This window comes from Eriocheir sinensis, chromosome 1, assembly GCF_024679095.1.
Source record: "Eriocheir sinensis breed Jianghai 21 chromosome 1, ASM2467909v1, whole genome shotgun sequence".
Taxonomy (NCBI): domain Eukaryota; kingdom Metazoa; phylum Arthropoda; class Malacostraca; order Decapoda; family Varunidae; genus Eriocheir; species Eriocheir sinensis.
In genome coordinates this window covers 30,792,788-30,864,876 of record NC_066509.1, presented here as the reverse complement: position 1 = coordinate 30,864,876, position 72,089 = coordinate 30,792,788, and positions in this window count along the sequence as shown.

The following is a 72,089-nucleotide window of genomic DNA, read 5'->3' as shown; positions in this document are numbered from 1 at the left end:
CTTCCCCTCCCCCCTTCCCCCATCCCCCCATTCGCCTGACAGCCTCCCCGGAAGGTCCATCAGGTAAAGCCGCCTGCCCACGCTGCCTTGATCTCCACATTTGTTCTCCACACTGTTAGCGGATTTTGTCTCCTTGCCGGTCTCCATTTACCTCCCGTGCCCTAAATATCTCCCCTCCACTTGCAAGCAGCGGCCTTGTATCTCTACCTCATAACCTCCACTCATTATCTTTCTTGCCTTGCCTTACCTTACCTATTTTTAACAGTGTCTCTGTACTCTCCACCCCACAACCTCCACTAACTATCCATATCTTACCTTGCCTTACCTTACCTATTCTCAACAGTGTCTTTGTACTCTCCACCCCACAACCTCCACTAACTATCCATATCTTACCTTGCCTTACCTTACCTATTTTTAACAGTGTTTTTGTACTCTCCACCCTACAACCTCCACTAACTATCCATCTCTTACCTTGCCTTACCTTACCTATTTTTAACAGTGTTTTTGTAATCTTCACCCCACAACCTCCACTAACTATTCATTTCTTACCTTGCCTTACCTTACCTATTCTCAACAGTGTCTCTGTACTCTCCACCCCACAACCTCCACTAACTATCCATCTCTTACCTTGCCTTACCTTACCTATTTTTAACAGTGTTTTTGTAATCTTCACCCCACAACCTCCACTAACTATCCATCTCTTACCTTGCCTTACCTTACCTATTTTTAACAGTGTTTTTGTAATCTTCACCCCACAACCTCCACCTTGCCTAAAATTACCTTACCTTACCTCTCCTTACCTTACCGTACGTATCTTTCTTACCTGTCTCCACTGGCCTCCATTTGACATCCTTATCCTAAGGCGACTTTACACATGGCAACTCGTGGCTGGCAATACAGGCGCGACGTGCTGCCGGCAGCATTTTGGGTCTGGGTCTGGGTCTGGGAGCTCTTCTCGTGGCAAGTTCTCTGCAGCTGAGCGTGTCCGTCTTGTATTGCCGACTGGCGACTGGGTAAACAACATGTCGATGTCGGCGACAATAAAACAAGGAATGACAGATGCAGATACTATATTAGGCTAATGGACCAAACTCATTGTGGTTTTAAGATATGGTAGTAGCCTTTTGGGGTGTCTGGGATGAATTCATGCCCTTGCATTTACTAGTTAATTGAAGGTGGAATACATTGAATCTCAATCTCAATCACCAGAAACCTATAACAGACAATGTCTCACGGCACAAATGGACCGTATTGGCTATCCGGCGGCGACTCGGAGACAAGTACTGTTTTGACTTAACTCGACTCCTCTTTTCTATTTCGGGAAAAAATACTACTACTGGCTGTCGTTTGGAGCCAAATGTCCAAACGTGGTACCTGCTGGCCGCGGGCCGCAATCTCCTGAGCGGCCCAAACAGCCAAAACACAGCTTGGGAGGTTTCGTATTTTTTCGCCCAGGGCCCGAATTTACAATTAATCTTAAACCGCTAAGTTTGACTTTAGGGCGAGTTTAACTTTATTCTTCATCTTATCCCTCATAAGTTAATCTTAGCTGACGGGATATTTTAGGCGGGCCCAAACCCGTCTTAACCCTATTCGTTCCGACCCGGGCCACATTTGCCCCCCCCTGAGGATTTTTGTCAAAACGATCATTTTTTTTTTATTACCAAGTTTAAAAGAAAAACAGACCTACTGATAAACGTAGAAAATACCGTAGATTAAGATGCGATATAAAAAATAACCATAGGAGCCTCCGTTATCTTGCTAAACACGAATATTTAGAAACACCGACGCGAATCATTTTGAAGCACGGCGATACGCTGTGAAAAAAAACCCAACGTTCAAACGCCTCCGGATGACGATATTATTACTGTTATAAATATTAATATACCTGTATTGTATAGTGCTATACTGCATGTTCTGCATCTTTTATGTTAACAAAGCTTTAGCTGATACACTAAACAGACCAACAAACAAGCTGGCTGTAATAAAAACATAATAAAAACGTACACAGCCCGCTGTACGAGAGTTATTCAAAGGCAGTTGGCGACACGAGCTTGTGATTGCGGCGAGGCGATGTCGAATTATGGCACATACAATACTTATTTTGACACTACCATAAGGTGATAACTGTGTCTCGTACATATGTTAATTTCTTGTACTTTGGCCAGACAATCTATATATAGCTAATAAAGAAAAACGTACGTGCTTGGAGTCAGACAGAGAGAGAGAGAGAGAGAGAGAGAGAGAGAGAGAGAGAGAGGCCAGTCATAGGCTATTTGACCGTTTGAACCTAGCTCCCTCTCTTCCATCTTTCATATATATATATATATATATATATATATATATATATATATATATATATATATATATATATATATATATATATATATATATATATATATATATATATATATTAACCAGGCAACAATGATAATACCAAAATAATATCAGTGCCAGTGTCACTTGCTGCGAAATATTCATGTCATTCATATTCAGTTCCTTTCAATATAAGCAAATATACTCTTATCGGCAAAAAAATTACTAAATTTAGCGTAATAAAAAATACTATGAAAGATGGAAGAGAGGGAGCTAGGTTCAAACGGTCAAATAGCCTATGACTGGCCTCTCTCTCTCTCTATATATATATATATATATATATATATATATATATATATATATATATTAACACAATGATAATACCAAAATAATATCACCAGTGTCACTTGCACCGAAATATTCATGTCATTCATATTCAGTCCTTTCAATATAACCAAATATACTCTTATCAAAAAAATTACTTATAAATCACTCGTATGGTTTATTTTGGGGGGACCTGAGAGAGAGAGAGAGAGAGAGAGAGATCATCATCATCATCACCACCATCATCACCATCATCACCATCATCATCACCACCATCATCATCACCACCATCATCATCACCACCATCATCACCACCATCATCACCACCATCATCATCATCACCACCATCATCATCACCACCATCATCATCACCACCATCACCATCATCACCATCATCATCATCACCATCATCATCACCACCATCATCATCACCACCATCATCATCACCACCATCATCACCACCATCATCATCACCACCATCATCACCACCATCATCACCACCATCATCATCACCACCATCATCATCACCACCATCATCATCACCACCATCATCACCATCATCACCATCATCACCACCATCATCATCACCACCAACATCATCATCACCACCATCATCATCACCACCATCATCATCACCATCATCATCACCATCATCATCACCACCATCATCATCACCACCATCATCATCACCACCATCAACACCACCAACAACATCTACATAATCATCACCACCATCATCATCAGCACCATCACCACCATCATCACCACCACCATCATCACCACCATCATCTCCACCATCATCATCACCACCATCATCACCACCATCATCAACACCACCATCATCACCACCATCATCATCACCACCATCATCACCACCACCATCATCACCACCATCATCATCACCACCATCACCATCATCACCATCATCATCACCATCATCATCACCACCATCATCACCACCATCATCATCATCACCACCATCATCATCACCACCATCATCACCATCATCATCACCACCCTCATCATCACCATCATAAGCATCATCATCACCATCATCATCACCACCATCATCATCACCACCACCATCATCACCACCACCATAATCACCACCATAATCATCACCACCATCACCATCATCACCATCATCACCATCATCATCACCACCATCATCATCACCACCATCATCACCACCATCATCATCATCATCACCATCATCACCATCATCATCACCATCATCATCACCACCATCATCATCAACACCACCATCACCAACAACACCATCACCACCATCAACATCAACACCATCAACAACACCAACATCATCACCAACATCATCACCACCAACATCATCACCACCATCATCATCACCACCATCATCATCACCACCATCATCATCACCACCACCATCATCACCACCACCATCATCACCACCATAATCATCACCACCATCACCATCATCACCATCATCATCACCATCATCATCACCACCATCATCATCACCACCATCATCACCATCATCATCACCATCATCATCATCATCATCATCATCATCATCATCATCATCACCACCATCATCATCACCACCATCATCATCACCATCATCATCACCACCATCATCACCACCATCATCATCATCACCACCATCATCACCACCATCATCATCACCACCATCATCACCACCATCATCATCACCACCATCATCATCACCACCATCATCACCACCATCATCATCACCACCATCATCATCACCACCATCATCACCATCATCACCATCATCACCACCATCATCATCACCACCATCATCACCAAAAGGAGGAAGAAGGGAAGAAGAGGAAGAAGAGGAAGAGGAAGGAGGGAAGAGGAAAGAGGAAGAAGAGAGGAGAGGAAGAGGAAAGGAAGAAGAGGAAGAAGAAAAGGAAGAGGAAGAAGAAGAGAGGAGGAAAGGAGGAAGAAGAGGAAGAAGAGTAAGAGGAAGAAGAGGAGGAAATAGAGGAAGAAGAGGAGGAGGAAGAAGAAGAGGGAGGAAGATGAAGAAGAAGAGGAAGAAGGAAGGGAAGAGGAAGAAGAGGAAGAGGCAGAAGAAAAGGAAGAGGAAGAAAAGAGGCGAGAAGCTGAAGAGAAAAGGAAAAGGAGGAAGAGGAGGAAGAAGAGGAAGAGGAAGAATAAAAGGAGAAAGAAGAGGAAGAGGAGGAAGAAGAAAAGGAGAAAGAAGAGGAGGAGGAAAAGAAGGAAGAAGAGGAAGAAGAAGAAGAAAAGAAGGAAGAATAGGAAGAGGAGGAAGAAGAAGAAAAGAAGGAAGAATAGGAGGAAGAGGGAGAAAAGGATTTTATTTCTTGAGAGTTTCTTTTCACTCATTATTCACTATTGCTTTACACCATTGATTAGGTTCCAGTACTTAGTGTTCACGAGCGTTATTGTTGTTCAGAAAAATCAATACGATGCTGGCTATACGAGGGCGAAAAATCTCAAGGGGTCGGAACGTATAGGGTTAAGGAGCCTAAGTCGAACTTCAGTCGCCAAGATGGCCGAGCGTCAACAAGCCCGTCAGCGCCTAGAGAAGACTTTTCAAGAGCGAAGAGACGTTCTGAATACTTTGAGTGACGCAGAACTATTGAAACGCTACAGACTGGATCGTGCAGGAGTACTGTTCGTAACGGATTTGGTGAGAGGGGCCCTGCAAAGCCCTACTTCAAGGAGTTTTGCATTGACACCCGAAATGAAAGTAATTATTACACTGCGTTACTTAGCAACGGGGAAAATGCAGATGTGTAACAGTGATGATCTTGGTCCATCACCGTCGTCAGTAAGCAAAGCGATCACCGATACCCTCAAGGCACTTACACAACCAGCCATACTTGTCCAATTCATTCGATTTCCTCGCACCGTCCCTGAAATCCGAGAGAAACAACAAGAATTTGTGCAAGTTGCAAACTTCCCTGGCATTGTTGGTGTAATAGATTGCACGCATGTCAGGATACCCCCAGGGAATATGAAGCAGACCATGTCAACAGGAAGAATTTCCATAGCATAAACACACAATTAGTGTTTGATGCCAAATATAATATTCTGTAGCTAATTGGCCTGGGTCCACTCATGATGCTCGTATTTGGCGTGAGAGTGGCCTCAAACGCATGTTTGAGGATCATCGTATACCACCGGATTCATGTCATCTATTAGGGGACAGTGGCTACCCTTGCAGACGGTATCTGTTGACTCCCTTCCCTCTACTATGTGTAGTGTGTGGCAGTCTCTCCAATTCACTCCCCTTTTCCTCTTGGGAGAAGTGAAAGCGGCAGTATTTTCCATGATTACTTCGTCAGAGGGAGGGTGATGCAGGAATGAGGAAGACGAACAGGAACGCGTGTCCGTGTTTACATTCAAGAGAAAAAAAAAAGAATATCACCTTGCGCGGATGATAAACGTAACCTTTATTTTATAAATACTACCTTATTATGCCCATATTTCTGAAGAATATCATCATGTAACATTGATAAAGTAGTATTACTACATATTCAATCACTGAAGTGTCGCAATTCTGCAATTTAAAAAATACATCTTTTGCCAGGACAAATTTTCATACTGGATCAGCTGCTGAGTGAAGTTGAACTTATTTTTTCATTTAAGCTCAGCTATAAGTTAAACTTGAGATTCAGTGGAACTTTTAAGTTAAAGATTATGATTAATTGTAAATTCGGGCCCAGGGCTTTATTTTGCTCTCCAGCAGCTTAAGAATGATTTAACTTGCTGTTAAATAATGTTAGTTTAAGTTTCTGTAGCTATTATGAATTCTGGTCTTAAGATAAGTGTTTACAGACGCCCTCTCGCTGGAGAGGGCGTCTTGTAAATCACTTATCTTAAAACCAAAGTCAAAATAGCTACAGGTACTTAAACTAACAATTATTTAACATCAACTTAAATCATTCTTAAGCTGCTGGAGAGCAAAATAAAACTATGGGCGAAAAGAAATACGAAACCTCCCAAGCTGTGTTTTGGCTGTTTGGGCCGCTCAGGAGACTGCGGCCCACGGCACATTGGCCCCTCAGTGGTCACACACACCACACACAGACGCAAACCTTAAAGCCTTACCAGCAAAGGGTAAATACATTTTTTCTACCATTTGGCCCCAAACGACAGCCAGTATTATTTTTTTTCCGAAATAGAAAAGAGGAACCGAGTTAAGTCAAAACAGTTCTTGTCTCCGAGTCGCCGCCGGATAGCCAATACGGTCCATTGGGGACCTGGGCCCGTACTTATAAAGAGTATGTTTCGCTTATGTGAGGCATAAATCAAGAAAATGGCGGACACCGAGACATAAGGGAAGCATAACCCTTATGTTTCAACTAAGCGGAACATAAACTGACTCGCCAGCTACGTGCGGGGTGGAGGTAACATTGCAATCCTTAGGTCGACCTAAGCGAGGCATAACAGTCAAGATGGCGGAGGTAGTGGGTGCGCGTCCGCGGCAGCTGAGGACTTTTCGGGCACGAAGAGACGTCCTTGATGAACTTCCGGACCCGGAATTGATCAAGAGGTACCACCTGGACCGTGCAGGGATACTCTTCGTGACCGATTTGGTGCGTGAGGCCTTGACTGCTCCTACAAACAGGAACCAAGCCCTCTCCCCTGAGATGAAGGTCCTCATAACACTGAGGTATCTTGCTACGAGCAAAATGCAGCAGTGTAGCAGCAACGACTTGGGGCCTTCACAACAGACCGTCAGCAGGGTCACCCGGGAGACTGTGTACGCCCTTGCGGCAGCTGTTCCTGCTGCTGCTGATGATGATGTGGCTGGGGGTGAGGCTGTGGTCCCTCTTGCTGCTGCTCCTGGTGTAGCTGCTGCTACTGGTGTAGCTGCTGCTGCTGTTGCTGCTGACCTCGCTGGCTGCTGAGGGGCTCTAGAGCTCGGGGCTGGCTGTCCATGGCTGCTGACTGCTAGCTTGAAGCTCGCGGGAATGTTTGTTTACATGCTTGAGGGGCTACGTCCTTAATTTTATCATTATTCCATGTGATGTTGGTCTATGCATCGTTAACAATACCCGAAAATACTTTTCTTTATTTTATACATATTTCCAATACGTCAATATGCTTTTAACATCAAAATTATACCAAATTCCAACATTTTATTTTGAGTTGGTATTCCTTTCTTAAGTGCAGCTCAGGGGTTGGCAACGATGTACTAATACTCGCTTATGTCGAGCTGATTATGTTGAGGGGGTGAAACATAAGGAGGGGGGTTATGTCTCGTCATTGTTAATACTCGGATATGTTTCAGTTTACGTCTCACATAAATTTCTTTATAAGTACGGGCCCTGGCACCCAAATGCCCACACCATAATTAACCGCCAACCTAATCGTATGAGGCATTCTAGATTACTTGATGATTGGAGTGAATTATCATTGTTGGGGCAAAGTTAAATGATTTTTCTCTTTGAAATAGTTATTTTTGAATCTAAAATACGTCCTGATGCTCCCGGCGGCTCCTCCCACGTGTGAAGGTACTTGCTCCCGAGAGCACCCAGCCGGTCTAGCCGCTAGATCGTCGCGGCTGTATTGCCGGCCAGGTATTGCCACGTGTAAAGCCGCCGCCTTTACCTTATCTCTCTGACTTATCTCCATTCTCCAATGGCGTCCACTTGGTACCTTTCATTGGTCTTTTTTTTCTCCTTCCCATCCTCCTCCTCCTCTCACACTTGAGTGGAACTGCTTCCACCAACTATTTTTCCAGGAATTCCACTCGCCATATTTCTATTACTTCCCTCGTCTTCACTACTTCCACTTCTTTTCTTCATCAGTTTCCTTCAACTAATATCCTTTTCCACACGTCCTTCCTCCATCTGCTACCACTACAACCAGTCAGTCTCCTCCTCCTCCTCCGCCAATACCGTCCAATCACACCTTCATCCCTCCTCAGTTAACCTCAATATGCCACCAACCTCTTACCTGCTAATCTCTATGAACCTCAACCCCTCCAATTTCCCTGTGCTAATCTATATTACCTCCTCCTCCTCCTCCTTCTCAACCCCCCCCACATACACACACAGGTCAGGATACACACACTTCCTGCAAATAATCAAGATCAAATTATGATCGGACTCAGCCCTTTAACGTGTGTGTGTGTGTGTGGGTGTGTGTGTGTGTGTGTGTGTGTGTGTGTGTGTGTGTGTGTGTGTGTGCTACCACGACCTACAAGTTGATTTGCACAATGAAAATGTATGTTGCGTGAGAGAGAGAGAGAGAGAGAGAGAGAGAGAGAGAGAGAGAGAGAGAGAGAGAGAGAGAGAGAGAAACACACACACACACACACACACACACACACACACACACACACACACACACACACACACACACACACTATAGCCTAAATACAGCCACTCCAGCCGACTCTTGAGGGGCAGGTGGGTGTGTGATGAGACAGACAGGTGTAGAGGCAGGAAGACGGGCAGATAAGATGGACAATAAATAGACGAGCAATTAGACGGACAGGTACACACGCACGAACACGAACAAGATCGACGAGAAGGGGCAAAGGAAGAAGAAAAGGAAGAGGTTATACGGTAAATAGATGAGTAATTTTGATAATAAAGGTTGGTGAGAAGGGAAGATATGGCACACAAACAATGTATGACTAACGTAAAACATGTTGAGATGGAATATAAGAAAATCAGAAACTCGTGCTAGAAGAAATATTGAATTAATATATAGGGTTAAACACTCGCATAGGTATATAAGTACCTATATGGAGCTTCGGCGAAATAAGCTTTAGGGTAGGCGGTGGCTGAACTGGTAGCGTACTGGGCCCACATTCACCGCGTGATGGACGACGCGGGTTCGAATCCCCACGCTACCACCTCGGATTTTTCAGTCACCGCCGAGTGAATTAAAACTACCCACATGCTGTCCTGAAGACCACCCATCAACCCGGACTCTAGAGGAAGCCGTCCAAGCGAATCAAGAACGAGTTCCGGGGGGCAGCATGAGCCAATGCAAGATGGCGCCACTATAAACACTCACCTGCGCCAGGCCAGGCCCCACCTGGAAGAAGCCTTGGGCCGACCATCAGGCCCCGCCGGGAAGATGCCTACCGGCGCAATAGGCAGCAACGTAAAAAAAAAAAAAAAGCAGAATTGAATAGCGTGTATTCCAAAGAAACGCATGGCCTGCTATATTGGGCGTTATTTATTTATTCTAGTTTTTAAAGGATCATATCAAGAATAGGCCGAGGGAGCAGGACACCTCTTGTAGCACCCACCCGCTGCTGAGGGCGCCGAGGCGCGGGTGGAAGTAATGGTGGGAAAAACGATGTGCAGGTGAATTTATAGAAAGTTAGATAGAATGAGGAACTAATGGGGCAGGGAGAAAGGAAGAAGGAAAAGGTCAGTAAATCAAGACTAATAAAGATGCGTTTATACGCAGCTTGAAAGATAAATTCTGAAGAATATAACGTTAGGTCACTTGAATCATTTATGGCTGTAAAAAAAAAAAAAGTAAGGAAAGGACTTTTTACTAGAAAAAAAGTAAGTAAAAAGTTAAAGTAAAAAAGTAAATCTGGAGTAAAAACTAAGGAAGTTAAATTGAAAAAAAAAATAAAAAAATGTAAGACTTTATTGCTGTAAATATTGAAGAAAAAAGTAAAAAAAAAAAAAAGAGAAGAAAAGAAGAAACACAATAAAAAGAAAAGTAAAAAAATGAGAAAGGCAAGAAAATTGTCACTAAGAATAAAAGAAAAAGTAAATAAAGAAAGATAGAAAATGTCACTAACAAGAAAATAAAAGAAAAAAGGCCAACCAGCCCGAGGTGGCCCTTGTCTCTCGATCCTGCAGCAAAGAAAGGAATTTGTGTTGCTTTATTTAATTAGTGGCCGACGCTCTCTCCTCCTCCTTAAACCGTAGGAAGACAGACTTAAAGAAATTATTCAGCTTATCAAAGCGCAGGCTAAAGCCCCGTTCACACTGTGCCGACTCTGGGCCACGACAACCAGTGACTTCTGTATTTGACAAGTCGGCTCCCACGCTCCAAATTTTTTGGGGCGTCTTGGTGTCGGCTATCATGACTGCCGACTGTCTGGGACATTCGGCCAATTAATTGGCAGAATGTCTGCGACATGGTGCCAACTAGTCTTAAGACGAGTCTCAACGATCATTTTTTTTAAATGGTGCCATGTCCAAGACAAACACGAATCTGCCGACCGATTGGCCAACAGTCGCCGACGGTCTTGACCGACAGTCTTCCAGATTGTCTGTCAACTGGTTGGCCGACTAGCTGGCCGACAGTTGCCAAGGAGTTGGCCGATGGTCTTCCTGACGGTCTTCGCGACTGTCTTGGCGGCAGCCTTGCCGTTCCTTAAAATACGGAATCGCTCTGTATTCGAGAATGAAATGTATCGTTCCGTTTTGAACCAATGCGGAACGGTATTTGTTCCGTACGGTATTTTGTTATCTAAATGGTCAAGCAGATAAAATTCAGTATCTTAAATTGTAGTGAGCGCATTTTTCGGTAAATCTCAAAATCAGCCCGTAAAATTTGTCAAAGGTTCGTCCTAAAATACGTGTAAAATATGCGACGTAACGTCCCTCCCCCCTCCCTCTTGCCTCCACCAGCAGCGTGCTGCGGCTGTCACTCATTGCATGCTCGAGAAATTTTAGGGATGCCACCCGTTCCTTTAAATATGGATCCATTCCGTGTTGGAGAGTGAGATGTATGTTGCATTCCACATTTTTCTGACTTTAGGGTGGCAACCATAGTTGTGTCATTCAACACAAGAGATATCGACGCAAAAGGAGTGCGTGCGTGCGTACTGTGCGGCTCCCAAGTTTGTGTCAGCGAAACGTAACTATGCCTAGAAGTTGTTATTGTGCTTGTGATTGCAAAATAAAAATATAAATTTCTTGATGGCGGAACTGTTAGCCAATATTCCTGAGCCGACAGTCGTCACGAACGTCCTTCATTAAGCGAAGACTGTCGTCACGACAGTCCCTCATCATTCTTAAGAAGTCGGCAGAGACGACTGTGCCGACAGGACACGGTAAAAATTTGAAAAATGGCCCCGACAGTCGTCACGACTGTCTCAAGACAAGCCAGGACTGTTGACGACAGTCTTGACGACTGCCCCCGACCTCCCTCAGACCTCAACCGGAAGTGACGGTTGGTCCAGACTCTTGCCAACTCTTGTCGTGAAAGTTTAGCATGGAATACTTTTTTGCGCTAACCCTCACGATTCCAGACTCCCGTCACGACGTCGGCGCAGCATTCGGCAACAGTCTCAAGACCTCTTCTTTCAAGACATGTCCGACCCTTTCACATCAATAATGTCGTGGCCCAGAGTCGGCTCAATGTGAACGGGGCTTAAGAGGTGACCTTATCGAAGTGTTTAAAATGTTCAAGGGATTCGATAACGTTAACGTTCATTATTATTTTACAGTCTTTCAATCAAATGTAACAAGAAACAATGGATACAAAATAACGAGGAAGCGTTTTAACTGAAAACACTTCTTCTTTAACCGTGTCATCACTGTATGGAATGGTCTGCCTCAAAACGTCGTCGAAAACGAAACTATTTGCACGTTCAAAAACCGACTTGACAAATATTTAGAAGCTAACCCGAACATCCGCTATTTTGCTCCGGTCTAACAGAAGGTAGTGTTAGCTTAGTTGTCGTGTATGATCTTCCTTCTATCCATGTAAAATTCCATTGTAGTTTTTCTGTACTCATGGTATTCTTCCTTTTCATGCCAGTCTCGGCTGGAGGGACTGGTGGGAGGGGAGGAGCCTTCACCTTTGCTGTCCTGTGTCTCTGACTCGTAGATTAGAGTAGATGGTAGCTACAACAAACAGCCTAGTTCGGACCAAGAGGTCTGTTGCTGTTTGCTTTTCCTTTGTACTCCCTTGTACTTCTTTTCCTCCTCCTCCTCCTCTTGCTCTTTTTTTCTACTCTTCTCCCCTCGCCACCACACTCCATATCCCTCTTGTTCTTGCTTCCCCGTCTTTTCCCACCCTCACTCCACCGTACTTCCCCTTTCCCCACGTCTCTATCACACTCCTCCTCCCTTTCTCCCCTCGTCACCCATCCCCACTTACCTCCATCTCTTGTCTTTCCTTATCCCACCTTACAAAACAAGCAACAAGGAAGGGCTAGGATAAATCTGAGATACTTTTTTCTCTTCTCTTCTCACCTGTTTTCTCCTCTTTTTTTTCACCTTTTCTCTCCTCTCTTCTCGCTTTGTCTCCTTCATCCAACCAACACACAGGAAAAGTAGGAATAAGAAAGGAACGGGTGAAGTCAGTCTTTTCTCCTCTCTTTTCACCTTCCTGTCGCCTCTTCATCCCCTCACCTCCTCACCTTCTTCCCCTTCCTCACCCAAGAACAGGAATCATTAGGTGAACTCCAGCTCTTACACACGAAAACCAAAACACGAACAAATAGGTGAACTCAGCGCCCCCTTCTCCTCCTCCCTCTCACCTTCTTGTCCCCGAGCTGCCTGACGCCGCAGGTGAGGTTGGCCGGAATGCCCACAGGTGTGGTGACCTCGACGGACGTGGGCAGGAAGTAAGGACAGGTGGGACACAGCTGATCCGCCGCCAGGGTTCTGTGGGCGGCACCTGCGGAGGGAGAGGGGGGGAGGGGGTTAGTTTGGTGGAGGTGTCAAGATGGGGGGAGTAGGAAGGGGTAGAGAGGAAAAGGGGAGAGGGTTTGTTTGGTGGTGGAGGCAGCGGTATGAGGGGGGGCGAGGAGGGGAAGGAAGAGGAAAGGGTAGAGGGGGAATTGGGGAAGGGGGATAGTTTGATGTAGAAGGCAGAGGTTGTGTGGGGAAGGAGGAGGGCAAGGAGGGAAGGATAGGGATTAGGGTAGAAAAAGGGGCTGGGTGCCTCTGTGAGGAGGCAAGACAGTTTGGAGGCGGAAGTTTGTGGGGGGAAGAGTGGAGGGAGGGCTGGGTGGTGGAGAGAGTGTAAGGGAAGCAAAGGAATAGAGGAATATAGTTGCAAGGCTAGAGAAAGAGATAGATAAATAAATAGAGAAAGAAAAATTCATGCGCGCGCGCGCGCGCGCGCACACACACACACACACACACACACACACACACACACACACACACACACACACACACACACACACACACACACACACACACAAAGTAACGGACAATGTTATTTGAGAGGGGGGATTACGAATGGAACGGAGAAGGAAAGAAAAGGAAATAAAGGAAAGGAACGAGAGAAAAAGATGAAGAAGAGAAGAAAGATTAAAATTAAAAAAAACTAAACGAATGTAAGGAAAGAGAGAATATATAAAGGGATAAAAGCCTACGATCAGACACAGACTCAGACAGACAGACAGACAGCAACGAAAAGACAGGAAGACCGTCAAAAAAGAGAGACAAACACAGACACTGATAAATAGACAAACATAATTCAGATTCAACAGGGACATAGGCAAAATTTGGTTTACTAACAGGGTGGTGGATGAGTGGAATAGGCTTAGCAGTCATGTGGTGAGTGCCAATACAAATGTCACATTCAAAAATAGACTAGATAAATTCATGGACAGCGATATTAGGTGGGGTTAGATACACGGGAGCTTAGGGTCAAAGGAGCTGCCTCGTACAGGCCTACCGGCCTCTTGTAGACTCCTGCGCTCTTATGTTCTTATGTTCTTATAAACAGACCGGGAAGACAATCAGACAGACAGAGAGACAGACCAGCAATCATGACCCGCCGCCTCTCCTCCACCTGTCTGGCGCTCACCTGCAGTCACTAATTAACGAGCTGGCATCCAGGTAACGCGACTCACCTGAGCTTCATGTTTATTACTGCCGCAACAAACCGCGTACCATTTAATCATAACATACGTCTGGCAATGACCCGTAGTGGTGGACTGGTTTTACTGGGGGATTGGTAGGTGTGGGTGGATTGGGTCACTGATAGACAGGTGAGGATGGTTGACTGGATGGACACGTGTGCGAGGCTGAGTGGATGCGTGGATCAGAACAATGTATTGGATGCTTTAAAATTGGACGTTTAAGAATAGATAGATTTTTTTTTTCATATCAAAATTTGATGACATGACCACGACGTGAATAGCTATGGTGTATGTGTGTGTGTGTGTGTGTGTGTGTGTGTGTGTGTGTGTGTGTGTGTATGTGTGTGTGTGTTTCTGTCAAACATACACAGTCTCCGTCGTAATAATGAAGTAGTAATTGTGTCTATATAATAACTTCCGGTTTTCCCACAAAAATTTGGACCCAAAATCGTTACTTGGAACAAAACGTGAAGCTTTTCGAAATTTTCATTTCTTCGTATTATTCGTAAAAATATTGATCGTCTTTCGGCGCCGGATGTTTCCTTTCCAGAAAATGAACGAAGTAAAAGTTAAATGAAAATGAAGAGCAACAGGCGAATTTATGTAAAAATACTCATGGCAAAAATTACTTTCCTATTTTTCTCCTTCCTTCCTTTTCTTCCTCCATGTTCTGCCCTTTTCGCTTTGATTTTCCTTGTTCCTTTTAGCCCTTCTTTTTCTCATTCATCTGCATCCCCTCTCTCCCTTCTTCCCTCCCTTAACTTATTTTCTTCGTCTTTCCCTTCTTTTCTTCCTGCTTGTACTTCCCTTTTACCTTTCTTTCGCCTTTTAATTAATCTTTTCCTTTGTCCCCTCAGCAACATCCTTCTCTTTCATAATTCCCTTTGTCTCCACATAACTTCTTCCAACTTCTTGCCTTCCATCATCTTTTTGTCCTCCTTCCCATTCTTCTCCGTTTCTCCTCACTCTTCTTCCTTCCTCTCTCTATTTTCTCCTTCCTATTTTTCTTTCTCTTCACACGTCTTCTTTCCTTTCTTTATCTCCTTCTTCCCTTTCTACTCTGTACCTTCCTCCGCATCACTCTCCCTTTTTCCACTTCTCGCCCGCCTCTCCTCTCACTTCCTTTCCATCAAGCCAGCCTCATATTAATCCGTTGAGGCCTTAATAAAACATCCCTCACGCCATTATTATTATTATTGTTATTATTATCATTATTATTATTATTATTATTATTATTATTATTATTATTATTATTATTATTATTATTATTATCATCATTATTATCATTACGATGCTTTGTTTCTTGGAGGTTCGTGTTTCCGTATCCGCGTCTCCATTCCACGTTTTCTTTGCCCATCATTATCCGGGGCCCCGCATACTAAGAGGGCACTGCCTTGGGGTGGATGCCCGGCCGCTGTTTAATCTCCGTCTCAAGTTCTTTCCTATTACATGCTCGCGTCCGTTTGGTTTAATCTGCATAATGATACACTTGCCGAGGCCCGGTGCGTCCTGTGTGCTGCTCCGGGCGGAGAGGAGGGTGGAAGAGAGAGAGAGAGAGAGAGAGAGAGAGAGAGAGAGAGAGCACACACACACACACACACACACACACACACACACACACACACACACACACACATTATTATTTAAGTATGTACCTGCAGTTCTCTCCTCATTTCTCCGTTCTCTCACGGTAACATTAAATCATTTACAGCGGGAGTTTTCTAAGGTTATCCATTGAATCCGAATGAAGATAAAAGCAATTAAGTTCCAAACTCTTACTTCCCTAATAAGAGATGGCCTTTATTTTTTTTATTATTTACAGTTTATCTATTGTCAACCTGCCTCAGCTGCTTAACATGTATTGATTTACTTTACTTATTAGTTATAACTTTTATTTGCTCTTTTCCTATTTTAAACTTTCTCGTCCTATTAGAATTCCACATCTTTCCTTTCTAATTCCTCTCTTCTTTACTATGTAACTCCACCTTACTGATACTGAAGACTTCTCATTTATTTCAGTCTCAACCCACGTCAGCCTCTAATCTGCTTCTCGTCTGATTTAAACTCCACAACTATCACCTCTAATTCCTGTCTTTTTTACTTACCTGCACCTTAATATTACTGAAAGGGAGAATTGCTGTGTTGCGCGTGGCCACTAGCCCGTACCAGTGTTTCATAGGCAGCTCGTAAGGAGTCTGGCATCATGATATTGTTGCAGCTGGTGTCGAGGGAACGGCCGAGGGAGGGAGAACTCGTAGCATGGGCGTAAGCTTCGTTAAACCGCTTAGACCGCCATCGAGAAGCTTTGCTTTGTGACGTAAGGCGCTGAGCTTTGTTTTCCTGTCTAACTTACTCTTCCTATTTACTTTCCACTCTCGTAGCAGTATCCTCTTTGTCTCTTTCAACCATCCCATTCCCTTTCCTATTCTGTTTATACTGTATTGTATTTGTGCTTACACAAGACTTCCTTCAAGTAATCCATTATATCTACTCCCTCTACTTCCCTCCCGTTTACCTTTCTTTCCACCTCGTCTGTCTGTCCGAAACTTTCTCCGTCTTTTTCTTCCGTTTTACCTACTTAATTAAATGTCTTCCTCTCTTTCTACCTCTTTCTTTGTGTCTGTCTGTGTCTCATATATTTTTTCCACCTCTCTACCTACCGTCACTGTTATCCCGCTCTGTTTACCTGTCTTTCTTTCTCTCCTTCCTCTCTACCTTCCTACCAATATCACTCACTTTCTACAGCCACCCCTCCTTATCTCTTCCTTCCTTTATTTCTCTTCCTCTTCCTCCCTCTCGATCTTGATACGAATATCCCTCGCTCTCTCCCTCCACCTACCCCTCTTCCTCTCCCTTTTCCCTTCTCTCACCTACTTATACGTACATCTTCCTTCCTCTCCACCTGCCTGCCTAAAGTCACTCCCTCCCTATCTCCCTTTTCCCTCCGCGCCTCTTCTCCCACTTTCTCTTTACGGTCCGCGCCTCCCGTTTTCCACTCGATAGAATGGCGGGGGGTCTTGGATATTTATGGCCGTCCACTAAACCATTTGTTGGAGTAGTTTTTTCAGTGTGTTGTTTTCTTTGATGAATGTTCGATTTAAGTTTTTATTTTTTTGGGGGGTGTATTTGGGGAAAGCTGTTTTCTGATGTTTATTGTCTAACTGAACTATTATAACTTGTTTTTTATTTGTGTTCAATAACCTTTCTTTGCTAATAACTTCCATTTGTGTTTCTTCTATTCTGTCTCTTAACCTCGTCTGGTTGATGCTTTTTCTCATATCTTTTGTCTTCCATTAAACTGTTTTCATTAGTATTCTCATTTTTTTCCTTTTCCTTAGTTTTTCTTTTTTTTCTGAATTACTGTCTCTAGTGGATTTTGTTTTATCACTTTGTATCACTGTGTTTGACTTTTTTCTTCAATGTTAACATTTTCTGTTTATTGTTCGGTGGATGCAAGGTTAGTTTTTCTTTTTCTATTTTGCTTTTTTTGTGGTAATGGGGGGGAGGGGGGATCTTGCATCAGGTGTCCGGTGAATCCAATTTGATTTTTTTTTTGTCATTCAAACATTGTCACATTTTTTCCTTCCTGATCAATTTCTCATTCGTTTCTTTTTGTTTTTAGGGGTGAAGGTGCGCTCCTGTTTTTCTTTTTTTCTTTTTGTCTGAACCTTTTTTTTTTTTTTTTGACATGCTGTTGCTGTGACATTGTTTTGTTTTCATTCTCTGCATTTTTTTTAAAGTTGGGGAAGGAAGGCGAAGGTTTGCACGTGTTTCATCTTTGTATTTACTTCTCGTATTAACTTTTTCTCTCCTCTTATATGAGTGTTATGACGTTTTTATTTCGTTGTAATTATATTATTTGCAGAGAGAGAGAGAGAGAGAGAGAGAGAGAGAGAGAGAGAGAGAGAGAGATATGCAGACAGGCGGACAGACAGGCAAATGCAGATAGATAGACAGACAGACAGACAGACAGACAGACGGACAAAGACAAACACACATAGACAGACAGACAGGCAGGCAGACAGACACGCTGACAGATAAGCAGAAAAAATCGGGAGACATAAACAAGCTTCATATAGACAAACACAAACAGTAATTCAGACAAACAGACTGACCGACTGACCGACTGATTGCTTGACTAACAAACAAAGCAGCGAACAGACCCGAAAAGATTTTAAAACGAAGCATAAAAAAATAGAGCAAATTGAAAAGTACGTGAAAGGAAAGAGATGAGCGCTGGATGAATACGAAAGTGAAACACACACACGCACACACACACACACACACACACACACACACACACACACACACACACACACACACACACACACAGTAACGGAGAAAAAAAAGGAAGTGCAAGTGATACAGAAAACTGGGTCTGGCTTTCCTTCCTTATTTCCTTTCTTCCTTTCCTCCTTGCCCCCTTCACGCCCCATGTTTCCTTCCTTCCTTCCTTCCTTCCAGTGTCAAGAGGAAATATATAACTCGAGGTACAAATCTTCTATGACGTAAACGCCTCACACTTCCTCTGTACACTCTCTCTCTCTCTCTCTCTCTCTCTCTCTCTCTCTCTCTCTCTCTCTCTCTCTCTCTCTCTCTCTCTCTCTCTCTCTCTCTCTCTCTCTCTCTCTCTCTCTCTCTCTCTCTCTCTCTCTCTCTCTCTCTCTCTCTCTCTCTCTCTCTCTCTCTCTCTCTCTCTCTCTCTCTCTCTCTCTCTCTCTCTCTCTCTCTCTCTCTCTCTCTCTCTCTCTCTCTCTCTCTCTCTTTCCCTAGTTCTTTCTCACTTTCTCCTTATTTCTCATTCTTCCCACTGTGTCTTTTCTCTTTCTTTTCCTTCCCACTTTTTTATTCGTTTCCATTTTTTCTGATTTCGTTTTTCTTGGCAACCTTTTTCTATTTTCTCTTCCACTACAATCACGACCACGATTTTTTGTTTTGTTTTTCCTCCAATTTTCCGCAACACTTCCACTTCCATTACTTCGCTTTCTCTCTTGTCTTGGCATTCTGTCCGTCTCTTATTTATATAAGAACATAAGAACATAAGAACGCAAGAGTCTACAAGAGGCCGGTAGGCCTGTACGAGGCAGCTCCTTTGACCCTAAGCTCCCGTGTATCTAACCCCACCTAATATCGCTGTCCATGAATTTATCTAGTCTATTTTTGAATGTGACAATTGTATTGGCACTCACCACATGACTGCTAAGCCTATTCCACTCATCCACCACCCTGTTAGTAAAGCAATTTTTGCCTATGTCCCTGTTGAATCTGAATTTATCCAGTTTAAATCCGTTACTTCGTGTCCTACCCGGTTCTCTTACCAACAAAACCTTATGAATGTCTCCCTTATTAAAGCCCTTCATCCATTTATAAACCTCGATCATGTCTTCACGCACCCTTCGCCTTTCTAGAGAATGCAAGTTTAACTGTTTGAGTCTTCCGTCGTATATTTTGTTTGTTTTTATTTTTCTCTTTGTTTCTCTTCTTGTGTCTCCATTTATCTTTCTCTGTTCTCTCCTTTCTCTTCTTTATAAATCGTTCCGTCCTCTTTTCTCTTCAACAATTCGTAATTCATCTTCCGGCAGACTCTTTATCTCCTTGTTTCCTTTTCTCCTTGCTTTGCTTCTCTTTGTCTTCTTGCCTTTTATTTCTCCTTCTTTAAATTTGCCTACTTCCTCTTTGCCTTTCTATTCCTCTCTTACATTTTTGTTATTCTCCTTTTAAATTTTTTTATTTCCCTTATTGATTCTTTTCCTTTATTTTGGTGAGTTTGCTATTGTTTTCTGTTCTTTTCTATGTCCTTTTTTATTCCTTTTTTATCGTTTTGCTTTTTCTTATATTCTCCCTTTTTTTCCTCCATATCTCCTTGCCGCCATATCTTTTCCATCCATCCTTTCCTGTTTCCCTTCTCACATTTTCTTTCATCCTACTCCACTACTCACCATCCCTCCCATTTCTTCCTTCCATACTCCTTCCCTATATTTTGTTCTGTTTTCAGTTTCATTTTTCAATCATCTCCGACATCATGCCTGCTCCCTTTCCCTCACCTCTCTATCTCCCCTTTCTTTTCCCTCTATAATTATTTCTAACTTTCCCTCTCCCTTCTCTCCTCCTCTTCCTCCTTTTCTCCATATATACCTTTCCCTCCCCGTCTTCCTCTTCCTCATACTCCATCCTCTTACTTTCTCCATCCCCATCACCCACTCTTTCTGTCTCCACCTCTCCCCTTCCTCGCTCCTGCTCTCTCCTCCTCCCCATCTCAACACACTCTCCCTCCATTCCTCCCCCTCCCTTCCCCGCCTCTTCCTCCACATCTTCAGCACCTCTTTCCACCTCTCCCCTTCCCTCTGCCCTTCTCCCCCTTCCTCTTCCTCCTCCTTCTCCTCTCCATCTCATCTCTTTCCGCATCTTTTATTCTTTCTACTTCCGCATCACTCTCTTCCTCCTCCTCCTTGCTTTCTCTTCCTCTTCGTTTTCAACACTTTCTGCCTCACTCTCTTCCGCTCTCTCCTCCTCTCCCTTCCTCCCTCCCCCTTCCCTCCCCCTCCTCCTTCCTTCTCCCTCAACCCCCACCACCATCTCCCTGCATGAATGGCTAGGCAAGAGGATGATGTTTCGGATTCAGTGCAGGCCGCGGCCCGAGCCAGACGCCAAGTGCTGGAAGTCGACGTTTGGGCCGCCATTACTGTTGCCTTTCTGCGGATCAAGGCTTTGGGAGGGAAAAAATATACATGTGTGATCTTTTGAATATGGAGTACCCGCCTCCCCGCCCTCTCACTGACCGAAAGAAGAAGGTTTGAAATGTGTATGTGGGTCCGTTTGTGTTATCTCTTCCTCCATCTCTTCCACCATTCATTTCCTTAGAAGACAAAAATCATGCATGTTAATCTTTGTATGTGTAGCACCCAACCCCAACCCCCTCCCCCTCTCACTGCCCGAAAGGAGGAGTCTTGGAAACTGTATGTGTGATCGATTAAGTCATCTTTTCCTCCAGCTCTCCCAGCTTAATTTCCTCATCTCCTCTACTCCGCTTTCTTTTTTTTTCTTTTCCCTTCCCTCATTTCTTCTTTCTTTGCTCTAATAATTATCATCGAGTACCTGCCCCTTCCTACACCCTGAAAGAAGGAGAATAGAAAGAAAATTTAGATTAGTGAATGTCTGTGTGTGGAGTGACCGTCCCAGCCACCACCCGAAAAAGAGAAGGGAAAAAGTTGGAAATTAATAAGACAGGTGCAGTTTGTAAAGTGTATGAGGATGACATGTGCCACCTTTACGTGACAGTCTTTGCCTCCCTTCAAACAGACTTCCGAAAACTGGGGAGTGTTGGAGAGCAAAGAAGACAAGGAGAAATAGAAGGGAAAAGCATGGAGCGTGAAACGTATTGGGAAAGAGAAGACGAGGGAATAAGAACATAAACATAAGAACATAAGAACGCAGGAGTCTGCAAGAGGCCGGTAGGCCTGTACGAGGCAGCTCCTTTGACCCTAAGCTCCCGTGTATCTAACCCCACCTAATATCGCTGTCCATGAATTTATCTAGTCTATTTTTGAATGTGACAATTGTATTGGCACTCACCACATGACTGCTAAGCCTATTCCACTCATCCACCACCCTGTTGGTAAACCAATTTTTGCCTATGTCCCTGTTGAATCTGAATTTATCCAGTTTAAACCCGTTACTTCGTGTCCTACCCGGTTCTCTTACCAACAAAACCTTATGAATCTCTCCCTTATTAAAGCCCTTCATCCATTTATAAACCTCGATCATGTCTCCACGCACCCTTCGCCTTTCTAGAGAATGCAAGTTTAACTGTTTGTGTCTTTCCTCGTATGGCAAGTTTCTCAACCCCTGAATCATCTTAGTCATCCTCCTCTGCACCGATTCTAACATTTTGATATCCATTCTATAGTAGGGTGACCAGAACTGAACCGCATAGTCAAGATGAGGTCTAACTAATGCTAAATATAGTTTGAGGAAGACTTCGGGGCTTCTGTTGCTTACGCTCCTTGAAATAAATCCCAGTACCCTATTAGCTCGATTTCTAGCTTGAATGCATTGTGCCCTTGGACGGAGATCAGAGCTCACTAAGACCCCTAAATCCCTCTCGCACCCAGACCTACTTATGAGAGAGAGAGAGAAAGAAATATGTATAAAAGGTAAAGGGCATATAAGAGAGAGCACAAGACGAAGGGAGGGTGGAGGGGAGGGGAAGGGAAACTGACTCTGAATAAAGGGAGACGAGGAAGGGTTAGGGAAGTACATGAACATCAGGCGACTGTGATTTGTGGTGATGGGGAGACGGGAAGGGGAGGGGGAGGGGGAAGGGGGTGGAAATAGTTGAATGGGAAGAGGTTGGGAAGTAGGGTAATGATGGGAGGTGATGAAGGAACAGATAAGAGGGAAGGGAGAGAGAGAGAGAAAAGGGATCATGGAGGAGAGTAAGAGAGAGAGGTAGCTGTAGTAAGGAGGAAGGGAAAGGAAAGAGGGGACAGGGGAATAGGGAGGTGTGTGGTAGGGGGAAGGATTTTGTAAGGGAAGAGGGGGAGAGGGAAGGGGTAAAAGGGGAAAGTGTGGTAGGGGATGGAAAGGGAGGAACACAAAGCACACAAAGGAAGAACAAACAACAGCAGACCTGCTGGTCCTTACGAGGCTGTTTGTGACAAGCTACACTAACTCTCTAATCAAAGATGGAAGATGAAGGGCAGCAAAGGCGAAGGCTCCTCCCCACCCTCCTCATCCCTCCAGCCAAAGCTGGCAGGAAAGGAAAAATAACCATGCAGCATGGAAAAACTGCATGGAAATTATGTAGGAAAGAGGAAAGAACTACCATTACTGCTACCACTAACCGGGCGATAAAAACGGACAAGGACACCAGTATTCGAAAGAACTTAACGTTATTACGACAATGAGTGATATCTTAGTTGCTGGTTGGATTCAAAACACTTGTCTAATCTATTCTTGAAGGCCGTAACTGTTGTACTATCATCGACATCACAGTGTAGAGAGTTCCAAACATTAACAACTCGATTGAAGAAGAAGTGTTTAGCTTCGTACGACGAGGATCTTTTACCACTTATCTTCAAATTGTGATTTCTTCTTGTTCTATTTGATCGATCAATTGTAAAGGGGGCAGGCGATGTGGGTAGAGGGGGTGAGGGGGGTTCAGCTCCCCCCAAACAGTGAAATACGGCTATGGCATTACAAGCGTGACGGTAGAAGCGGCGATAGCGGTGAATGAATGTGTGTGTGTGTGTGTGTGTGTGTGTGTGTGTGTGTGTGTGTGTGTGTGTGTGTGTGTGTGTGTGTGTGTGTGTGTGTGTGTGTGTGTGTGTACGTGCGTGCGTGCGTGCGTGCGTGTGTGTGTGTGTGTGTGTGTGTGTGTGTGTGTGTGTGTGTGTGTGTGTGTGTGTGTGTGTGTGTGTGTGTTATTCGGCTTCACCCTGTTTGCCACACATAACCTTCCTTGCACATCAACACATTCATTGGCGGGTGAGGGAAGGAATTTCTTGGATATTTTTTCGTTGTCATTTCGGATTTGTTATCTAATGATACTTTGTTAGTTTTTTTCGTTATTTTTTTGTATTATTGATTGATGTTTTTGTTTATTTACAGGAGTTCGTAGTCATTTAACCACCACTGAAAAAAAAGTTCCCACGGATTTCACACAAGTTCCCACGCCTTCTCAAAAGTTCCCACGGTAATAATCACATCCACGCAGTTGTTTTACTTTTTGGGTGACCTGGTAGACGATTCTCACTTAATAAACACGTAAAAGATGATGAAACTGTTACACATATAAACCGCAGCTGATGATAATGGGCAAGTTAGCGTAAGATGATGTATAGGGAATGGTGATGAAAATGATGACAGAAGTAACAGGAAGAAAAATAATAACTGAATAAAAAGAGCAACATTTCTAAGAAAAAGGACATAATAAGGAAATGGAAAGCAAGAAAAGTAAGACAAAAGGAGAAAAAGAAGAAAACATGATGCTCGTCGTGGTGGCAATGACAGTGACTGTGACCTGTGTTCTGTGAGCGGGACGAAACTTAACTACCAAAATGCTGAGTAAAGTCCATGTATATGTTCAGTCAGTTGGATGTCTAAGGTGCTTGGGAATGTCTGATGCTATCCCAAAAATATAGTTAAACAACTATAAAGCATCCATCATTAATAATCATTGTCAAATTTGGCCCGATAATTTGAATGTCAAGAAAAATATTTTGTGTTTAATAATAGGTCATAGAGACTTCTTAGTAGTCTCATTTTATTTGTATTACAATTCTGCATCTTTTGGTGTATAGTACATTTGTTTTTATACATATTATCGGTTTAAAATAGGAGATAAATATGAAAAAAAATATGCCGATTTTGAGTATTTTGCAACTTAAGAAAAGTTAAATATATATGAAATGTGTGTGTGTGTGTGTGTGTGTGTGTGTGTGTGTGTGTGTGTGTGTGTGTGTGTGTGTGTGTGTGTAATCTTTGTCTGTGTGTGTTTGTGTGTGTGTGTGTGTATGTTGATTTATGTGTACGTGTGTGTGGGCAGGTGAGTGTGTGGCGAGCGTCCTCATTAGCTGGGGAATTGTGCCTTAACGCTGCGGCCCTCAGGCAGGGAAGTCACTTAGGGGGAGAGAGAGAGAGAGAGAGAGAGAGAGAGAGAGAGAGAGAGAGAGAGAGAGAGCGCAAATGCAAATCATGGAGGTCGCTGTTGAAGCCAAGACCTAATTTGGTGTGTGCGGGGCGGGCGGTGAGGACAGTGGCGAGGCCAGCCACTCCGAGCCTTCCGTGCGGGGTCAGGAGAGGTCAGAGCACCCTGCCGCGCCTCCCGTCCCCGTGTTGCCCGGCCCTGCCCGACACACCCTTCCCACCATAATGTTCTGCCTTCGTTTCGGCACAGACTGAGAGCTGGACGGAGCAATTGGATATTTTAGGACCCCGTCAGTGCCTAGCGTATTCCTTTTACTCTCTCCCCTTTTTTTTTGTCCGTTTTCGGTTCGGGTGTTTTTTTTCCGCCTGCTCACACAAAGAACACAAAGAAAGAACAAACAACAGCAGACCTGCTGGTCCTTACGAGGTTGTTTGTGACAAGCTACACTAACTATCTAATCAAAGGTGGAAGATGAAGGACAGCAAAGGCGAAGGCTCCTCCCCACCCCCCCATCCCTCCAGCCAAAGCTGGCAGGAAAAGAAAAAGAACCATGCAGCATGGAAAAACTGCATGGAATTTATGTAGGAAAGAGGAAAGAACTACCATTACTGCTACCACTAACCGGGCGATAAAAGCGGACAAGGACACCAGAATTCGAAAGAACTTAACGTTATTACGACAATGAGTAATATCTTAGTTGCTGGTTGGATTCAAAACACTTGTCTAATCTATTCTTGAAGGCCGTAACTGTTGTACTATCAACGACATCACAAGGTAGAGAGTTCCAAACATTAACAACTCGATTGAAGAAAAGTGTTTAGCTTCGTGCGACGAGAATCTTTTACCACTTATCTTCAAATTGTGATTTCTTCTTGTTCTATTTGATCGATCAATTGTAAAGCAATGTTCCGCATTAATATCACTGAATCCTTTAAACATTTTAAACACTTCTATTAGATCGCCTCGCATCTTCGTTTTGATAGGCTGAATAAATTTACTTCTTTAAGCCTTTGTTCATATGACAAATTTCTCAGCCTAGGAATCATCTTTGTTACTCTTCGTTGGACCCGTTCCAACTTTTCTATGTCTTTTCTGTAGTAGGGAGACCAAAACTGTACACAGTACTCTAGACGGGGTCGAACCAACGAAGTATACAGTTTTAATATTACTTTTTCCGATTTATTATTAAAGACTCGTCCGATGAAGCCAATCAATTTGTTTGCAGTTTTAACTACCACTGAACAATACTGACCGGGCTTTAAATCGCTTGATATAGTGATTCCAAGATCCTTTTCTTTACTTACTGCAGAAAGTTGTTGGCCATTCATTACGTACCGAACGCGATTGTTATTTTTTTCCGATTTGCAACACTTTACATTTGTCAACGTTAAATTTCATTTGCCATTGATTGGCCCAACGTGTAAGTCGATCTAGATCTGATTGTAAAGCTTCTTCGTCGAGTGTCGCAGTTACTTTACTTGCAATTTTTGTGTCATCAGCAAATTTTGATACCTTGCAAGTGAGCCCATCATCGATATCATTAACATAAATTAAGAAGAGCATGGGGCCAAGCACTGATCATTGAGGTATGCCGCTTTTGACATCGAGCCAGTTAGATGTAACACCGTTTAGAACTACTCTCTGTTTCCGCTCAGAGAGCCAGTCCGCAAGCCAATTGTGAATGTTGCCCGAGATACCGTGCGCCAGTAGTTTGCTGAGCAATCGTTGGTGGGGGACCTTATCAAATGCCTTTTGAAAATCCAGATATATGATATCTACTGATCTGCTTTCATCGAACACCTCAAAAATATAATGAAAAAAATCAAGTAAGTTAGTCAAACACGAACGTTTACTACGGAAGCCATGTTGCGAAGTCCTTCCTTGGCAGAAAACGGGACTGGAGGGGATTGGGGTTCCCTTTTTTTTTATCGGCTCGTCGTAGCATTGCAACAGAAAATGGGCTGCGAGGGTATTAGGTCTTCCTCTATTAGGGATGTGTGTGTTTTGTGTGATTTGGAGGAGCAAGAGGAGGAGGAGGAGGAGGAGTAGGAAAGGATATGAAGGATGCATGTGGGATGAGTGAGTGTTGATACGAATGGACTGTTTTGATCGTAATGTTGAATAGAATGTTATGTTTCATGTTGATGTTGATTCATGTATTATCGATAGGAAATTATGAAAGGTGTTTTCTGTTACTTTTTGTTAAAAGAAACTAATTTTCCATTTTTACATGTGTGTGGCGTTGGTGTGTTGAGGAAAGTGCGTTTTGAGTCTCAAGCAAACAATTATTAGGTATTTATGAAGAAAGGAATGTTGTTTTATGAAATGAGAATATACCCAAGGAAAGAATGTCGTGTGTGTGTGTGTGTGTGTGTGTGTGTGTGTGTGTGTGTGTGTGTGTGTGTGTGTGTGTGTGTAATAATAATAATAATAATCGGTTTATTTCGGAGATGGCAGCCGTTAGGCTGAAAATGTACATATTAAGATTACAAAGTGTAACTATATAAGAAAGTTACAATGTGAAAGGGGTGTGGGGGTAGTTAATTTATAGTAACGGAGGGAAAGTTGTGATGATGTTTGAGGGGTGAGGAGCTGGTGGAGTGCGGTGTGGTAGAGCGATGAAGCGGGAAGGTGTTAATCCGAGGTCATCCCCAGGTCAAAATGCTGGGTCAGGTAGCAGCAGGTGGCCGGAGAGCAGGTAGAGGCGGTATCGATGGTCACTCAGAAAGGGGCTTAGCGGTGGAGCGCTAATCCAGTACAGGTGGCGAGACAGATGTGAAGACTCGCTGCTGTTCCTGGGAACAGACTGCACAGCCTCGGTGGTGAGCAGCCTGCACATTGCCCCCACCTGAGTGACGAAGCCTCCACTGCACTGCACCTGACCAGACCAGACAGTAGGATGGGCGGGCTGGTGAGCCTGGGGAGACCTCGGGGCGTCAGCAGGGAATTGATGGAAGGCCGCGACGGCGACACACTGGGCGATCTGTGTCCTTCCGGTATACCACACACGCACTCCACTCACTCTCTGTCAGACTCTCACCATGATTTTACTTAATGTCACAAAAAAATAACTTGCTAAGTAGTGTTTCTTGAAGTAGGTTTCTTGATGAAAGGGGAGACGGGGATGAAGGGGAAGGGGAGAGGCCAACAGGCTGGCCCCGGGCTACTCCTGTCGGAGCGCCATGACCTACGTCCGACCTCGGTCAGGACTGGGTCACAAGTGCGTGTGTGTGTGTGTGTGTGTGTGTGTGTGTGTGTGTGTGTGTGTGTGTGTGTGTGTGTGTGTGTGTGTGTGTGTGTGTGTGTGCGCGCGCGCGCAACAGTTGAAAGTTTTACGGGGACAATTGGAAAGATAAAATGATAATGTGAACGAAGGTGAGCGAGAGAAAAAACAACAAGAAATGAATGATGGGATTAATAAAAGAAGAAACGTGCACGCCAAGGTAAGAGAAAAAAGGTTATGTTGGATCTTAGGTGGTGCTGATTTATGTATTATGCAGCGGTATAAAAAATAATCGTGATTCAGTATTAGTAGAAAAATAATTATAAGAAAAAGCTAATTGTGTTATGCAGAATGGGAATTGATTAGAATGTTTTGGTAACATTATAAAAAATTTCGTGCCGTGATGAAAAAATCGTCGTTCAGCACAAGTAAAAGTATGGGGAATAAAACGTGAAGTGTATAATGCGGATTGGGAACTGAATCTACATTTTTCTGTAACGTTTCTGGCCGTGAAGTTCTCGTTCGTAATGGACAGGGCGAGGCGCACGAGGAAAAATATTAACACAAACTCTTTTTACCTTGATTACTAATGGACGAAGGTTGGCGGCGGCAGGTTAGCGAGTGGCTACCGGCGATTGTCCCTTCGCGGGATGTGCTGCTCGTTATTCGCTCTTGTCCATCTTTCGTGCATTAATATTTCATGTTCTCTGTTATTCACTGTTCTTGTGTGCATATTTCCTAACATTTATGTCCACTTACTCCACCTTTACCACTTTGTATTCATCATATTTTATATTTCCAATCCTCCTCAATCGTTCTTTTTTTCCCAGGACTTATTAATTGCCTTTTTGTTGTTACTGGTATTTTACCTTCATATTATTTTTCTTCTTTTCCTTCACCTCGTACATGTTTTCCTCAGCCTCTGCGTTATATTTTTTTGTCTTTCTAGCTGACTAGCTCAACAGGGCAATTACTCTATTACCGCTAATACATTAGATGATGTATAAAGTTTACCACTAAGTCATATTTTCTAACACTGGATAAAATGCGTTTCTGAAAGGATTATTATTCCCTTTTATCCGGTGGTATGTTAACACTGCCTTGCTCTCTAAGGGCTTTCTTTCCACTCACCTTTTCACCTTTGAATCAGTGCACCTCAGCCTTTTTGTAACTAGTCAAAGCGCATCGGTAAAAAACTTATTTGATCTTTTATTGTGAGTACTTTTTCCTAACTTTCGTCCAACATTCTTTGAACTCACCTTTTGATCACCTTTTACTCATTTTGCCTCCACCTTATACTGATTACGCCTCCGTGGTCTAGTGGTCAGCGCGCCTGGCTACTACTCCGCTTGCCCGGGTTCGAATCCCGGCCCGGGCAGTCGGCGTGCAGCTCACCCAGCTGTTCATCCTTCCTTTCGGGCTGGTCGATAAATGGGTACCCGGGGAAACCTGGTGAAGGTAAACTGTGGTAACCCGGATGTCACACTGGCCCTGTGTCCTAGGGTAATGGACTCCCTCCCACCACAGGCTCAAGGGCCAATGTTACGGAGATGAGCACCGAGGCACGCGCTGCTACAGCGCATGGCCCCAAATTTACCTTTATACTGACTGAGATGCGCCTCCTTTCATCCGTTGCTTTTCAATATATTTATAACAGTATCCTGCCGTCCACACGCCTTGCATTAACTTATTATTCACCTTTTAATTAATTTGCCTCCACCATTCCTTATATTACTAATTGAAATGCTTTACTAAAAATTATATTCGGTTTATTTTTTTAATGTATTTCTGACACTTTTTTCCCATCCTTACTCTTTGTAGTCACCTCCAGGACACATTTTACAACTCAGCACGCAAATTTTCTTCACTAATTAGAACTAACCAATTTCCACTCCTTAGTAATTAAAATCCGTTACTGAAAACATCATTCGTTCATATTAGCTGAAAATTTATTCCTTCCTGTTATTCCTTCCGTACCTTTTGCCTTCTCTTCTTATACTACTCTTTTTACAATGCTGCTACAACTTTTTTTACACTACTTGCCTTGCCATACTGAAAACATTACTAGTGTCTCTATCCGGTGTTAGTAAAGTTTTTTTTCTGCTTTTCATAAACTTCGCTTCCGTCTCATTACCTTCTTCTATTTAGTGCACTTGTCTCATCATCATCATCATTTCATCTATGCCTGCTCCTAGGAGTTCCCACCAGGGGATGGCCACGGCACAAGAGCTTCCAGCTTTCTCTATCCAGACACTCCCTCCGTGCCTCCTCAAAGTTTCTCAAAGATCTTTCCCCCCTCTCCCTAACGTACTCATGCACCCTATCCCTCCTTTCACTGGAGGTCGTCCTCTAGCATTCCCTCCCTCTGTCTCACTCACATACACCCTTCTGGTCATCTTACTCTCCTCCATTCGCTCCATGTGGCCAAACTACTGTAAAGTCTGTCGCTTCACTTCTTCCACCACTCCACACTTCTTCCCTTCACCCCTGTGACACATTCCAAAACGCTCGTACACACTTTCATTACTCATTCCATCCATTCTACTCACACCACAAGCACTCCTCGAATAACTCATTTCCACTGCCTGCACTCTAGACCTCTGACTTTCATTCCAGGCCCACTTATCACTTGCATATGTGAGGGTTGGTACTATTATTGTATTTCTCAAATCCCTCTTTACCTCCATGCTCACACTTCTGCCATTCATGATTCGTCCCAAAGACCCTACCACCCTTCTTCCTTGCAATGCCCTTTCTCTTATCTCTCCCTCCATACCACCATGCTTACACATAACTGATCCAAGGTACTTAAACTCATTGACCTCCTCCATTTCTTCACCATTCAAAATTATTTTGCATTCTTTTTCACATTCAATTCCCACTCTATATGGGCATACAAAATCTACAACCTCACTTTTACTTCGCTCACAAATCATCACTTTACTTTTGTTGACATTTACTTTCAACTTTCTCCTATTACAGACACTATCAAAAACACTTACCAAATTTTGTAAGTCACTTTCATTTTCTGCAATGAGCACCTTGTCATCAGCAAACAGTATCGAATTCAGTACCCACTTCCCTCCCTCATCGAACAGTCTTACTCCAACTTCTCCAACTTTGCCCTTCATTTCTCTAATAACACCATCCATATAAATATTGAGTAACCATGGTGACATGACGCACCTTTGTCTTAAGCCCACTTTTATCTCAAAATGTTCACTTGTTTTTCCAGTAATTTTGATACATGCAGATGCATCCTCATAGAAAGACTATTGCACTAAGCAGTTTTCCTCCCACACCATAAATCTTTAAAACATCCCACAATGCAATCCAATCGACTCTGTCATAAGGTTTTTCCAAATCCATGAAGGCAGCGTATATTTTTTTTCCTTTTGCTATTATTTTTTTATACTACCATCCTGAAGGCAAATATCTGATCCACACATCCCCTTCCCTTCCTGAAGCCTCCTTGTTCTTCACTGATTTTCTCTTCTGCAAGTCTTTGCACCCTCTCTAATATGACTTTTCCATATACCTTTCCGGGTATACTCAGGAGACTTATACCTCTATAGCTCCCACATTCCCCTCTCCTGCCCTCCCCTTGTAAACTGGGACAATGATGGCTTTCGTCCAGTCTGCTGGCACCCCCCCCCCCCCCATCCCATGCTACTTCACGTGTCTTAACCATCCATTTAACGACTACATCTCCTCCACACTTTAACTTTTTTGCTGTGAGTCCATCAGTTCCTGCTGCCTTTCCATTTTTTAATCTTTTTTATTGCCTGATTTACTTCTTCATATGTTATACTTCTTTCTTTATATACTCCTCCTCTACCTCTACTCAAAACTGCTGCTGTTACAGCTGCTGGACGTCCATCCTAAAAATTCATTAAGTTTTTGAAATATTCTCTCCATCTCTCTTTCACAGCTTCCCCGTCTTTCAACATCTTTCCATTCTCATCCATAAGTGCATTTATTTTACTTGAGGAGATATTTTCTTCATTTCTTTCGTTTTTTACTTCTTTCCAATATGATTTCCTGTTCCCTTTATATTTTCCACTTAGTCTTTTTCCGAAGTCTTCGTCAACTCTCTTCTTACTTTCTTTTATTGCTTGTTTTAATTTCATTTTGCATTCTGTATATCTCTTTTTACTTTCCTTTTTTACTTGCTCAGCCACATTTCTTTCTTGAGTTTTCTTAAAAAGTTCCGTTTTCTCTTTTACTATCCTCCTTATCTCTTCTGTCCACCATGAATTTCCTTTTCTTTTTCCGTCTCACTACTTTCATCCCTAACACTTTTTTTGTTGCAGTTACCATTACTTCTTTACATATTCCAAAACCTGTTTCAATATTTGTATTATCTTTTACACCTTCCCATTTTTCACTTAAGGCCTTTGCACTTGTCTCCAAAACGCTAATTAAAGCATCAATTTAATATTTTTCTTTTGCCGACTGCGATTATAATTTCTTTGTATTCATTTCACAATTTTCTTTTCCCTTCTCACATTTTCTCCTAATACATCCAGCTATATCATTTACTACATCGACAAACAAACTTCTCTTCTGTTGATATTCTAATTTATTTTCATCTATTCACATATTTATTTATTTGTTTACATTTTCCTTTCTCTCTCCCCTCTTTGCCTCCACCTCTCCTGTTCCTCCATCTCCCTCTCCTCCACCTTTCACTTTCCTCCATCTCCTCCACCTTTCCTCTTCCTCCCTCTCCCTCTCCCTCTCCTTCATCTTTCATGTTCCTCCCTCTCCTTTTCTTCCACATTTCCTGTTTCTCTCATCTTTCCTCTATCTCTTTCCCTCTCCTCCATCTTTCCCGTTCCTCCCTCTCCTCCACCTTTAATCTCCACCGCCTCCACCGCGGTCCTGCCTTCCACTCTCTCCTCCCATCAAGCCTCCCATTCATCTCCCTTTCACCTCCACTCTCGCCTTCCCTCTTCTTCTCCCTTTTTCTTCCCACTTACACGTTCAGCTTTTCCAGTTCCTTAATCCTCTTTCAGCACTTATAGTCATTCTCTCTCTTTTCCTCTTCCTCACTCTTCTTTTTATTATATTCAATGCTCTCTTGTTTCTCTTTGTTAACTATTTCGTCTTCCACATTATATCCATTTGTCCTTCCTCTTCCTCTGTATTTATTTTGCCACATTCACTTGATATCCTTCCCCTACCCTATCAGCACTCTTCTTCCTTCCTCCTCCTCCTTCTTCCCATCTCTCGTTCACTTCCTTCGTCATTCTCCTTTTCCTCTTTCGTTTTTTCATCCATTTCCCGGTACTCTTTTTCTCGTATTTTTCCTTCTTCCACATGCAAATTTGATCGCCAATTCTCATCCTCTCTGTCTTCCACCTTCTCCACTCTCTCTCCTTCTTCCTCATTATTTTACTTTCTTACTCATGTTGTCTCCTTTTTGTTTTCTTTTACAGGAGGAGGAATCAATGAGTGCGCCTGATGGGACAAAAGGAAAAGGTTAGAGAGGAAAGGAGTGGGTGGAAAGGTGTAATGGATTAATTATTGACGTGTATGCTGCAGGCAGTTTCATTAATGCCCAGAATAAATGAAACACAAAATATAGATCGACATTTACCGGATTATTGCACGCAAGGAAAAAATGTAATTACAGTTGAAACACATGAATTGCGTTTGCATGGAAGATGGCTTGGTTAAGCAGCGAGGGGCCGCGTCGATCATGATTGAAACTGACTATGAAAGATACAAATGATGTAAAGTAGACATTTGCTGGCTTAATACATACAGGAAAATATGTGATTATTATAATGACAAAAATACCAGTAAAGAATAGCAATAATAAAATAATAGTAATAACATGAACGACAGTAACACAATAACCACAATAATAATAATAATAATAATAATAATAATAATAATAATAATAATAATAATAATAATAATAATAATAATAATAATAATAATAATAATAATAATAATCAATAATGATAATAATAACAATGATAATAATAATAATAATGATAATCAATAATGATAATTAATAATAATAATAATAATAATAATAATAATAATAATAATAATAATAATAATAATAATAATAATAATAATAATAATAATAATAATAATAATAATAATAATAATAATAATAATAATAATAATAATAATAATAATAATAATAATAATAATAATAATAATAATAATAATAATAATAATAATAATAATAATAATAATAATAATCCGTTTTCATTCTTCCTGAGCGGTTGGACGCTTTATGGCTCTCCTCCATTCTACTCTGTCTTCTGCCTGATGTTCATCCAATCCCATCAATGCCAACTCTTCCTGTATACACCTTCTCCACGCTTTCCTAGGTCTATCAACTGGTCTCCTTCCTTCTACCTCTAATCTCTCTACAACTACCAGCACTGTATCCTCATCTGCTCTCTTTACATGTCCAAACCATCGGAGTCTTTCCCTTCTGAGCACTGTTTCCAGGTCCTCTACTCCACATCTGTTAGCTACATCTGCACTGGACACCCTATCTTGCCACCTGATCCCCGCTATATACCTCAGCATTCTGCGATCACTTGCTCTCAATACCTCCGTCAATTTTCAAGCCAGAGCCCATGTTTCTGCTCCATACAACATCACTGATCTAATACACGCTTGGTACACCCCTGCTCTGCTCTTTCGAGGGATGCTACGTTTCACGAGCAGACTAGCCGCCCCACTTTAACCACGCTGCCGCCACTCTTGCTCTCACTGTCCTCTCTACTCTCGCCTCACAGTCCAGAACATCTCCCAAATAACAAGAAATGTTCTACCTCATCCAGCTTTCCTCCATTCACCTCTAGTTCATCCCTTTCAGTTTCGTGTCCTTGCTGTCTCCTCACGCAAGCTGGGCATGTAAAATTCTGCACTCTTCTTACAGGTCCACTTTTGTTTATTATTTATATCAATGACTTAGACACAGGAATTAGTAGTGATGTTAGTAAATTTGCAGATGATACCAAGATCGGTAGAGTAATTGAGTCGGATCAGGACGCTAGTATTCTCCAAGGTGAACTCAACAGATTATATGACTGGGCGGATAAATGATAGATGGAGTTCAATGTAGGGAAGTGCAGTATTCTGAGTGTAGGTAGGAACAACCCCTCACATAACTATTGCTTAAATGACACTCTCATAAGTAGGTCTGGGTGCGAGAGGGATTTAGGGGTCTTAGTGAGCTCTGATCTCCGTCCAAGGGCACAATGCATTCAAGCTAGAAATCGAGCTAATAGGGTACTGGGATTTATTTCAAGGAGCGTAAGCAACAGAAGCTCCGAAGTCTTCCTCAAACTATATTTAGCATTAGTTAGACCTCATCTTGACTATGCGGTTCAGTTCTGGTCACCCTACTATAGAATGGATATCAAAATGTTAGAATCGGTGCAGAGGAGGATGACTAAGATGATTCAGGGGTTGAGAAACTTGCCATACGAGGAAAGACTCAAACAGTTAAACTTGCATTCTCTAGAAAGGCGAAGGGTGCGTGGAGACATGATCGAGGTTTATAAATGGATGAAGGGCTTTAATAAGGGAGACATTCATAAGGTTTTGTTGGTAAGAGAACCGGGTAGGACACGAAGTAACGGGTTTAAACTGGATAAATTCAGATTCAACAGGGACATAGGCAAAAATTGGTTTACTAACAGGGTGGTGGATGAGTGGAATAGGCTTAGCAGTCATGTGGTGAGTGCCAATACAATTGTCACATTCAAAAATAGACTAGATAAATTCATGGACAGCGATATTAGGTGGGGTTAGATACATGGGAGCTTAGGGTCAAAGGAGCTGCCTCGTACAGGCCTACCGGCCTCTTGCAGACCCCTGCGTTCTTATGTTCTTATGTCTGAGGCCTGAGCATCTAAGGTGGCACCACTGCCTGCAACATGTGCACAAGACTGAATTTACACCTACTCCCTTCCCACAGCATCCAAATGGATATTTTTCCGATTTAATCTTTTCTCTTGCTTCTTTTCCAGTCACCATGTACTTTTTTTTTTTCCATATTAATTTTCAAACCTCTCTCCTCCATTCCGTCCATCCATTTATTAAACTTTTCTTTCACTTCTGCTGACTCTGCATTTACTACCAAGTCATCTGCATACAGCAGCTCCCATGGTGCCTCTCCTCTTGCTTCCTTTGTTGCCTCCTCCATTACTGTTATAAACAAGAGCGGGCTAAGGGCAGATCCCTGGTGAACTCACACTCCAATTTTGAACTCATCTGATGTTCCCACCACTGTTTTCATTTTTCATTTTGTACCTTCATATAGTCCCATCACCGATTCAACCAATTTTTCTGGTACTCTTTGTCTTCTCAATGCCCATCTTATAATCTCCCCTGGTACTCTGTCAAATGCTTTCTCTAGAGCTACAAAAACATGATACAATCTCCTCCTCTTCTCCATAAACCTTTCCTGAAGCCCTCTCATAGTATATATTGCTCCACTTGTTGATCTCCCAGGGCAAAAGCCAAACTGACATTTATCAATTCTCATTATCCTTCTCAGCCTCTTCTCCAGGACTTTTTCATATACCTTCCTGCCATCCTTCAGTAACCTTATCCCCCTATAGTTACCACATTTCTGAGTTTCTCCTCTCCCTTTAAAAATGGGTATAGTGTAGCTTCCTTTCTAATCTTCTGGTATTTCTTCCTTTTTTAATACATCTTTTAACACTCTTGTCAATTCCACCACTCCTTCCTTCCCTGCTGCTTTTATTAAATCTACAGTTAGCCCTCAAGGTCCTGCTGCTCTACTATTTTCATTTCCTTAAGTGCTTCTTTTACTTCCTCTTCCGTATTTTTTTCTTGTGGGCCTTTTACTATTTCAGTTTCATTTATCGTATATTTATTTTCATCATTTACCAGTTCACTGAAATATTTACTCCACCTTTCCAATATCTTTTCTTTTTTCACCCTGATGTTCCCTCCTTCATCTTTTACAAACTTTGCCCCAACTACATCTGCTCTTTCTCTTTTCATATGTTTTCATATCATTTTTTTTTAAATCTCCTTTCTCTCCCTCACCTACTCTTTTGTTGCTTTCTTCTTTGCCTTCGCTACCTCTGTTTTTGCTTTTCTTCTTTTCTTTAAACACCTCTCTATCTTCCTCCTCCTTTGTTTTCTGCCATTTCTTGTATGCCTCCTTCTTTTCCTTGATGGCCGGCTGTACTAGTCCATTCCACCACCATGTCTCTCTTTCCTTTCTTCTAATTCCTTTTGTTTCAGCACACACTTCTCTCCCTGCTTTCATGATATTTTCTTTCAATTGTTACCATCCACCATTATTTTCCTCATTTTCCTTTTTCACTCTTTGTTCAAACTCTTCTGATTTCCTCCTCCCTCAGTTTCTACACTTTTATTTTTCTTTCTTCTTTTTATCTTTTCCTCCCTACCTTCGTGACTACGTCAGCACACAAAAGTCTAGGTTGTGGCAGGCACGCTTCCCCCGGGATCACCTTCACGTGTTTTATCCAAAAATCTTCATCCTTTCTGTACACTATATAGTCTACTTGCGTTTCCACTCCACTTTTATACGTTACCATCTTTTCTTTTTCTTTCTTGAACATAGTGTTTGCCACAACCAGTCCCCTGCCCTGACAAAACTTCAGTATTTTATCCCCTTCTCTAATAATGATAATAATAATAATAATAATAATAATAATAATAATAATAATAATAATAATAATAATAATAATAATAATAATAATAATAATAATAATAATAATAATAATAATAATAATAATAATAATAAGAAGAAGAAGAAGAAGAAGAAGACACATTTGCATAACAGCAGACGAATAGATTAAGCAGATGCATAAGTTGTGTTGCTTGAAAAATTTATCTCTGCGTGCACTCCACAAACATTGACAAACACTTGCAGAAATAATACAGACCAGGAGAGATAATAATTGCACTGGACACACGCGATATTACGTTTGCATAAGAGGAAAAAAATAGATTAAACAAAATCCGGAATAAAAGTTACTGGGAATTGTACGGAGTTGCGAAAGAATATTAAGATAACCGAAATGAAGTAACATCATTAATACAGTCGGAAAGAAATAGATAACAATTGTAACTGCTTTCTACACACACGAAATTACGTTTCCAGAAAAGATGAGTAGATTAAGCGATGCAGAAATGAGGTTACGCGAAAACATATTTGTACATAAAATTCGTATATACAACAAACACACATTTACGAAGTTAATTAACGCAAGGGAAAGGATTGTAATTGGTTTTGGAACACTAAATTTCATGAAACAATAAATTGCATGAAAGACGACAAAAAGATGAAGCAATAGATAACTTAATTACCTGGAAAATCTACTTACATACGTAAAACAAAACACACACTAAACATAAGCCAACGAGATCATGATAAATAACCATCAGGGGATGAAAGTGTCTGCGGTCTGCACACACACACCATTACGGTGTTTGCACGGAAGGCGACAAACAGATCACGCTGCGCCAGAATTATGTTGCTGGACAATATACTTCAACGTGAAAAATGCGTAAAAAACGCACATTTTACATGCACACGTGGATAAATATATTTGCGGTTGAAATAAACAACAGTAAAGTATGTATTTAAGAGGATGAAGAGATTATTCAGCGGCAGAATTGTTAATTGAAAATGTACTCAAAATATAAAAACAATGATAGGCCATCTAATATACAAAGAATAGTATAATTGATTTACATACGCGGATAAATAAATATAAACAATAATACAGTTTGCATGAAAGGTGACGAGGAGATTAATCAGTATTAGAACTGTTATGACACCTGAAAATGTAGCGAAATTAATATACCTAGACACTCCAACAATAGATAAACAAAAGCACAGCTGACAGGGAGGAAAGAATGTGATCGGATGGCAAACACACGCACGTAGTAAAGATTCCATGAAAGATGACACGTAGATTATGGAGAAGGTAAACTGTGTTGTTGGAAAACATCCCTAAAAATATGAAGACACTCAAAATATTGATCAACAACAGTATATTTTATAACTATAAGGAGAGAGAAAAACAATTTCGGTTAATATACACATCAGTTTCGCTAGTGTAGAAAAGTGAAGAATAGATTAAGCATTTGAATTAAAATTTGTCCTTGTGTTAAAAAAAAAATCAAAATATAGATAAGCAGAAATACAAACGATTCACTGAAGGAAAAAAGATTAATATGATTGACTCGTTCCATTAAGTTTTCATTACTGATGACGAACAGACTGAGCCATTCACAAACATGTTACTGCACGACACACCTGCGTGCGAGGAAGACACAGAAAGCAATTGTTAAACCCCAGGGACAAGATTAATTGGGGGTTACTACACACACACACACACACACACACACACACACACACACACACACACACACACACACACACACACACATACACACACATGCAACCCCTCAACACACACAGCAGTCAATTTGCATTCAATGTGACGTGAAAAAAACAGATAAAAGGCAGAAATTATTTGAACGCGAAAATGAACTTGTGTGTTGAAAGGCTCGCTGGCTCGCAGGGTCTGACAGCAAGGGAAAAAAACATTGATAATGTAATCTGATCAACGCGAGTGTTTTGTGCCTCGTGAGTATTACTGACGCTTACTATTCTACGCGTTTTTTTTTTTTCAACAAAATTGTGTTATGCAACGTAAAGGCGCGTTTTGAAAAGGTCAAAAGTGATGAGCTGAACGGAAAAAAAAATAACATAATGGCTCTTGATCTGAAAGTTATTTTTCTTCGTCCATTATTGAACGTATCTGTACAGGTAAAGGTGCAAAGAAAAAAGAATGAGGAGGAGGAGGAGGAGGAGGAGGAGGAGGAGGTGGTGAAGAGAAAGAAAGCCTCAGGCTTACTGACTGAGTGAGGTCATGTTTTGTAATTTTGTGCCATAAGCTGTCGCCTATTATATGTTTGAAGATGCCCTAAACTTTACCTAACTTAACAAAACCACCATACCATACGTCTTGACTCAGGAAAATTATCTTCTCCTCTTTACTAAATGAGACTTTCGATATAACAAAGTGAAGGCTTTCTTTGTTATTTTATGCTATAGGTGGCTGGATACCACGTGTTTGAAAGTTCCTTAAATTTAACCTAACCCATTGGAAATACAATATTTGTTGTTTAAAACTTTTTAATTAAGTTATATTAACCAAAACTGGTTTGTTTAGTAAGGCAAATACACGTGTGAATTTTTTAAAATTCCAATAAATTCCCCAAATTTTTGGGACCTGAAAATTCCCGGAAACTTTCCATGGAAAGTTTCTCTTTTACCGGAAACTTTTCCACCCCTTGCAACCCTACCCACTCGAGGAAATCATGTAGTTTTTATTGAATTCTGCGTTTATCCCCTTTGTCTATAAAATCCAGGCAATGGTCAATATCTAATACGTCTTTACATGCGTCACCTCGGGTCTGGGGTGTTTATGTTGTATCGGTATTTATATGCCAACATACAAACACGTTTATCACATTAACTGAAGACATATATATATATATATATATATATATATATATATATATATATATATATATATATATATATATATATATATATATATATATATATATATATATATATATATATATATATATATATATATGTGTGTGTGTGTGTGTGTGTGTGTTTGTTTGTGTGTGTGTGTGTGTGTGTTTGTTTGTGTGTGTGTGTGTGTGTGTGTGTGTGTGTGTGTGTGTGTGTGTGTGTGTGTGTGTGTGTGTGTGTGTGTGTGTTTGTTTGTTTGTGTGTGTGTGTGTGTGTGTTCAACCATCCCCCACAACAGTAAATATTGCAGTGTATAGGTGACAGGTTTCACCCGGAAATTGAAGCAGGACAAACTCACTTTAAACTGAAACACAAACCAACAAAAAAAAAAAAAAAAAAGTAAATACTAAAGAAAACGGGCTTCCGATACGACTCAGCGAAGGGATACTCAAGTTCATTATTTACTTGCGTCTCAACTCTTATGTCCATATTTGGCGGCGCTTCTTACTTATGCATAGAGGATGCGGGAACAGGGTGCTCGGAGGCCCCTTTGTGGCGGAGGAAAAAGTGGAGGAGAGGGAGGAAAAGAACGACTGATGGAAGTCGAGGAAAGGGACGAATTGAAAGACGGACGTTAGTGGAGTAAAGGACGAAGGGCAAGACGGACATTTTGTGGTGGAGGAAAAGTGGAGGTAATGGATGAAGTGAAGGAGGGACATAAGTAGATAAATGGACGCAGGAAAGGACGGACGGAAATGGAAGAAAGGAGAGGAGGGAAAGGCGGACGTAAGTTGGTGGGCTTTTGAAGATGGAATAGTTTGGGTTCGTGTTTTAGGAAGCGAAACGTGAGTATTTTTACTTCCTATTATTAGTTTGTTAAGTGAATAATTCGGCTAAGTAAATGAGGGTGAACAGGGATTAGAGGTAAAGCGAAGGGAGAAAGTGTAGCAGTCCCCGCTCAAACCGCGTGCTCCTTCCCCTCAGTGACACTTAAGAAGATGGGCGCTGCAGAGCAGACTCATTAAGTGTATTAATATTGTCTCAGTCCGTGTCGCGTCTCCATTGTTAACTTTTCTTGTTCTCGTTTACCTTCAACTGTCTGTCCTCGTCCTGCTATACATTCCTTTTACACATTGTTCCACACACACACATCAACACTTACGTCATCCACACAGTACAACATCCACACAAACGCATACACAAACAAACACCTATTCTATGTGTTGTGCTTGTCTTAATGACCTGCGTATGTTTGCCCAAATAAAGTCAGAGACACGCCAGTCCTCGTCGACGGACCGACTTGGTCGGCTAGATTTCGATCGCCGATAGAGTCGGTCTGTCGGCTCCCTGCTACGGGCCGCCTTTGGCAAAGACCCGTGCTCCCTCGTGCAAGAGGGAGCAATCTCACCCCACCCAAAAAAAAAAAAAAAAAAATAAAGTGAGAGACACGCCAGTCCTCGTCGACAGACCGACTTGGTCGGCTAGATTTCGATCGCCGATAGAGTCGGTCTGTCGGCTCCCCTACTACAGGCCGCCTTGGCAAAGACCCGTGTTCCTCGTGCGAGGGAGCAATCTCCCCCAAAAAAGAAATAAAGTAACCCTGGCGGATATGACTTTCTCTATCCGTGAACCGATTAGCACGTAGAACACTCGCTACCAACAACAATTGGTGACCCCTGCAGTGTTGCTATGGTTCAAGGTGGCTTATAACCGGTGCCGTACCAAGGGCACTCTCTCACAGAGGGTGGACCTGAGTCAGAAGCATCTGATTCATTCGTCCTACCCTCTCCTGGGGCAATAAATCTCACATCGCTTGGGGTTCGTGGGATTGAGCCTCGGGTCGGGAGAAGCATTACGCCGTGGGCGTAGTTGCCACCTTCAGGGTTCTCCCCCGCCCTTCCCCAGGCACCCTCTGTGCCCTCCTCCAGACGCCTTCTGCATCTCCTCCAGGCACCCTCTGTGCGCATTCTTCAGGCACCCTCTGTGCGCCTCCTCCAGGCACCCTCTGTGCGCCTCCTCCAGGCACTTTCAGCGCCTCCTCCAGGCATCCTTTGTGCCCCCTCTCCAGGCATCTTTTTTGCCCCATAGTGCTCCTCCCGGCGCTCACTCACCCACCCACCCCTCCTCCTTCCTGCCTTCCCGCTGGTACGGCGACTGAGACACGCACACCGTGTGACACGCACACAAGACTCAGTGAACACTCAAACACAGTGCGACACATTACTAAGACACACAGTGCCACACATTCAGTGTACACGCTACACACAGACTCAGTGTATACGCCACCACACACCACACAGACTCAGAGACACGCAAACACAGTGTGACACCCCATTGGGGCTACTAACTGCCCCCTGGATTAACCACCGCCTCCTGGATCTACCACCGCCCTCTTGGATTATCCTACACTTGTGGATCTTAGTGTACAGTGCAGTGTGTCCAGCAACAGTTCAGTGCAGCACGTCCCCAGCAACAGTTCAGTGCAGCACGTCCCCAGCAACAGTTAGTGTTACAGTGTTACCTACTAAGCGTACAGTGTTGTGTTACAGTGCCTTTTTGAACACTGGTTCACTCCCCGAACCACAGAGGCCCCTGGCACGTGCCAGCGCCTATAGTACACGCAGTTCGTTCTACTCCCACGGACTGCCGCGGCTCCTGGCACATGCTAGCGCCCCTCACTCTTCAACCGGCTGTGGCCCTTGGCACGCTGGCATCTAGCGCCTTACCACACAGTCGTTCGACGCCCTTACGGAGTGCCGAGGTACCTGATACGCTGGCAGCTGTCGCCTTTAACACACGCAGTCGTTCGACTCTCACCGACTGCCGAGGCCCCTGACACGCTGGCAGCTAACGCCTTCACACGCAGTTCCCTCGACCCACTCTCTGACTGCCGTGGCCCCCGGCGCGTTTACGCCAGTGCCTTTTGCCCATCTCCACGCCGCTCGACTTCACCATACCTGACGACGACATGCAACTCTTCCTCTACAACAGCGGCCTCCTTCAGAGCACCACTCCTCCGCTCAGGACCCGTCTACGTGGTTCGCGATTCGGGAGCGCGGATTCAAGCCTTCCAGGATCTATTAAACAGCCAACCACTCAACTCACTTCAGCTCGACTTACCGTAGCTGTCCTCACTGCGCTACTCATCTAAACTCGACTCACCGTAGCTGTCCCCTATGCGCAACTCACCTCAGCTCGACTCACTGCAGCTGCACACAACCCTCAACTCACTCCAGCTCGACTCACCGTAGCTGTTGTCACCGCACTACTCACTCCAGCTCGACTTACCGTAGCTGTTGTCACTGCACTACTCACTCCAGCTCGACTTACCGCAGCTGTTGTCACTGCACTACTTACTCCAGCTCGACTTACCGTAGCTGTTGTCACTGCACTACTCACTCCAGCTCGACTTACCGCAGCTGTTGTCACTGCACTACTTACTCCAGCTCGACTTACCGTAGCTGTTGTCATTGCACTACTCACTCCAGCTCGACTCACCGTAGCTGTCCTCTACTCAGCGCAACTTACCGCGCACCTCAACGCAACTCTACTCAGCGCAACTTACCGCGCACCTCAACGCAACTCTACTCAGCGCAACTTACCTCGCACCTCAACGCAACTCTACTCAGCGCAACTTACCTCGCACCTCAACGCAGCTCTACTCAGCGCAACTTACCTCGCACCTCAACGCAACTCTACTCAGCGCAACTCACCGCGCAACACTACTCATCGCAACGCAACACCGTCTGCCACAGCGCCCCCGCACCAAGGAAGATTTCGTTCCTCCTTCCTCGTCACTGGGGGGGGGGAGTAATCTGTAACAGTCACTGCTCGAATTGCGTGCTCCTTCTCCTCAGTGACACTTAAGAAGATTGGCGCTGCAGAGCAGACTCATTAAGTATATTAATATTGTCTCAGTCCGTGTCGCGTCTCCATTGTTAACTTTTCTTGTTCTTGTTTACCTTCTACTGTCTGTCCTCGTCCTGCTATACATTCCTTTTACACATTGTTCCACACACACACATCAACACTTACGTCATCCACACAGTACAACATCCACACAGACACATGCACAAACAAACACCTATTCTATGTGTTGTGCTTCTCTTAATGACCTGTGTATGTTTGCCCAAATAAAGACAGAGACACGCCAGTCCTAGTCGACAGACCGACTTGGTCGGCTAGATTTCGATCGCCGATAGAGTCGGTCTGTCGGCTCCCTGCTACGGGCCGCCTTTGGCAAAGGCCCGTGCTCCCTCGTGCAAGAGGGAGCAATGTTCCCCCCCCAAAAAAAAAAAATATATATATAAATAAAGTAACCCTGGCGGATATGACTTTCTCTATCCGTGAACCGATTAGCACTTAGAACACTCGCTACCACCAACAACAGAACATGAATGAATGTGTGTAGGTTTGTATATGTGTGTGTCTTGGTTTGTGAAATATTTAAAACCCTTTTTTTTTTAAGATTTAATGGGGATGGATGACACTTTTAGACCGTCTGTAAATATAAGGGGGGGCAAGGAAAAATGTGTGCGAGGGAATTAACTGAAAAGGCACAGAAGGAAGGAAATAATTTTTTTGTAAGGAAGAACACAAAGGAGAGGAGGAAGAAGGGAAGTGTGTGAAAGAGTGAAATAAGAGAGACTGCATGGGATGGAGGAAACCTAGAAATCAAGAGCAAAGTGAGGATGGAGAAATGTGCGATGAAGATGCAAGAGAGGAGGCAGGAAGGAAAAGTTATGGCGGTGAGAGAAAAAGAGAAGATTGAGAAGAGAGGCTGCGGGAGAGACATGAAAGAGGGTACATCATCAAGTTTTACATGGAAAGGAAAATCGTTGAACATCACTCGTTAGTCTGTATTGATTTTCATAACCGAATATCACATTTTTTATTGAATTTTGCGTTTATCTCCTTTGTGTGTTTCTAGACAATGGCCAGTGTCAAATAGGTCTCTGTATAAGGCACCTCGGGTCTGGGTTGTTAGTGTTCCAAGGGTCTCTCTCGGTGTTTCTGTACAAACACACAACTGTTCATTACACTAATTGGAGACAGGCACATAGACGAGCGACAGACAGACAGGCTGACTTAAATAGACAGTTAAATAAATAGACACCTAAATAAATAGACAGTTAAACTGATAATCAGTTTAACAGAAATACATTTAAATAAATAAATAGAGAGAGAAAGAGAGAGAGAGGTAGGTAAACTTATAGGCAGACAGGTAAACAGACGTGGACAGGTAGACAGATGGACGGACAGAAACAGGCAAACACGCACAGTCCTTAGTTTCCTCAACATGGAAGCAAAAACAAAACAAACGAATGAAAGCTTACGATGAGTCAAACAAAACGAAGCTGAAAATTAACCAAAGGCGACGAAAATAATAAATGATAGAGAATGGACGCGGACAAGTATGATGAAAGGGTGTTTAGACACACACACACACACACACACACACACACACACACACACACACACACACACCCACACACACACACACACACACACACACACACACACACACACATCACCATCATTTTTCGGCCAAATTATATTAACACGATGGGATTGCAAAACCTCGCCGCTCTCAGATGTTCCTCGCAGGTGTCCCCTCAGGTTCTCCTATCAAATATTCCCTCAGGTGACTAATAAATTACCTACAGGTATGGTGGGGATAGTTAATCAGATACATGGGCCAGGTGGGGACAGGTGAGGCCACCGAAAGACGAGGCGTTGGTAGGACAGTTAAAGAGAGGACAAGTAATGATTTATACATGAGCCAGGAGAGGAAAGGTCAGGGGAGGGGTTGTTAGGGCAGGTGAGGGCGCAGTAAAGGGAAGTTATTATAGGTTTGGACAGGTTAAGGGAGACAGTTGTGATCAAACGAAGACATAATTTTATGAGGTGCATCGGCCAGGTCAGGTCAAGGGATGAGTGACTGAGGTTAAGAAAGGCAAGACGAGACTCAATATAAGGTAAATCGGCCACATGGCTCCATGGGAAGGCAGATCTATAGGGGATAACACAGGGACTGATTTAAGTACAGAGGCTAGATGGGGGCACAAAAAGAGATGTTAAGTACAGAGGTCAGACATGGTCAAAGATAGAAGTGTAAGGTACACAGAGTAGACGACTTCACTGGAGGAAATGCCGTGAGGTGTATCGTCAAGGGGAAGCCACAGAGGGAATTGGTGGGTGAAAAAGATAAACCTGAAATATTTAATGCAGGGAGACAAACTACCAAAGACGAGTTGACTGAAGATAAGAAGAAATTAGTGCACGGAGAATCATAATAAACCAACAACAAACCTGAGGAGATTAAAGTAAGCCACAATTTTTTTGAAGAAACTTTTTTTTGTATGATGGAATGAGGGAGAAACAGAACAAGAGAAGACCGAAAGGAGACAAATATTTGAATGGTGAAATGAAGAAGAAAAGAAAACAATGATGAAACAAGATATCAAGGACGAGGCAAAAAAAATGTATGAGGAAATAAAGAAACACAAGGAAGGAAAAATTAGAGGAAGGAAAGAAGACGAAAAGAGTGAGTAGTATATGCAGAAGCTAAAATAGGAAAATAAAAAAAAGTGCCACAAATATTTGCATGAGGAAATAAATAAAAAAAGAAGACGCTTGAAGCCAATCCAAATTATAAATAAAATATAATTCGCTGATCCAAAGAATTTGCCGAGTCATAAAGAACTATAAAAGTAAACTAACAAGGACAAACACACAACGTCGCCCTCATTCCGAATAGTTAAGTAAAACAAAGTCCTGCTCAGGATTTAGGCTTATGCTAACCCGAGGGAGAGAGAGAGAGAGAGAGAGAGAGAAGAGAGAGAGGAGAGGAAACCGGAGACACACAGCGCCACGAAGACAAGAGAAGGCTGCTCTGGTGCTGCAAAGAAACAAACTTCACTTACACAAAATGTTTTCCTCAATGGCTCAACACGAACTGGCTTGAAATATTAGTGGAAACAGAGGAAAAAAAAAGATGTCATCTCGCAACGACAACAACTTTACTTACACAAAATACAAATGTTTCCCTTAGTATAACAAGAGCATTTCACGACGACGTATCATGAATACCAGTGACGGAAAACTAAACAAACAACCCCCCCCAAAAAAGAAGATAACGTGGGTGCGATACGGCAGAGGAAGCAGCTCCATCTATGAACCAAAGAACATAACAAATGTTAAGAAAAAAATAGTGTACTCCATGACGGTTGAATAGCAGCGATGTGAAGGAACAAGAGGCAGGTATTATTGTACTCCATGACGGTTGAATAGCAGTGATGTGAAGTGAACAAGAGGCAGGTATTATTGTACTCCATGACGGTTGAATAGCAGTGATGTGAAGTGAACAAGAGGCAGGTATTATTGTACTCCATGACGGTTGAATAGCAGTGATGTGAAGTGAACAAGAGGCAGGTATTATTTTACTCCATGACGGTTGAATAGCAGTGATGTGAAGTGAACAAGAGGCAGGTATTATTTTACTCCATGACGGTTGAATAGCAGTGATGTGAAGTGAACAAGAGGCAGGTATTATTGTACTCCATGACGGTTGAATAGCAGTGATGTGAAGTGAACAAGAGGCAGGTATTATTGTACTCAATGACGGTTGAATAGCAGTGATGTGAAGTGAACAAGAGGCAGGTATTATTGCACTCCATGATGTTTTTTTGTTTTTTTGTTTTGTTTTTACAGCAAAGGAGAAAGTTCAAGGGCGTAAATAAAAAAAATAAAAAAGCCGCTACTCACTGCTCCCGAACAGAGGTCAAAGGCGTGTCCAAAACGAGAGGTCAATTTCGGAAGGAGAGGTGTCCTGATACCCTCCTCTTGAAAGAGTTCAAGTTGTAGGCAATAGGAAATGCAGATGAAGGAAGATTGTTCCAGAGTTTACCAGCGTGAGGGATGAAGGAGTGAAGATGCTGGTTGACTCTTGCATAAGGGGTTTGGACAGTATAGGGATGAGCATGAGGATAAAGTCGTGTGCAGCGGGGCCGCGGGAGGGGGGAGGCATGCAGTTAGCAAGTTCAGAAGAGCAGTCAGCACAAAAATATCGATAAAAGACAGAAACAGAGGCAACATGGCGGCGGAATTTGAGAGGTAAAAGACTATCAGTATGAAGAGGAGAGCTGATGAGACGAAGAGCCTTTGAATCCACTCTCTCAAGAAGAGCTGTGTGAGTGGACCTCCCCCCCCCACACACACATGAGATGCATACTCCATACGAGGGCGGACAAGACCCTTGTAAACGGAGAGCAACTGTGCGGGGGAGAAGAGCTGGCGGAGACGGTACAGAACGCCCAGCCTCGAGGAAGCTGATTTAGTAAGAGATGAGATATGAAGTTTCCAGTTGAGATTTTGAGTTAAGGATAGACCGAGGATGTTTAGTGTTGAGGAAGGTGATAGCTGAGTGTTGTCAAAGAATAGTGGATAGTTGTTTGGAAGATTGTGTCGAGTAGATAGGTGGAGAAACTGTGTTTTTGAGGCGTTGAAGGACATCAGGTTCCTCTTGCCCCAATCGGAAATAATAGTAAGGTCTAAGGCTAGGCTGTCTGTTGCCTTCAGCCTTGAATCGTTAAATTCCTGTATGGTGGGTCTTCTATTAAAAGAAGTTGAGTAATGCAGAGTGGAGTAATCGGCGTAAGAATGGATAGGACAGTTCGTTTTGGAAAGAAGATCATCAATAAACAACAGAAAGAGAGTGAGAGATAGAACAGAACCCTGTGGGACACCACTGTTAACAGGTTTAGGGGAAGAACAGTGACCGTCTACCACAGCAGAAATAGAACGATCAGAAAGGAAACTGGAGATAAAGGTACAGAGAGAAGGATAGAAACCGTAGGAGGGTAGTTTGGAAAGCAAAGATTTATGCCAGACCCTATCAAAAGCTTTTGATATGTCTAGTGCAATAGCAAAGGTTTCACCGAAACGGCTAAGAGAGGATGACCAAGAGTCAGTTAGTAAGGCAAGGAGATCACCAGTAGAACACCCCTTGCGGAACCCATACTGGCGATCAGATAGAAGGTCAGAAGTGGAAAGGTGCTTTTGAATCTTCCGGTTAAGGATTGATTCAAAAGCTTTAGATAGACAAGAAAGTGAAGCTATAGGACGGTAGTTTGAAGGATTGGAACTTTCACCCTTCTTAGGCACAGGCTGTATGAAGGCATACTTCCAGCAGGAAGGAAAGGTAGATGTTGACAGGCAGAGGCGAAAGAGTTTGACCAGGCAGGGTGACAGCACGGAGGCACAGTTTCTAAGGACAATAGGAGGCACTCCATCAGGTCCATAAGCCTTCTGAGGATTGAGGCCAGAGAGGGCATAGAAAACATCATTTTGAAGAATCTTCATAACAGGCATAAAAGAGTCAGAGGGAGGATGAGTAGAAGGAATATGCCCAGAATCGTCCAGAGTGGAGTTTTTAGAAAAAGTTTGAGAGAAGAGTTCAGCCTTAGAGATAGATGAGACGGCAGTGTTGCCGTCAGGACTGAGGAGTGGAGGGAAAGATGAAGAAGTGAAGTTAGAGGAGATGTTTTTTGCTAGATGCCAGAAGTCACGGGAAGAGTTGGAAAAAGCAAGGTTTTGGCATTTTCTATTAATGAAAGAATTTTTGGTTAGTCGGAGAATAGAGTTGGTACGATTTCGGGCAGAAATGTAAAGTTCATAATTGGCATTAGTTTGAAGGCTCTGGTACCTTTTGTGAGCTGCCTCTCTATCATTGACAGCACGAGAACAATTAAATAACGTCGATTATCCAATTTCTTTGAATTGCAAACCAACTCAAGAAATAGAAATAACGGTTTACCCATTCAGTCTAGTCGATGTAACACAGACATCGGAAGGAGTTTCTTTTCAAACAGAGTCATCCGTCACTGGAACAATCTTCCTTCAGAAGTAGTAAATGCGAATACTATCAACTCATTCAAATATAGAATCGACCGTCACTTCGCTGCGTCGGGAGTAAACTGAATATTGAGTTGCCTTCATCTGCTCCTCAATATCGATGTGCTTTCATCTGCTCCTCAATGTCGAGGTGCTTTCATCTGCTCCCCAGGCCCCAGGCTGTCGAGCAGATTAAATCACCAAAACGGGCAACCTCGTAATGAGCCAATAGGCTTTCTGTTGCCTGCGTTTCCATGTTTCCTCCTCCTCCTCCTCCTCCTCCTCCTCCTCCTCCTCCTCCCCCTCCCCCTCCTCCTCCTCCTCCTCCTCCTCCTGCACCTCAGCACCGCATGCAGATGGAATGTACAATATTTCTCGCTCCGAGACTTTCTACGTTCAAATCTTTTTCGCGGATCTTTCTCTGCACAATGATTCATCGGGCAAGACTTTGACCCCCCCCCCTTCTCTCTCTCTCTCTCTCTCTCTCTCTCTCTCTCTCTCTCTCTCTCTCTCTCTCTCTCTCTCTCTCTCTCTCTCTCTCTCTCTCTCTCTCTCTCTCTCTCTCTCTCTCTCTCAAAAGTGTATATATGCATTTTATGTGGCTGTGGTTGTGTGCGTGTGCTCGCGTGTGTACCAAACTAAAATCTACATACCGTGAATACTTTATGGGACATCTCTCTCCGTGTTGTGTGTGTGTGTGTGTGTGTGTGTGTGTGTGTGTGTGTGACCTGGGCTGTGTTGTGAACGGAGGCACAACGCGTCCCGCCCCCGCCCCCAGCCTAGTAATTAGCTTTGGTGTGTCATTAGTCTCCTCTAAGTTGTTGTAGAGCTTAGGGTTTTATGTAGGCAGCAGTTTCCTTTATTTTTTCCCTTTTCTGTTTGTTTAGTAATTGGTTCTTTTCCTTCGTTAACTGTTAATTTCTTTCGTATATCTTTTTTTTTCGTTTCCTAACCCTCTAAGCTTTTTTTTTTTTTTTTTTTAGTATTTAGCTGTATAGTCAATCCGTTCTTTTTTTCACATGTGTCCTCTCATTTTGTTTATCTATTAATTATTTTTTGTATATTTATCCGCATTATTATCTTACCTTTTCGCCCCTTTCATAGTTTTAATGAGTTCACAATTGTTGGGTTGTCAGTTCAGTGAATGTTGTGTCAATGATTGTCTTGTTTTGTTTTGTTTTTCGTTTTTAAACTCTTAGCTCGTGTGTCTTCTTCGAGCACTCCGGTGATGGTTTCAGGCCCGTACTCCCACAGGCCGCGACTCTCACATCAAATATTTACAAAGGCTGCAAAGGAGATCACTCGGAATTCTTGGGTTTTTGTACGCTTTCATTGTTCAGAAGCCTTGCCAAACTACCACCAGGCTCATGAAACTATCCACGGTAATACTAACACAACCTCTACCAAAACCTTTCCAAATGTGTGTGTGTGTGTGTGTGTGTGTGTGTGTGTGTGTGTGTGTGTGTGTGTTTCTCATATCTCTCATCTCTCTCTCTCTCTCTCTCTCTCTCTCTCTCTCTCTCTCTCTCTCTCTCTCTCTCTCTCTCTCTCTCTCTCAGCGTACAAAATAGCCTAGTTTTTCACAACTAAGCTTCTCTTACCATTAGCTCCTAAGTATCTCATTGAATTTTCTCGTTCTCTATTTTCTCACGTCGTTGTTTAGTTTTTGTGTTGTTGTTGTTTCTCGATTATTCATATTCCTTTTCTTTTTATTTTTTGTTCCGGTTTCTCATTGTTTACTTTATTTTGTTTCATGATCTTTTCTTTTTTTCTCATTTTGTTTCGGTTCATCCAATTACTTATTTTTTTGTATTTTCTCTATTTTTCTGTTTCTTAGTCATTTTTGTTCTGCCTTGTCTTTCCTTTCCTTTCCTTTTTCTAATATGGTACCGTTTTTCTTTGGTTGTGTTTATCTTCCTCCTTTCGTTGTGTTCTCTTTTCTTTTTTTCTTTTTCCTTTGTTCAGTTTCCTATATTTTATTTGATCTTTACATGGTTCAGTTTTCTTTTTTACATTTTCTGTTTCGTTGTCTGTTTTTTCCTGTTAGATAAGTTTTTTTCTTCGTTTTCGGTCCGGTTCATTTGTCTTACTTGAAACATTTTACTGGAGAAATGTGTGTGTCTAATTGTTTCTGCTTCCCTTTAATCAACAAACTTTTAATCCACCTTTGTAACGGGGCATCAGTCTTTTTTTATATTTATTTTGCTTTGTTTTCGGTAGAATTGAGAGTTTTATTTCTCCTCTTGAATGCTACTTCGTTAGAATGAGTTAGTAATTGCCTCACTGTCTCTCAATCAGTAAAGCCACTTGACTACCTATTTTTATACACTGTGATGGAGGCAGCTCAAAGGAAAAAAGAAGAAACAAAAAGCCCCGTGGTGACGGTTCTCAATTGTTTTTGGTATGTTTCTGAAAGTTTTTTTTTTCTTTTTTAATATAGTCTATTACTGAAAACTATTTGTATTGTTTCAACGGGAATGAAAAAAAAGTAAAATTAAGTGACGTCGCAGAGCAAATATCATCATCATCGACATCATCATCATCATCTTCAGCCGTTACTTCTACACAACTGAACGTTAGGAGTGGCGTATATCATTCAGTGGAAGAGTAACGGCTAAGATGATGATATTGATGATAATGATAATAATGATGATAAATACTCAACAACGCCTCTTCAGTAACTGCCTAATTACTTCTACTCCCATTTAGACAACGATATATTTATTCGTCAGATAATTTCCCGTGTGTTCGTTTATTCTCATTAGATGGCAGTTACTGAGAACCGTTTAGGCCTCGTGTCCAGCGTTGCTTAATTAACAGCCTAATTACTCCGCCGCGCGTTTAAACAACAAGCCTTCCGCGCGTCAGAGCACCAGTAAGCCGTCTCTCTTTACTTACCTTCTTTACTTGTTTCTTTGTTTTCGTCAGAAGGATGTTACTGAGAGCAGTTTCCATGTTATCTGCCTAGTTGATTATATCTGCTCTACATAAAGAATATATTTCTAACTTCTTCAGTAACGGTACAATGTTCGTTATTATTCGCCGCTTTTCAGTACTATCTGTTACCGAGAACGGTTACTCAGCAGTCTAATTACTTTTATACTTTTTATAGCATGCTTTAAACTCCTTCTTCTCTGGCAAAGGAAGTAGAACAAGGGTAGGATTACAGAGGAACAGATGAAAAGTACCTGCCCGATGCCGCTACCCCCCCTCCCCCCTTTTTTTCATTTCCCTTTGCATCGCATTTCTTAACACCTTTTCTTTAGTTTTGTTTATCTTATATCCATATTTCTTTTTACTTCCTATAATTTCTTAATATCACTTTCCGTTACACCACGTTACACCACTTCTTTCTTCATACCTCTCATTTATTTATTTCACTTTCATTCTTTGTCTCTTCTTTCACTCTCTTTATGCTATACCTTATTTTTATTTTCCTTTTATTTTTTGTCATTCGTCCTCAGTCCTCAGTCTCGCCTGACCTTCTCAAAGGGACGGACGTTGACCTTGCTGCTAGCCGGCATCAAACCTTAACCTTGCTTTTCACTTCGTCTGGTGAGCCGACACTTGTTATTTTGTGTGTGAATCGACTCCGTGTGTTACATTTTAACGTCACAACTTTTGAAATCCGTTCATACACGTTTTTAATTAACCGTTACTTAAATAGGCCCGTACGCCTTCTCAGAAATCGAACGATTAACTGTGCTTATTTACTTGTCTTATTTAGCACCACTCAACCTAATTAATTAACGTCTAACTCAGTGCTGCGACGCGTCTAACTAGTGTTTGAAGTGTTGCGAGGATTACCTTACAGTGAGAGGACTTCCGTGCTGCAACCACGAGCGGATAAGTTACATATCGACTTTTTGTGTTTCCTGTCTTTCCTCAGTAGGATTACAACTACACGACCTAACACAGCACCCAGTGAAAGACAGTGAGCTTCTTGTGTCTTACTAACGTAGAAAATCTGTCACTAACGTAGAAGTACAAAGCTTGACACGTATACCAGCACACCTGTTTTGAAAAGGAGGAAAAGTTTAATCCCCCAGATAATTTCAATCCCAAAGGGAAAACACGTGTGGGCCCTCAGACGGCACACCTCAATCTCTCCCGCGTGACTCGACCGATTTAAAGCCACCTCCCTTCAGGTGTTCAGCATAGCCCACGCGGATACAAAATTCATCTTAACAGTAAAGCTCACCGTTATATCGTCTTGCAACAATAAATAAAAAAAGTAATCATGCCGTCCAACTATTTCAGTTGCTGTAATTATTCCAAGAAATATGCTGCGATTCACTACCAAACCAGCGACTCGATGTGTAGGTACTGTGTCTTAGACTTACGTATTCAGGCACTACACACAACCAACGAGGCTCTACAACGCTCCAATGCGTTACTATGGGAAATCGTGACGTCATTCCCCGCACTCCCTCCTCCTCCTTCTTCTTCTTCTTCTTCTTTTTCTTCTTCACCGTACTCCGAAATTCTGACCCGATCACATATCTCCTCCTCCTCAGCCCCCTCCATTTCTCATCCCTCCCCCGCCTCCTCCCTTCCCTCCTCCACCTCATCACCACGGGTCGCTAACACCCCCCTTCTTCACCCTCCACCTTATTCTGCTCCCGACAAAACTTCAAGGGGTCCTCCCCCACCAGCACAGCCACCACCAGCACCGCCATCACCCCCGCCCCCTCCCCCACCAATCCCACCAGCACCACCACGACCTACTCTTCCTCCTCTCCTTCCTCTTCCTCACTCTTCTCTTCCGCCCCTTCCTCCTCCTCCGCCTCTGCCAACTCCTCATACATTTCTTCTCCCCTCTCCTCCACATCCTCAGCATCCTCCTCCTCTACTCCCCCCCAGTCAACCCGTTCCGCCTCTTCCTCCTCCTCCGCCTCTGCCCTCTCCTCATACATTTCTTCTCCCCCCTCCTCCACATCCTCAACATCCTCCTCCTCTACTCCCCCCCCAGTCAACCCCTTCCGCCTCTTCCTCCTCTTCCCTTGGCTCCCCCTTGTCCCTCCCCTCTATCAGCCCTCCTAACGCCTCCACGTACAATCGCCACCACACTCCCACTGCTCACTACTCATCCATTAGACGCCACAAGACCATTCTTCCTGCTGTGGTCTGCGTAGATCAGACACAGTTTCACGGCACAGACAAGCCGAAAACATATGTTAGACTTGTAGGGGACTCGCTGGTTAGAGGTCAATTAACGGAATTCTGCGGCAGGAATACAGAGACGCGGAGGAGTTATTGTATTCCGGGAGCCAAATTGGACGACATTACTTCAGCTGTCGATGCTGTCACGGAACTCGCGAAGGAAGACACAGTTTATCTGATTCACGTGGGGACAAATGACGTTCAGTCTACTCAAACTTAGGCCCTACTATCAAAATACCGCCAGGTCATTCGGCGTTACAAGACCAAGTCCCCTCACGTCATTGTCTCTGGAATTCTACCCAGAATCAGCGCTTACGCCGGTTTCAACAGCAAAGCGAGCAAAATCAATACTAGTCTGAAGGAAATTTGTGACGACGAAAGCGTGGCGTTTACAAATGCCTGGCACCACTTCTTTGAGCGCCCAGACTTGTTTTGGAACGATGGACTACACCTGAATGAGGTTGGTTTGGCGCGTTTCGGGAGGCTTCTGGACGAGGCAGTGAAAAGCTTTTCGAAAAGCCTTTCAAAAAACGGCGGGCGAGGACGGGGCAAAGGCAGCCCTTGATCAACCAACCCGTAGCGTCGGTGCGACTCACAAGAAACTGTGTAACTAACGACGCCTCCGACAAGCGAACTGGTACAACTCGTCACGGCAAACACAGGGGTCACATTTCTATCATGTACACAAATGCACGTAGTTTAATACCCAAAAAGGACGAAATTAGGGCGTATATTGCAACAGAGAAACCAGATGTGGTAACCATCACAGAGACTTAGGGCAACTCTACACATCTAGAATCCGAACGGTCATTCCTTGGGTACGAAAGCTTCCACAAATGTCGAAAGCCCAAGAAAGGAGGAGGAGGAGTTTGCTACGTAAAAAGTACACTCCTTGCCATAAAAATAGACAAACACGACGCAGAGAAATACGATTCTGTCTATGTGGAAATAGCCACAAATTACAAGAAACTAACACTTGTAACCGTATACAGGCCTCCAAAACAACAGGCAGCCGATGACACTGCCCTCTACGAGGAGATTCACTCTCTAACACAAAGCAAGAAAGCAATTATTATTGGGGACTTTAATTGCCCTAACATTGACTGGGGACATATGATTGGAGATCAAGAGGGTAACATGCTCATATAAATGGTGGAGGATTCGTTCCTCAGTCAAGTTGTAACTCAACCAACAAGAGAAAAAATCTGCTGGATCTGGTATTTGTAAGCGACCCCGCCCTCATTCGCGACTGTACAGTTGGTGAGAAACTTAATGGGTGCGATCACCACTTAATCCGTTTTAATGTCTACAAATGTCACAAACTCGTAGATAATCCGTCAGTGATACCAGATTACAATAAAGGAAATTTCAACTTAGCCCGTGCGCTGCCTCCCCCTACGACCTGGGACCAACTTGACATCACCGACATTACAATCGACAACGCGTGGAACGTCTTCAAAGATAAGCTGTTGCAGGTAGAGAAGGCTACAGTGCCTACGAAATCCAGGCGAGTAAATGGGGCCGTAGATCCACCGTGGATGACCAGATAAATAAAAAGGGCAGTAAACCTAAAAAAAAAGAATTATAATTTGATGAAAGAGAATGCTACGGCCGAAACCAGCACACAGTACCACAACAGCCTCAGAGCTTGTCGCAGCCTTATTCGGAGTAGCAAACGCAACTATGAAAAGCAAATAGCTCGCGAAATCAAAACTAACTCAAAGAAATTCTTCACGTACATAAGATCGAAAAAGAAAGTAAAATCCAATATTGGTCTCCTGACAGACGAGACGAGCTGTAACTCAGGACAGTAAACAGATGGCCAGAATCCTCAACAGTAACTTCGCATCCGTATTCACAGTTGAGGACATCGAAACCATTCCCGAGGGCCCTGACCCGCCGAGTGAGATCACGCTCCTGGAAACTGACTCAATATGCGACCAAGAAGTAAAAAAAGTACTTGCACAAACTCAACACGAACAAGTCAACGGGACCCGACAGTTTGTCCCCGCGGTTATTAAAAGAGGTTAAACAACAAATACTTCAGCCACTCACTAACATATTCAATCGGTCAGTTCAACTGAACAAGGTCCCGGAAGACTGGAAGATGGCGAACGTGACACCGATATTCAAAAAAGGAGACAAAAGCGTTGCATTAAACTACAGGCCCATAAGTTTGACATCAGTGGCATGAAAAATACTCGAAAAGATTATTAGAGATAAACTTGTTAAGTTTCTAAAACACAATAATTTAATCTCCGACACCCAGCATGGCTTCAGAAACAAGCGCTCTTGCCTAACGAATTTATTAGACTTCTTCCAAGCTATATATAAGAACTGGGATGCCCATATCCCCAGTGATGTTATATACCTGGACTTTCAGCAAGCCTTCGACAAGGTACCGCACGAGTGACTCCTTAAGAGACTGCACTCGGCGGGCATTGGAGCCAATCTGATCGCGTGGATAAGACATTGGCTCACCGACAGAAAACAACGAGTACTACTCAACGGACAGCCTTCCGATTGGCTTCCTGTCACTAGTGGAGTGCCTCAAGGGTCAGTGCTGGGACCCATCTTCTTTATCATATATCAACGACCTCGAATCAGGACTGAGATCCACAATATCGAAATGTGCAGATGACACCAAGGTGGGTGGAGATGCCCTCACAAAGACCGACTGCGAAATCATTCAGAAAGACCTCAATCACATTATCGAATGGTCGGAAAAATGGCAAATGTCTTTTAATTTTGACAAATGCAAAGTCATGCATATTGGGTCCCAATATAGTATCCACACATACATCATGAATGGGAGACCTCTGCAGGCGATGCAGGAGGAAAAGGATCTTGGAGTCACTATCAGCAGTGACCTGAAACACGCGAATCACTGTTAAAAAGCATACAACAAAGCCAACACTATGCTCGGGTTCATAGCGAGGAACTTCGAGGTAAAACACCAGACGTGATACTATCCATGTATAATTCTGTGGTAAGACCGCACCTCGAGTATGCAGTACAGTTCTGGTCTCCTAATTTCAGAGAGGACATTGCTTTACTGGAAAGGATTCAACGACGCGCCACAAAGATGATTCCAACCATAAGGGCTCAACCGTACGAGGACCGACTCAAGCGACTCAATCTCTTTACATTGGAGAAAAAACGCCTACGAGGGGATATGATTCAAGTCTTCAAGTATCTGAAAAAGTTCAATAATGTCGATTACTCCAAATTCTTTGAACTGCAAACCAACTCAAGAACTAGAAATAACGGTTTAACCATTCAGTCGAGTCGATGTAACACAGACATTGGAAGGAGTTTCTTTTCAAACCGAGTCATCCGCCACTGGAACATTCTTCCCTCAGAAGTAGTAAATGCGAATACCATCAACTCCTTCAAATATAGAATCGACCGTCATTTCGCTGCGTCGGGAGTAAACTGAATAACGAGGGGCTTCCATCTGCTCCTCAATATCGAGGTGCTTTCATCTGCTCACCAAGCCCTAAGTGGCGGTCGAGCAGATTAAATCACCCAAGTGGGAGACCTCGTAATGAGCCAGTAGGCCTTCTGTTGCCTGCATTTCCATGTTTCCATGTTTCTCTATACAGCAATTTTCTAGACATTACTTTTCTTTACACACTTTTTTTTCTTTTTTTTACGAGCCGGTCACTGATAACTTTTTATATATATCTCTCGTCGACACTTGTTTACTCGTGTGTTTCCCGTGCTAACGACGCACTATTAGTTTTTATTGTAGAAGCTGTCACGGAGTTGTTGTCTCGTCGTTTGTGCCACTTGGTTCCCTGTCTAACCTACTAACTAGTGTTTGATTGCTGTTTTGCTCTTTGTAATTTATTATCTGCAATTTTTTTTTTTTTATATCTTCTTCCTTCTTTTCTTTCTTGTTTCGGTTCTTCTTTATTCTTTTCTTACTTATTAATTGACTAAGGTATTATCACCTTTCCTTTTCAAACACAATCTTTATTCCCCGTTGTTGGTGTGTTTGTTTCTCTTCGTGTACAAAAGTCGTCCCAAATTTTATATTCTTTCGTCTTTTTTTTTAAATTCAATAGTAAAAGTGTATTGCTTTGATTATCTTTCGTAAACCTCCACCAACTTCAAATTTTATTCCGAAGATTCATGGATTTGCTTGTTTGTTTGTTGGTTCGGTGAAGTTTTCCAAGGCGTTCCATTATATATTTTTGTCTTCTTTTTTTTTTTTTGCAAGTAAAAAACGTGTCACTTTTATACTTTTTTTTTTATAAACCTTCATCAACTTCAAACTTTTTCTCATAAGGGTCATAGGTTTGTTTGTTTGTTCGGTGTAGTGAGGTCTTCCAAAACGTTCCATTATATTCTTGGTCTTTTTATCTGTATGCTACAAAGGGAAACGCTCATCGCTTTTTATATGCCGTGTCTCGGAAACTTTCACCAACTCACTTTTCTTTTTCTCTGCCATGGCTTTACTAAAAAAACACTTAGCGCCGTAATCATTTCATTACTTTCAACAACCCCACCCCCCCCACCTCTCAAAAATAATAATAATAATATTCGCCCACTGAACACAAAAAAGCCCACTGAAAACAAAAAAGTCCACTGAAAACAAAAAAGTACACTGAACACAAAAAAGCCCACTGAAAACAAAATAGTCCACTGAAAACAAAAAAGTCCACTGAAAATAGAAAAGCCCAATGAAAACAAGAAAATCCACTGAACACAAAAAAGTCCACTGAAAACAAAAAAGCCCACTGAAAACAAAAAAGTTCTAATGAAAAAACGTCTAATTTCAACAAAAAAAGCCTACTGAAACAAAAAACTACTGAAAACAAAAGCCCACTGAAAAAAGCCTAATGAAACAAAAAAGCCCAATGAAACAAAAAAGCCCAATGAAAACAAAAGTCCACTGAAAACAAAAAAGCTCACTGAAACAAAAAAGCCCACTGAAACAAAAAGCCCACTGAAACAACAAAGCCCAATGAAAACAAAAGTTACTGGAATACAAAAGCCCACTGAAAACAAAAAGTCTACTGAAAACAAAAAAGCCCACTGAAACAAAAAGCTAAAAACAAAAAGCCCAATGAAACTAAAAGCCACTGAACAAAAAGCCCACTGAAAACAAAAAGTCCACTGAAAAAAAAAGCCACTGAAAACAAAAAGCCTACTGAAAACAAAAAGCCTTCTTCATACTTTAGATGTTGACAGGCAGAGGCGAAAGAGTTTGACCAGGCAGGGTGACAGCACGGAGGCACAGTTTTTACGGATTACGGATGTTTTGCTTTATTGTCATTTTGTTTGCTTTGATCGTTACCAATGGCGGCGATCATAGTATTTCCACCTAAAACTGACCGATGGGTAGTAGCGGCTGCGAGGTTAGCCTCAGCCCGCACCTTGGCACACTCTCAACACCTCTCGCTTCCTCTGCAGCCACCACATAGGCCAGTTTCACGTGAAAACTATACCATCGGTCGGCACCTTTGGTAACGATCAAACAAACAAAGTGACTGTGAAAGTGGCCCCTAATTTCCTGGCAAACCTTTAAACACTGGCGGCACGGTACGGCCGCTCTTAATTAACGTGTAAAAAGCGTTAAGTCAGTTTGTATTCACGGTGTCGGCGCCACACAAACAACGCCAGCGAGTGTTTTACCGACTAATTGTTTCCGTCCGTTCTTTACGATCACTTTAACTCGCTGTGAGTTCTATTGTGTTTAGTGTCCTGGCAGTTCTTCCTGCTGTCTCTAATCTGTGGAGTTTATTGCTTCCCAGCGGTACAGAACCGCCAACGTTTTATCCACCTAATTGTGTCTGGCAGGTTTTTACGGCCACTCAACCTGCAAAGTTTTTATTTTTTATCTTTTTATAATGTTACTTTCCCATGATATTTTACCAACAAACATAAAATACGCCACTGTTATTATACACCACAAACCTGGCGTTTCTAATTAATTTACACAACACAAAGATAAAACCTTGTCCTATAAAAAAAAGTTCTAAAAAGTCTTGTTATATGCTACAGCGAAAGTTAACACAATTTTACCAGGAAACATTTCCTTAACTTTTTTAATCTGCTCGCTTATACCATAACTATTTTTACCGGCAAGCACCTCACCTTATTTTGATATCAAGCTACCCTTCATAATCCACAGTTATGAGAAACGCATCCTTTTTAGGTAAGAAACATATACTTGACTTATTAATATTAAATTTCCTGTCTTATTATTATTAAATATTATTAGCTTGGCAGCACGGAACACCTTCCCACGAATTCACGTACACGGGTTCGATCCCAACCCACGGCAGTTGTCGCCTAATTCACTCAGCTGGTTATCCTCCCTCTCGAACTGGTCGATGAATGGGCACCTGGGGAAACCTGCGAAGATGAACCGTGGTAACCCGGATGTCACTTATTCTGTGTTCCTGGGTAAGAGGTTTTTACCAACCCCAGACTCAAGGGTTAATGAAACGGAAATGAGCAGTGAGGTCACGCGCAGCTCAGCGTCTGCCTCCAACTGCACCAATAAAATACAACATTTACGAACGGACAGACTATTCAGATTTCCTTTTCTGTGTTTGCATTAATCTTCTGGCGCCAAGAATACAATTAGAAGACAGTATTTTCCGTGTGTGTACTTCCCTTTTCAACCATTACCAGCGGGGAACAGAGTCGTGACACACGCAGTCCTCGGGGCGGATATTAATGTTCTGACGCCTGAACACTTTAAGCGCCGTTATCTCTGCAACATTTTCTCTCTTATTAACATTTCCTCGACTTCACCAGCAGGAACACACACACTCGTTATTATGAAATGGTAATCTATACTTTTTTTCTAGGCGAGCAGAATATTAATTTTACTCTTAATACTCTAACCATTTTTCCTCTCAGCAGTACATTTGACAAGCTTCATTTTCACACTGTACTTCATTATTCTTCCTGACAACCCCGACTTAAAGTTAATCAGCTCGTGTTTCCTTATTTTTATTCATATTAAGTATTTTTACAAGCTTAGCCGGACAGGGCACACAATCTACTCCTTCACATCGTACATTAGTAACACATCCTGACATCGGGACTTTTGTTGTCATTTAGTCAGTCAGTGTTTCCTCATTAATATTCCGCGGCCATTAATACACCGGCCGCGTCTGGCTCTCCCGCCTCCTCTTAACAACCACAAGAGGCGAGGGTGGCACAGGTAGCTCGCTCCCTCTCCCTCCTCCTCACAACGCACTCACAACCCTGGCAGCTCACGACGCCTCGGAAATTGACTCTCCTTTATTCTGGTGTTACGAATTTAAATCTATAACAGTTAGGGCGCCACACCTTTTTTTACTTTTCTTTTGCCTCCCAACTGATTCACAAGCTTGGCAGTTCACAAGGCCTCGGAAACTGATCCTTCTTTTTTCTGGTGTCACTAATTTAATGGCTATGACAGATTGGTAAAGGTAAAGGTGGGTGCATATGCTATAGCTGCGCGTGGCTGCGGTGCTCATCTCCGATCCGTTGGCCCTTTGAGCCTGTGGTAGGGAAAAAACAGTTAACCCGGGGCACGGGCCATAGTCTACCCTTCCCAGGTTTCCCAGGTACCCATTTATCGACCAACCCGAAAGGCAGGATGGACATCTGGGTGAGCTGCACTCCGACTGCCCGACACATGCTGCTGGTACTTACCGGCCCATCTGTCTGGCAAGGGACTTTGCTCCATTCAGACAGAGTGGCCGAGACGTTCAGTGCTGCCCCCTACAGAGAAACGGATGGGAAAGACCTCAGGCACTTAGTCTTTGCGTATCACTAAACATTTTTTTTTACGGTATAGGACGCAGCTCAAGGAAAAAAAAAAGAAAACTGGCTCACGGAGATTGACTTTTTTCGCCTTGTTGATGTTTTGTTGCCTTTATATTTGAGCCACAAGCTATAAGTCATGTTAAATTTATCTTAGTTTATGATGGAGGTAGGAACCATTGTAACTTTTCTTTCTTTTACCTCACGCAATTCGCTTTATCTCAAATTTTGCACACACTCAGACTTTTGACATTGACTTTTTTTTTATAGCAAACGAGGTGGAAAGCAGAAGCAAAAAACTAGAACATGATTTATAAAGTTAGAGATTACGTGAACCTCAACCTCGAAGTTGATAATGTTACTAAGCATATTTTTTTCCTCTACCTCACGCACTTAACACCTGAATAGAACATTAGACTTGTGATGGTAACTACTTTGTTGATAGTAATTTATAATGTTGCAACTTACGTCTATCTCATCTTTGAAGTTGATGGTGTTACGTAGCATAGTTTTTTTCTTTCCTTCCACCTCACGCAACAACCTCTCGTTCTAAACATACACCAGACTCTTGTAATGAAGTGTTTTGTGTTGTCAGTAGATAAAGGCATGCACGAGTTACCTCAAGTTCTTCTTTATCACTTACACAGGCACAGCTTTTTCTTGACCTCCACCTTACTGTATTTAACTCTTTCAAGATGTTTGAAATTATTTTGTGTTATTATTGATTTCAGCTACAAGATACCTCTAGTTCGTCTTTAACACCTTCAATGTTATATAGCACATTTTTCTTCCCTTCCCCCTACTCAACCCACTTTGAAGCCTGACTGACCACCACATCCCGTGTATTAACTTTCGTGTATTTTTCCATTTCCAGACGATGAGAGGTACGTCCCCTTTGCCTGCAATAACCACAGTGACAAGGGTATGTAGCACAGCCTTCTCTTCTTTCCGCCTCACGCAACTCTCACACCCTCTGCAAACCTCAAGGCCTCGGAAATTAAGTTTGTTTCTTGAATTTACTGCCCTAAGCTCATTATTATTAGAGCCACAATTCACACGTCTAGTTTTCCTTCAAATAACATAATAGTAGAGGCGGCAGAGTATTGGTGGTGATACGTACAGGCTTTCCACCTTACGTCGATTATCTTTCTCACAACCTTGTCTTTTTTCTTTCTTTGTATTGCTTTTTGCCTTTTGCTGTAAAAAAGACTTAACAGGCATCGACATTTAAGTGATGGTCTTGTTATTCAATGCTTCAAGACCTTGGAAATTAACTTTTTTGTGGTTTATTTCCTCCCCCAAGCTCATTACCATTAAGCAGCAACTTACACGTCACGTTCTTCTTTGAATAATCCTAATGGTAGAGGAAGCACAGCTGTTCCCTTCCTCCCGCCTCCTAACTCTCACAGCCTTGGCGGAACACGAGTAGCTTTGGGGTGTTAGTCTTGGGCTGGTGTTATCAGTGGCCTGGCGCTTTTACTGCTTAAGCCAGCAGTATTAAGTTCCTTATTTTATGGCTTTACTAATAAGTAGTGGAGTCTTAATTGCTACTGTGTGAGTTGTTACTTTTCTCTTTTTTTCTCGTACATTGTTTTGTTTAATCCTCTTTCACTTTGTTTACATTTTTTTCTATCTTATTACTTACCTAGTTCCATTAGTATCCTTATTTCATGTCTGCAGCAATAAGTTACATGGTCTCAAAATGTATGTTGCTTTTCAGTTGTTTTTCTTGCATTTCTTTCAGTGTATAATCGCTTTTCACTGTTTTCATTTTTTTCTATATAGTTATGTAGTTCTCTTAGTATCCTTAGTTAATGTGTCAGCGTCTCAGATTTATACAAGTGTCCTCAGTTGTCACGGAAGGCCGTTGATTCTTAAACCACAAAAGATGTGCGCTGCATCTTTTTACTATACAAAATATGCACGTAGCCAGTCGTTACGTCATCAGTTGATTATATGAACAGTCTGGGCTCTAAAACTTCATGTACCTTTAATATTTGCGGGAGCAGTTCATAGCAGGGGTTTTTTTTTGTCTTTTTGCGTTTTTATTTATTCATTTGTATGTCTCATCTCCCTTGAGGTGCCTCGTTTGTTGTAAAAATAAATGCACAGGAAACACATTCGCTGACTTTTTCTTAATCATTGAAATGTCAAGTAGTAGTATTTTCACCTGTTTTGCATCCTCTTATTCGCACTTGTAACCCGGCAACACAGCTGTGATTTAACTCTTAAGTGGCTTTACTATATTCAGTCCACAAGAAAATACACGCACGGACTCTAATTTCTTGTATTCTTTCATTTTCCTTCTTATCCTTTATTTACTTTGTCTCTTTACGTTGTTTATCAGCAGCACAACCTTTCCTCTTTAAGCGTCCTTTTACTCGCAGTCTTTAACACAATAACTCAACCTATAAACTAACTCTCACTTAGATATAAAAACAAGAGCTGCCTTCCTTCTCATGTACGGTGTAATAAGTAGCACAGTCCCTGCTCTCACAAATCTTGACTCGCAGCTGCTAAAGGCGACCGGAGCATGAAATTAACGCTCATGTGAAGAATTACAGACACGTTATGAGAAGAAAAGAGGATGTGTAGGAAGCGAAATAATGAGGACGGAAGTAAAGAGTATAAAAGAAGGAGAAAGAGAGCGAGGGAGAGGATTGATTATTATGAAGAGAAGATACATTTATAGGAGGCTGAGCAATGAAAAGGAAAGTAAAAACGTATTAAGAGGAGAGAGGACAGGAAGAGATGGATAGAGTGTGTAAAGAGAAGAGTGTGTTGGAAGACGAGTACTGAGACCAGAAGAACAGGGTACAGAAGGGAGAGAGGGAGATCGAAGAAGAGGTGGATAGATTATGAAAAGAGTAGTGTGTAGGAATATATATATATATATATATATATATATATATATATATATATATATATATATATATATATATATATATATATATATATATATATATATATATATATATATATATCCTTCTTTCTCTCTGCTGTTGACTGTACTCAAAATAAAAATGCTGAGACGGCCTGAACAGTATATCTAATTCCATAAATGTTTACACACTGTTTTCACTTTTCTGTTTTTAGCACAGCCTTTACATTCTCTTGACGTCCATCTCTTGATTAGGCAAAGACTGGGATTTCAGTTTCGCTCTAATGTTTTAACAATATTTTAATTATATATTTTTTAACATATGAACTTCTTTTTTACCTTGATTTTCGCTTTCCGTTTACGTACAGCATGAACGGGAGAACAAAGCTTTTCAGTTGTACCCTAATATGCTCTAAAGTGCCCCAAGAAACATGTGTTTCCGTATTGATAACCTCAAAAATGTGATGGATGCTTTTTTTTCTCCCTACTGCATCACTTGACGCAAATCATTAAGCGTGACTTCAAGCTGGAAATTGCCTCTTACATGTTCTTAATTATGCATTCCATGAGGATAAAAAAGAAGGGAGACGAGGGAGGACGAGGATAAAGGAAGGACGCACCGGAATTGCAAGCGCTGCCTTTGTTTCTGCTGTTGTGTCTTTGGTAACAGTGTTCAACCGTTTTCTTTTCATCTGTTTATGCATTACCCTCACGGATGACCAGAGCTTTGGAATTCACTCTTGTTGTGCCGTAATAATATTCTAAAGCCACACAATAGAGTAAATACGTCTTTTTTTTTTATTCAGTAGCAGCTCACGCCTGATATTTTATATGAGTTTAATCACAGCTTTCACAAACGACCAGAGCTTTGAAATTTACTCCTGTTTGTTTGTAATAATGTTCTAAATTCTTGCAAAAAATAGTTCTTATGATGCTTTTTTGTTACTTTTAATAGTAAGTCACACAACCTTTAATTTTTTTATCAGTTTACTTACAGCTCTCATGGACGACTAGAGCTTTCGAATTCACTCCTGTTTTCCTTTAAAAATAGTTTACATGCTCTCTTTCATATCCAGTAATAGGTATCCCAGTCTTTGTTTCTTCATCCGTTTGTGCCCACCTTTCACGGCCCACCGGAGCCTTGAAATGTACTCTTGTCTGATCTTCGTGATATTCCAAGCCCGCAAAAAATGTCCATGTGCATTATGTTTTTGGGTACATTTCCACAGTGACATGCACAACCTTTTCATTTCATCTTTGTTCACAGATTTTACGGACCACCAGAGCCTTGAGATTAACTCTAACGCGTTTAAATGATATTCTAACTTGTACAATATTAATGTTAACTCATTATTTCCTTCTATTATTTTTTTTAATATATAGCGACAATCATAACAGTAATTCCGTCAACTCGTGTGTTCTTAATAATGTAATTCCGCAAAAAGTAGCTCATAATCTCTTAATATAATTTTGCTTGAATCCCGACAGCTTCCAATAATTACTTTCATCATTGAATAATTAACACCAATGACCTTAAAAGTAACAATAGCAACGACCAACTGACAGATTTTACTTCCTTCCTTCCTTCCGTCCTTCCTTCCTCTCCTTCCTTCCTTCCTTTTGCTTATTTCTTTTCTTTGATCTCACATACTCGCTCTTTTCCTTTACTCTTATTTTTCTTTTTTACAGCTTAAAGCAATGTCAACAACAACAACGAACATAACAATTATTGGTATCCTTCCTTTCATTTTATATAACTCACTATTTTATGCTTTTCATTCTCTATTATCTGCAACAACATCAACAACAACAACAACAACAACAACAACAACAACAACAACAACAACAACAACAACAATAACACCCAGTACACCAACCTTTACATTCTTTCTTCTTTCTGTTTAACAAACCAACGCCTCTTTCGTTATTCCCTTGTACTTATATGTTCAAAGAGAACGATATACTATTTCTTCTCTAAGTTGCTGATCTTTTCTCTCTATATTTTTTTTATGTTTTTCCTTCTCTCTCTCCTCCTTTTACTTTACTAACTTCGAAAATTACGCTCTTACCCTCACTTTCTCTAGCTTTCTCATTTGATCTTTTTTTCTTCTCCCTCACTCACTTTTTTATATTCTTTCAGTCACTTTACTGCGATTTTATTTGCGGCGCCGCCTTGACTTGACCCTCGACTCAGTGTGTCCTGAGCCAGCTGGAGACGCCGTGATCCGCTTACTGCCGACTATTGACCCCTCATTCCCTCCCCTCTCATCCCTTACTCCTAGATGCCTTCCCTTACCCTTTCTTCTCTCCCCTCTCTATTCTCCCTCCGTATTCTCCTCTCACTCCTATTCCCTCTTTCCTCTCCTCTCACTCCCCTCCTCTCACTCCTTTTCTCTTTCTCCTCTCCCCTTACTCCTCTCATTCCTCTCCTCTCATTTAAATGAAAAAAAAAAAAAATTATGGTCTAGTCAGAAAATATTACTCACTTTTGCTTTTGTAATTTATTTCGTTTTTTCAGTTTTATTATTTTTTTCTTACTTTTTTTTACTGCTTTGCTTTCCCCGAGCCTGTGCCTGAAATTAAACCCCGAGGCGCGAGTGTTTGTGTGTGTTAATGCGCTGTTTGGTTTGGTCTCTCTCTCTCTCTCTCTCTCTCTCTCTCTCTCTCTCTCTCTCTCTCTCTCTCTCTCTCTCTCTCTCTCTCTCTCTCTCTCTCTCTCTCTCTCTCTCTCTCTCTCTCTCTCTCTCCGGCCCTCAACGTAAATTTCCACTCTTCTTCGCGTTTAGTGTTGTTTCCCCTTCAAACACTCGTGAACGTCGTGTGTGAAAGAGAGGACGAGTGTACAGAAGACGGGATGAGGCGAGGACGAGGCGAGGTATTGGGTGGCAGTATAGAGGGGAAGACGATGGTAGAGGAAAAGGCGGAGTATTATTAGTTGATAGTGTTAAGGAAAGGGGAAGAAAAATATGAGAGGTTCAGGCGAAGAATTATTATGTTTAAAGAAGACGGTAAAGAAGATAGAGAGGATGAGGCGAGGTGCTAGGTGACAGTGTGAAGGGAAATACTGCGAACAGATGTTGAGAAGAGACTGGAAGAGACAAGGTGAGTGTGAGAAGGGAAACAATGAGATGATCCTGAAGAAAGAATTGGGAAGACAGGAAACGAGAAGAAATTGGAGAAATAAATGATAAAATAAATAAGAAGAAAAGAAATGGGAGAAAAAAATGGAGGCTCAGAAGAGATAAAATATCAAATGTGAAAAAGACAAGAAGAGATGAAATTATTGGGAAGATTTGCATGAAGGAATATGAAAGGTAGAAAAGTGAACGAATGAAATGAGGAAATTAAAAAAAAAACTAGAATGAATGATAGGCTACAAGAAATAGGATAAGGAGTTGAGAGGAAATTTAGGAAAATAAAAAATGAAAGACAGAAAAGAAATGTGTGGCGAAGAATTGAATGCAAAGCAATTAAAGAAAAGAAGAGGTGAGAGAAGAAATGAAAGAAAGAAATGAAAGAGAAGAAGAACTCCTACTCATAATCCACTCATTCCTCCGCCAATTCCTCCTTCCTCTCCCTTTCCTCCCTCTCCCAGCCATCCGTCAGCCGTCAGGACCAATACCTGCAAGTCGCCGTAGAATCGCGCGATTCCGTGAGAAGCTTAGCACGAGAAGAATGGCGGGGCGGACTAGTTTATAATTGTCATGGAGAGAAGGGGAAGAGGGGGCTAGGGGAGCGCAAAAGGGGGGAATAGGGGGTGTTAGGGGCCGAAGAGGGGCGTGGGGGGCTAGGAAGGGAATCACAAGTTGAGAGAATAATTTGCCGGTCGGTCCAGGAAGCTCATCGTCACCGGGAGTCATTAATCGCCGAAGGAAAAGGAATAAAAGTTTCCCCCGAGTCTGGACGAAAGAAAGAAAATTGGAAGCTATTCCTTGTGCTGAGAGAGAGAGAGAGAGAGAGAGAGAGAGAGAGAGAGAGAGAGAGAGAGAGAGAGAGAGATTAATTATCGCAGAATTTTAGATAATAATATTTTTTCCATCATTTAGTCAATACTACATAACTAACAGAAGGACTAGGCTAGTAGAGGGTTACGTTCTGTGGAGCTCGCTAATGATGTATTAGTACGCATAAGCTGTTGAAATTTACCTTGGTGGTGGCGTGGTGGCGGGATAGAGGGTATCCCTTACTATCGCCGCCACCCTCTCTCTCCCTCTTATTGTTAACTATTAACTACTTTTAAATAAGTTATACATACTCTGTGTACATTTTATAATATGATAGTCATGTTTGAAGGATTCGTTTTTTGTGGGTCAAAACAGTCAGTTGGAACACATCCCTGTACGTTGTGGGAGCGTGGCTTGTGCGACGATGTCAAGTAGGGTGACGACTGGCAAGGACACCGCGCCGGTCACCCAAGCTGAGTCACCCAGAGACACACCTTATGGATGGTGTGGAAAATGTCAAAACATGATAATTTATAAGGAAAAAAAGTTTTGTGAATGAGTGAAGGAGGGAGGGAGACAGTGAGTGATGAGTGAGGGAAGGAGGGAGAGACAGGGTGAGTGATGAGGAGGGAGGGAGGAAAGGAGAGCAAGTGCCAAAGGGAGAAATGGCAACACAGTCTCTTGAGGCAGCCACGGCCACAGTGACTTAATAAAATGGAAAGACTACAGTACTGATGACCACAGAACTACATGAGCAGGGCACTCAGCGCGGAGGGAAAGTAATCAGCTGGGCGGGGCGTTACGCGGTCATGTATTTCTCCGCGTCCGGGTGGTAGCAAGGGCTGATTCGTTCCCTCTCGTGCCCCGCTGTGTTAAAAAAAATATTCGGCGTGGCGGGGCTGAGCGTGGCGCCGGGCGGGGACGTGAAGCACTGAGGGCGAGGGTAGAGCTGTAGGCGTGGCGGGGCTGAGCGTGGCGCCGGGCGGGGACGTGAAGCACTGAGGGCGAGGGTAGAGCAGCAGGCGTGGCGGGGCTGAGCGTGGCGCCGGGCTGGAACGTGAAGCACTGAGGGCGAGGGTAGAGCAGCAGGCGTGGCGGGGCTGAGCGTGGCGCCGGGCTGGAACGTGAAGCACTGAGGGCGAGGGTAGAGCTGTAGGCGTGGCGGGGCTGAGCGTGGCGCCGGGCGGGGACGTGAAGCACTGGGGGCGAGGGTAGAGCAGCAGGCGTGGCGGGGTAGCAGGACGCCGAGGGTGGGGTGAGTGTAGAGAGTGTTTGTGTCACAACCCTTAGGCTTGTGTGGGGTGAGGAGGTGGTGGTGGTGGGGAGGATGGGGATGGGGAATAGGAGAGCCCAAGGTCTCCCTGGCAAGCGTCGCAGGGCTCAAGGGTTCCGGCAGGGCGTCTTGGCTCCCTCAGGGCGTCCATGGCGGTGCCGTAGATCCCGAGTGTCCAGGGGCGGGGGAAGGGAGTGCGTTTGGTGTTGTGTGCTGGTATGGGCGGGTCTTTTCTGGGGTGAAGGAGATTCATTCGTATCAGCACACAGCACCAAGGAAAGGCGATTTCAGAACAACTCCACGACAGGGATATTA